The sequence below is a fragment of the Lathamus discolor genome, chromosome 5 (assembly GCF_037157495.1).
Source record: "Lathamus discolor isolate bLatDis1 chromosome 5, bLatDis1.hap1, whole genome shotgun sequence".
NCBI lineage: Eukaryota > Metazoa > Chordata > Aves > Psittaciformes > Psittacidae > Lathamus > Lathamus discolor.
Window position 1 is genome coordinate 14348908 of NC_088888.1, and position 72089 is coordinate 14420996.

The 72089-nt window shown below is 38.6% G+C and overlaps 1 protein-coding gene across 2 annotated transcripts; it reads right to left on the bottom strand.

Annotated features, from left to right (window-relative positions):
* Positions 1–18082: 18082 nt before the first annotated feature.
* On the bottom strand, positions 18083–46806 carry LYPLAL1 (lysophospholipase like 1). 2 transcript variants are annotated; one of them, XM_065679860.1, is made up of 5 exons: positions 46593–46806; positions 42449–42548; positions 30688–30857; positions 18921–19036; positions 18083–18331 (listed from the first exon to the last, which is right to left on the bottom strand). In XM_065679860.1, the coding sequence occupies exons 1-5, from the start codon at positions 46675–46677 to the stop codon at positions 18107–18109; spliced, it is 696 nt and encodes a 231-aa protein (XP_065535932.1). In that variant the 5' UTR covers positions 46678–46806; the 3' UTR covers positions 18083–18106. The 2 variants fall into 2 exon arrangements, with proteins under 2 accessions (XP_065535932.1, XP_065535931.1); XM_065679859.1 differs by lacking the exon at positions 46593–46806 and adding an exon at positions 43891–43984.
* Positions 46807–72089: the final 25283 nt, after the last annotated feature.

A 72089-nucleotide genomic window follows, 5' to 3' on the forward strand; every position in this document is an offset into this window, starting at 1 on the left:
CAGGATTTCTTCTTTTTCCATACTGTAACTGAGGGCTCCAATATCTACTCTATTATGCAGAAATAGCCTCTGAAACCAGATTATTTTCCTTTTTCCTATGCAGTGCACCCATTGTTATTGCAACAGAATTTACAGTAAGTTCTTTTCATATCTACATCATAAACTTTGCCATTTCCTTATTAAATTCACATTTGGCTTTTTGCTACCCAGAATTGTTCCTGTCTCAGTTTAGTACTACTGTTTACTGCAAATAACCACAGTAGAAACAGCTAACTGACATCCTGTCAAAGTTTAGGTCATCAAAGTGAGATGAGAAAAAGATGCATCTTGTCTGATGGAGGTTAAGTCTAAGAGTTTGCAAATGTCCTAAGGTAGTTAAAAATTACAGAGTAGATGGAAGCAAAGAAGTGATTAGATTGTGATGCTACATTAGAAGCAGTAATCCCAGAATCAACATTTCTGACATGCAAAGACAAATCTTGATCTTATAGTTAAATCTTATCCAGAGACTGACGAATTAGGAAACTTTCATGGGAAATTCTGCTGAAGAAGCTATAGAAGTGGCTCAGAAAAGCTGGGCATATCAGCAGAGAAGCTGCAGTCACCACCAGGGCTGAAATGGGGAATTACAACTAAACCACATAAAATAAGGAAGCCTGAACACAGACCAAGATTGTTCTGTTTGGTCCTGGAGAAATACAATGATCACAAAAAAGGGGGTTGTTTCAAAGTGTCTTGCTGCCACGTGAGTATGCCAACAGGTAAATTACTTCAAAGGCACAAGGTCATGCTTTAGAAAGCATAAAGGCAATAAATGATAGAGAAAACCTCTGCCAGTCAGTCCCACTTGTCTTTTAAGCTGTCAACACGTACTCTACAAATACACACAAATCATATTGATTCCACATTTTACATATTGCCTTTTGCTGTTTAAGGGAAAAGTGAAACCACAATAAGGCTCCCCATCATGAATGAAGGGTATTGAAGGAGCCTGCACGTGCCCTGGCAATGCCACATGACATCATAGGATAGCTCAAGATGGATTTCATGTTGATGTAAATCACTGTTTAATTTTAGGAGTATAGGTATCAAACAGCTCTAAGACTTGCTTCATGGATGCTAAAAGAAATGTTTACTTTTTCAAGCAATTACTTAACTTTCCCAATTATCCAGAAAAATGACCTCATTGTAGCATGTAAATGTGCACTGGAGACTCTGTATATAAGCTATAAAAAAATACAGCTTTTGAAAATAGATATGTGACAGGATTGAGATACTTGAGCCCTCAACGTATGCGGTATGTATGCAGTGAGAGTAAAGGAATCTTTTCTGCTGTTGTTACCATCCAAGTTCACTGAACATTTACAAACTTACCTTCTGAAGTGTTTATAATGGTATCTACCTTATTTGCAGGTAACCAGCCAGATGAGATGACAAATAACAAGCTTTCACACAGCATGAGAAACAAGTTTTCACTTCCAACCTCCTCCTATGACCATTAGCTCTTACCAACTACTTTGTGCTAGCACTTTCCTCTGTGTTACCTTATCATATAGATAAGGTCATGGGATAGGATCTTACTAGGTCAAAAAAAATCTGAGCTATTGCATCTCTCAGCCTCTAAGATGAGAACCTAAAGAAATAACCTGGTGCTTACAAAGGCATTCTGGTGTCTCATATATAGTCTGAAAGGTTTGACAGAGCTGCTGCATTTACCATCAACACAAACACAATTTGGAAATATCTTTCTTGAACAAGAGGTGTGTGATAGAAACTATTATAAAGCTAAATAAATGCCTGCCTAAAATAAAAGGAACTTATCTGTGTGCGAGCTGGCATAAGATCAGGATGTTGTCAGACATTTCCTAAAGATTATTTTGTCCTTACTTGCCATCCTCCGTCCAGCTGTGTCCTTCCTTGTAAATCCTGCAGGTTTAATCTGCGCAAATTAGGAAAGAGCAGGCAAATGCTGGAAGACAATCAGTGATACCACCTAGAAGTTGCTTCTCTTGCTCTTCATGAGCCTAAAAGAGCACTAAATGGTACATGCATGTGCCATACACATGTGGAAAATGTGTCATCTTACCAAATGCCTATAGGATTCAGATCAGCCCTGTAGGTATTCATTCTTCCATGAGACACTGCGTATATTTTCCCAAACTAAATAATACAGTGGAGACTGAAGGGATAAACTTACGGGTGGCACTGAGAAGTATGACGTAAACACAAGCTTTCCCTACTGTCACCTTCTAATGCCTCCCTGTAAAATATTAAAAGGAAAAATTACCATCAAAAGCAGTTTGCATCCAAGGTTTCAAGAGAGCTGGTTATTATGCACAGTTGTCCCAATAAATCGTTAAATGTGTTTGCAGTGAATTCGTAAATCACTATGTGAGGCACTGAAATAACTGGCACTACTGTTTTGGCTTAGCTACCAGTTTTACATCAGGGACTTATTTTCCAGTTTTTTCCCCTCTAAGTTGCTGTAATCATGTGCTGCAGTTGAATCTAAACTGAATGGCATGCACAATAAATACGCTCCCTCACTGAGATCATGCAAGCACTATAAAATGTAAAAGAAAACAGTGGAAGGCATTGAAGTGGTTCACACTGTGACCTTTTATAAACCAAGAAGAGAAAAACAGCAGAAAGGCAAGATTTGGCAGATTTATCTGCTCCTTTTGGCTTAATAACAGAGACTATGTTTGCTTGTCTTGTGAGGACATCTACGGAGCAGGAAAAAGCCTACCTGAGCAGAAAAGAAATCCCAGCTCAGAGCCTTCTTTCATCCACTTGCAGATGTAACCCAACTGTGTGTTTTTCAGAATCTTACATACATCTGAAGTGATGACCCTTATGCAAAAGGAGTCACCGGAGTGAGCAGACACTGATTTGCAAAGTAAGCAACGTGTCTGGAGCCAAAAGAGTAATTCTGTACCTCAATTCTATCTGTCATAGCTTTGTTATTGCTTGATCTTATGCCATGTAAACCCCACAAATCTTCAGAAAGCAAAATAGCTACAAATGCCAGAAGGGACATTAGCATCTCTAAGTCTCTCCCAAATGTAAACAGCTACAAATCAAAAACTGATCTTACAAAGTGCCCTTATCACTGTTTAAAACCAATCAGGATCCTATAACAAAAGGTTATCTGCTTTTTGGTTGGTTTTGGTTCTTGCATGAACAACAAATGCACTGTGCAGGACAGAGAAAAGTGAGCCCCGAGTACTGAAGACCTGTTTTCTGATCCCAAATTTGCCTCCTGCTTCCTTCACAAAGGAGGCCCCACAACCAGCATTGTGAAGCACCAGTCACTATGTCTTTGGTTGTTAATTCACCTGGTGAATAAACAGTGAATAGACTGTTTCACAGAGCAAGAGATCTTTATGGTAAGCTATAAGTAAAGTTGATGCAAAGTGACAAGACTTTGATTTCTATACAGGTGACATATTAGCAAAAGGCCAGCTCTTTACCTTTCACAACTGTGCTTCAGCTGAAGGGAAAAAAAAGTAAGTCAGTATTAAGTATAAATCACCTTAGAGTTTCATAACACTAGATATTTTCTTCAGCATGCTATTTTCCAAAACATCCCATATGACAACTGCATGCTCATGATCTTTAAAATGTAAAATTATGTACTTTAAGTGACTGAAAAGGTATAAAACAAAGCTTAGGTATATTTAATATACATACACACATAAACATCTTTGAAGAATGTGACTTTCATTCTTTCCAGTGCATATTAAGAAACATGACAGTCATTCACTTCTTTGCAATGGAAATATACTATTTTTTAATGATGTTTTACTTTGAAAAACAGGAGCTAAAAATATTAAGCTCTTCTGATTGTAACCAGACTTCTCACTTTCAGACTCTATGCTTTTCCTGATTTTATTTTCCAAAGGAAAATTAAACCACCAAAAGTAAATAGCTGGAAATCTATTTCTCTCTGTTGGTCATGTGGATATATACCTGTTTCTCAAATCCTCAATTTTGGTACTTTTTTTTTTCCCCTCTCATGTTGATGCTACTTCTGGTAAAAAGGAATTCGGATTTACAAAGTAAAAAATAAAGTTGGAAGAAACTTCAGGAGCCAGCTTCAAGCTGTTCAAAGTGTGATCAGGTCCAGCTGAGGTTTGAAAACCCCCAAGGGGGGACTTTTCTTGTCTCCTGATGAAGAAATACATTCCTCACATACAAACACAAATTCCCTTGTGGCAACTTGTGATCATCACCTCTTACACCTTTGTCATGCTGTCCTTTGGAGAACCTGATCCCACCTCCTCCAAAAACTCCCTTTGGATAGTACAAGACAGGAACTGGATCCCCTCAATCGCCTCCTACGGACTAAGCAAACCCCATTCCCTCAGCAACTTTTAGCATCTCTCATATTCTAGCTTCCTAACTATTGTGGTTTCTCCTCTGGATTTGCACCAGTTTGTCACTATCTTCACTGGGGGCTTAACACTACACAGAGATTTTTCAGATACAGACAATGGAATTAATCTTCAAAGTCAATTGGAATAGCTCAGCTCCCCAGTGAAAGCCAAAGAACTAACTTTTCCTTCAGCAGATTGAGGCTTACATATGCTTCCATCCAGTAAACACATCCACATCTGAATGACAGTTGTTATCTCCTCTGGATCTAAAATCCTTTTAGAAGGGTCTGTATTTTGGAGATGCTTCGTGCTGAAATCAACTTACTTTGCAATAGATAAAAGAGGAAAAATAAGGGAAAGCAGAGGTGCCTGGTTTCTTAGTTGTGCAGTGTCATTACTATAATTCTCCCATAAAGGCACAAAGTCTTCCAATTGACTGGGAGAAAGCAGTTGTTTTTTTCCTATGAAAATGGGCTGCAGGTTTTACTCCTACAGTCAGGAAAAGGCAAATGCAGAAATAGCATGGACACAGATGATAAAGCTTTCAGTAGGAATGCTAATCCAACCCAAGGTAATTCACTATTTAGAAATGATACTCAGTCACCCAGGGGATGGGCCGGAAGTCACCACAGACCCATCAGGATGCAATAACAACAACAATAAACAAACAAAAAAATCATCTTCATGGAGGGACTCAAACCAGAAAAGTGAGGGTATGTTACTTAATTTATGCCCTGATTCCATAATTTGTAAGAGGAATGCCATGGGTGCCAAATGAGTGGCACTGCAACTCTTGCCCTAAGGACTGAAGTAGCTAAACAGATCATTTGCACTGAAGTCAGTTAGAAAATGGCTATAAATAACCCACACGTTGATGTTTGGCTTCCTGCAGCCTGCGCCAGTATGAGAAATGACTCCAGGAATAATTCCAGAAAAAAGCCCTGTCCACTTGCTGACTTCCATTCTGCCTGTTGCTTTCACATCCACTTTCAGATAAAATTGCTCCTGTTGGAATACTCTAGCATACTGCAGTGCTATGAAAAATCACATTGCTGCTCTATTTCTGCTGCCTTGGGAAAGGAAAACAATCTTGATGTTCCCTTCTTAAGAGTGCCTTTGCATCCACTTTGTCAGTGGGCTTGGATGGAGTCTGGAAGAACATTTCTGTTCTGCAGGGACCCTTATCATTTCACATATTTTGTGAATCCCATAATACTCATTCCAGCCCCATTTGCTGTAAATTTCTTCCATAAATCTGCACTGCAACTTTCCTCAAGCCAGCACTGCATTTCCTAGCACCCTCTGCCCCAGTAAACAACACTTTGAGTATCTCCATTGGTAAATCTACCGATGGAATGAAACAAACTGCCTAGTCAATAGGAAAAAGTCCAATGGCAACACAGGAAGTCAGGAATCACTGGAGAGATCCAGCACAAATTACTGAGGGCGAAATCAAATGTCTGTATGGAAAGTGTTGTAATTTAGTTATATTCCAGGTCTAAAAGTGGAAAAACTTAAAGCTTCATACTACTTTACAGCGGCGTCGTTTAGGGTCTGCCAATGTTTCCATTATGAACTGCAATTTTCAGGGGTTTATAACTCAGCCATAGAAATTTGCTTTGGGATGAAACTAGAAATAAAACCTCCCCACCCAAAACCTAATTCTAACCCACCCCCACTTTATTTTTGAAGGAGAGAGTTAAATTGAATTTGCTTATTTTTGAGCCAGCTGAGTTACAGACAGATATTTTTTGTCACTTTTTGTACTCTTACAAAATAAAGATTAACTTCAAAGGGGTTATAGCGGATGACAAACCAAATACATGCTAATACCATGAAAGAAGGCAAAGATCTTTTTGGTTTATGTTAAAAATGTGACCATCATTCCTAAGAGACAGGCAGTAGCTATTCTGTGCAGCTTTGCAATGGCAAAGTCTCACCCAGGAATACCCAATTTGAGCCTTATGTGTTAAAAAGGAATAAACCACAGAAGAACAATAAAAATTATACAGACCTACAAAACATGACATAAAGATTGAAGAACTTGGCTTTCATCTCAGAAGAGAATATCAACGGATAAGTGGCAAGAGTTTCCCAATATGAAGAAACAAAAATGTAACGAGGATGGTGATCAGATACTTTCCAGGTTCACTTCACAAAGAGCAAGAAAAAATTGAGTTTATCTGCAAGAATGGGGTTTTAAGTTACATGCCTGTAAATTCACATGGCAGTGAAATCATGCAGTGGAATCACCCTCATTTTGACCTGGTCATATTACTTCACAAATATTTCTCTTGAGGCTGGATCATCATTTTGAAGTTGGTGGTGAAACACAGCACTCAAATACAGCACTCAGATACACACTCTGAAGTTGTGTGATAAGCTTAAAAAAATACCCACATTATAGTTATTACTAAGTATTATTTGGAAGGGTTTTTTCCCTTTGCTTTGTATTTCTAGAGTTCTTAGAGCATAGTTTCCCTGCAATTCAGACTAGAAAGCTGATACACTCATAAGCAAAAATTCTCACATAACTATGACTTTATACGAGCCACAGCTTTATGAAATACATCACAAAATGACAAGAATTTTTAGCTCTGCATTTATTCCATTACCCAGTTTACTTTCCACGTTTTACTTGTGACCAAGAAACTACAGTGAGCAGTTTCTCTTTTTTACAGTGTGAGTTTCATTTCAGTTTGCTCAACTAACATAATTTCAAGTGTCTTTAACCAGCACTCTTCTAACCTTAACCTAAAGAGTTATTCCCTATTTAACCAAAGCACAAGAGTTATCAACAGTTTGGGCAGAATTTGGGAATCAATTTTTTCAGTCTTTGGGGGGGGGGGGTGGTGGAATAGGAGTTTCTTCTGAGATTATTAACAAGAAATATTTGCTGGCTTCTAGTCCTTTTCGTGGTAGCTTATCACAAAGGTTGGGAGTTTGTGGCCATTTCAATACAGTATAAAAACACTGATTTATAATTTTAAAGATTATGAAGCTTTGAAAAGCTTCAGACTGTTTTATATTTGGCTAAGGGAACAGCTGAGAAAGCACTTCGTTTTATGCACATCACATAAATTTTAAAGATTGCTAATTCTTTCCTAAAGAGAAGCTTATCTCCAAGTGGCGGCTGGGGAACAGATCATAACCTTCTGCCCCTCTCAAAAGCTTCTGATATTTTCTACTCCCCCTTTGGCCCCTCTAAGTATTACCTCTTCTCTGAACTGAGGTTATGCCCCCAGGGTCTATCCTCTGAAGGTTATTCACCATCTCTGCTGTCCTCCCTCACCCTCTCCAACCATGTCTCATTGGATTGCATCATGCTTGTACCTCAGATATCTGCTTTCTAAGTACTGTCAGCTTCAAACTATCCTGGCTCAACGTATTACATATCGCTTTCAATGCTTTAAAGGAACCTCACAACAGCCCCATCCCAGACCCATCAAGAAAAGGGCGAAGCACATTATTTTCCTTCCTAGGAGATCAGATCCTCCCAGACTGTGTTTCTCACCCATGCATACTACTATCATACAACCTCAGTCAGTGTAACTCAGGTTGCAACACCAGATCCAAACAAACTCAAGACCTACGTGTTTTGTCTCTGCATCTGGCTTGTGCAAGTAAAACCCAGCTTACTGCTGACTGAATGGGCAAGATCATAACCTACTCACAGCTAACCAACCTGATAGCTCATTCCCAGGCCCTCATTACTGTGATGCAGACTGGACCTTGTCATCCATATGCCAAACATGACCCTGCAGGCAGAAGAAACTTCTTGAGCATTTTGTTCCCACTTCTACAGTTCTACTCTTGAGTCCAAACCATCACCCCCACAAAGTGGACATGGGCTCCAATCTGGAAACACCTTGGCAAGAGGCTAGTTTTCTCTTCACAGGTAAGTCCAAACAGAATAAAGGCTGAGCACCTAAAAACTGTTTCACAGCAAAGCTGACCAAATCAGCTTAACTCATCTGTGACAGTACAGACTACACTGAAAGTTTGATTTTGCCTTGAAACAGTTCAGGAATCAATTGCCACTAGAGACGGCGTGAGGCATGAGCCACATTTTTCTTGCAGAAACACAAGCCTAAGACTGCAGGCAGACTTGGTGGACTCACCTGGTAAAAAAAAAAGTACCCAAAGTCTGTGTGTCAGCAAACGTGTGATGACTGAGTTGGATTCACATAGAACTACAGATGCCCCTGTTCTCGGTCCTGCTCCAGGTGCTGCCTCACAACACACACCACTACGATATACACACTGCTCCATACGCACCATAGGAGGATAACACACAAGACTCAAGTTCCCCAAACAGCTTCCCCTCTTCATTATCCCCTTTCTACCAAGATTTAAACAAAATAGACAGTATTAGCTGCACAGAACTCTAATTTTTTAGTGAGGTTCCCTGGACTGCATCTCACCTTCAGCTAAGCAACTTTCAAGACAAATAACAAAACAAAGGAATACTATTATAAGCACTCCTTGGGTGGGTTACAAGTCAAGTTGTTGATGACTAAGTTTAATTACCTTCAGTGCCCTGTAACCTCCCCAGAATAGCCAAAAATATTATGGAATGGAATTTGTACGCAGAAAGCAAGGAAAACAGACCTTTTAATTTACTCGGCTTACAACTATGATTATGACAATAATGGTGGGTCAGAATGTTCCCATTACATCAGTGGATCTATAATTAACTCCCAACTGTTTTTGAGGGAGTAAGAACACCTTTCAGCTTGCCCCTAGTTGCTGTATTAATTGCAACACAAATGCTCCCTCTCCATCTGTCAATATTATGCCACCATTTCACTGACATTTTTCTGAGGCTTAAAAAAACCTCAACATCTGCTGAATTGCCCCTTCAACATTCTCTACTTGTACTATCCAGGAGAAGCAACTCTTCAGCTGGCAGAGGGTCAAACCCAAAGTAACTCCACTAATATCAGGTCCTTGGCTGATGCATATTGGCAAGGTTCAACTGGTCCCAATGGAGCTACACCATCTTACAGAAGGAACTGGCACAGACAACTCCACTTAGCATTAACAGGTCATCCTAATTATTTATTGAGAGTACATTTTATTTTCCTGCTGCTCTCTAAAGCCAAATCTCTCTAAGGTGGTCTGAATCCAGTGCCCAGAGCTGGATGTTAAGCTATTTTTGAGTGCCTTTAAGTTTTGCATGCCACCGTCAGGTAATTTTCACCAGGTCTGGCCAACCCGCCAGAACACATTCAAAGCCCTGAATACAATGTCAAGCACAAATCTGGGAACATAATTTTCACCATTTGATTGTCTCAGCCAAAACACAATTTTGACTACAAGAGACATTAGTGCATGCAGATGTTATACATGTAAATCATTACAGCACACTCACTTGGTGGTTATAGCAGTGAAGGGAATTTGACAAAGTAAAATGAGGCCCATCCTGCTTAGCACCACTTCAGCACTTGATTAATTGCAAAGGGAAGGTTTTAAAGAAATTGCAGTGAATCACATTTAAATGACTTGAGGTAATTACAGTGCAGTAATTTTTAAAGCCCACCTTAACACGCTAACTGCTATGGAAGAACACTATTAAATTTACTGATACTTGTGTATGTTTTACTACAAAAAGGGAATGACACTGATTTGAATTACTACTGTACACAGCAATCAATATAAGTATGCACAGAAGCGTTTGTTACGTAAGGATTTATGCTATTACTTCTGCTGCAAATGTAATGTCAGCTATTGTGCTAGTCCATTAAAGTTCTGTGGTTAAAAATGTAATTGCTGAAGTAGCTTTCCCAATACTGTTTCCTGTCAAAGAGCAGTCACAACTAAGGAAAAAAAAAGGAAAGGCAGTGTTTTCTGAAAAATATATTTATTCAGAAATACATATTCCTTTAGTAATTATTTTAATATTGCAAAAAGTCAAGCACAAGAAGATTTACCTGCATTTCCCTGCCTCCCATTTATCTCCTCTTTTGCCCTTCTATCAATTTCCCCTGGTAAAAAAGGAAAGAAGATAAATGGATCCTCAAAAGAACGAAGAAGCTTTATGGCTTTTGAAGATAAAACATAATGCTTTTCCAGGCTAAAAGAAGGGGGAGAGAGAAGAAAAGCTTTAGTCATGCCAGTTTTTTTGAAAACTAACAAAACAGAAACTGTTGCACTGTTTTCCTCCCCCCACACCAATACTATTTGTTGCATTTCAAAACCTCATACAATAAGGGCAGCCAGCCTGCAAGTCTGGAAGGGAATTCAGCACATGTTACTGGTGGATGATTTCAACATAGCCACAAGAGGAACGCATTTAAAGATCCGTATGTTTGGTTGGCACCAACTCAAGTTCCATTAAATAACACTGTATTCAGCTACACAACAAATTTACTCAACATACATTTCACATGAGAACTAATTTGTTTGATAGCAATATTGCTGATGTTTATATTGGTTTACTGTAATGAAAACAGTATTTTCCAAACTATGAACAAATGCATACCAGTAGTTTTACAGTGGCTTAACCAAAGTACTGGTATTGCTTCAAGAAGGGAATTTATGCAATATGTATGTTTCTTGGTGCTGCTCACAACAAACATAGGAAGGGGGTTCCTCTATGAAGATGGAACTTACTTATAACACTGGAAGAGCAGATCTAAGTCTCCACATGGGCCATGGAGAGAGCTGCTGAGGCCAGCAGGACTGCACAAGCAATTTCAGGTTTGACAGCCTGCTGTGTGTGAAAATGCCTTCAGGAAAGCCAAACATGTATGTCTAGTTCTGATGCAGTTGAGCATGACACAAAGCTCTCCTTTCTCATGACACTCTACAGAAATTATGAAGGCAATCACTTACCCTGCGTTTAGCTGCATGTCAAACTCCTACATTTGAGACATGAAACCAAAGGGCCTTTATAGATAAAAAGTGAAATTCACATACCATTGCCTATTTGGTCAACAAAGCTGCCAAATATTTTCACATATAGAAAAACACTGGCAACTGAGTTGTGCTATAAAAACAACAGAACATCTTGAGGATTTCACTTACTAATTCCATTGGTCTGGCACTAATCAGTTGGACATCTCAGAAAAAATATGTTTCCTTGGTGGGGAAAAAAAACCAGCTCTTCCAAGAAAGTCACCTTCAGTGGTTCACATGTTTATATTTCTGCTTAGAGAAGCATCATTTTAGAAAAACAACTGAGCAGGAGCCAAGGATGATTTAATGATGCACTTACTGAAACCTCTGCAAACTGTCTTTTTTGTCAACTTCTGATATACAAAATCTGCCTTGGCACTTGCAATCTTAATATCCATCCTTTTCACCAGGACAGTGCTGACTTCTGGTTATGAGTCATGCTGAATTATAAATACAAACAGAAGCATGGTCCACATTGTTTCCAAAAACTATGTCAACATATTATTGAAAATACTGGCAGCACCCTCCTTCATTTTTTATCAAATTCATTACTGAGGGAATTGTTTTAGATTAGCATACAGCACTCCACATCACCTTAGTACATGCTGCAGGTATCCAGAGCTATTCAGTGAAAACACTGTAAAACACATTCATTTCTCTGAAAAGTGCAGGACCAAAGCTTAAATCAAAAGGGGCCTCCTGATAAACCTGATTTAAATTGCTGCATATTTGGAAAAGCCCTGTTGATGATTATACAATAGTTCTTGTCCAGAAGGTTATCCATCAGCCATAGCTATTTTGGCACTGCAAAGAAAATTAAGGGAAGCTCCATTTTCTTTTAAGTATAAATGAAGTTTGCTGTCAGAAGGATGCATACCACATTAACCTGCAAATTACTCTAACTTACATGTCATAAAAAAATAAACCCAAAAGGGACACCTTCCTCAGATACAAGCATACCTTAACTGGGCTAGAGATTAGCATTTAAAAATCACAGCCATGGAAGGGAAGGATAGGTGAGCATTTCACCATTCTTACTGCTCCAGAAGCATTAAATCACTGCCTTTCCTTTTCTGGCATACTGTTGTAACTAAGGTTCATAATTCTTTTGTCTGCCCCACACAAGACCTTGGCTACATTAAGAACTTCACCCCAAGACCTCCAAACTCCATCTCTGAAGCCAGACTCTCTACATAGATCCATCAGTGGGAACCATAGGCTCTAAGGCAGCAGAGGCTATTCACAGATTTGAGTATCGGTATTTGGCTGAAATGCACTCCAGAAAGGATTTTTTACACTAAGATTAGCAATGACAGCAGGTAAGCCTTGCTGTCTGATTTTGTTCTGCACGTCTTAAAGGCCAAGAAGCAGCAGAAGTCATACTTTTATAAATTCCCTACTGCTGTATGCATGACAGTAACATCTCTTGATGTCTTTCTTTAATTCAAACTATCTGATGTGCTTGATGTCTACTAGCATACGCCCTGAAAAACATCTTTAATTACACCAAGAGAGCTCAAGCAATCAATAAATTATCTTATGTTTTTATTCTGGGCTTTAGAGTATTACATTCATTCATGTTGCATTTAATTTAAAACAATAAGTACTTTCAAGAAGCCTGAACAAGATACCCTGCAATCGCAAAATACTGGCCTTATGAAGTAGTGGAAAAGTTGTAAGTATACTCTCTGGCCTATTCTGACAATCTTTTAAGGCCCAGGTTACAAAGTCTCATTGGTTTTGCTCTCAGGAATCTAACTTTCTTATCACTAGCAATTAACGATCCAAGAATAATGTTTAACACTCATTTCATAACTGTTTTGGAGGATTTAACATGGAGCAACCAGCTTCTGCCTGTATTTTCAAAGAGCCTACAGATTTACACAACGAGGTCACAAAAGATTTCAGCTGCCGCCTCACCAAAGAAGTGCTTACAGCCCTCAAATGCTTAACAAGAAGGCTGAATTTCTGCACTTTAAACCGAACTCACAAAACCTGTCTCGATAGTAGCACATTAGCTAAGGTAGTCAGGCTCACTGCTGTGCCCTGGGGAATAAGGGGCTTTACTAGATCCATGCCACCGGCTCCTCTGAAATTGTTTTATTAATCTAACTGTTCATTAAACACCGCTCACCCGAGACACAGGGAACAAGATCATTTCCTGCCTCTGCCAGAGAGAACGCAGGTTGGTATCCCAGGCTCACAGGAAATGACTCAAAACCAGTGATCAGCAGACTGATGCAGGATGCTGTCTTCTCCACTTCAACAGTTAAACACTCCTTAAAGATGGAGAAGCAGCCTAACTCTTTTGCAGGTACTCACCTAGGCAAAAGAAAATGTGGAATACCTTCTGTGTTCTACTGAATGATGATACAGTCTATACTAAAAATATACTAGATAAATTGACTATACAGGTAACATTTTAAACCTGGTACACAGGTGAACTTGCTCAGATGGGCATAGGAATTAAATCCAGCTGTCTCACATCTTTAGCTAACACTAGCCACTGAAGTACAGAATGGGGATGGGAAAACCACTGCCTTTTCCTTTCCTTATGGCTCTCATTTGTAAAGACAAATACTCTCCCTCACAGCTCTGTACAAGAAGAAGCACTTGTCTTGCACACGCTGGGTGACTGATACTGATCAGTTGGTAACCAAAACATTAACAGGATGCTGTTAAGTCCCATTGCAGTGTATAAAGAAATATTTGAGCAGACAATTTGGTATTGAAAACAGAGCTGCTAGCTGCTGTTTCTTCTGAGTAGCGATATCAGGTTCCTACAATGGAAGGGAGTTTGGGAAACAAACAAACAAACAAAAGTAGGAAACTACATGAATTGGTAATTGTGTTATTTCCTTTCTCTAGGGCACCTTTAGCCAGCTGCATCACAAATTAAGGTTGACTCAAGTTGGAAAACTCATGGAATAGGTTTTTCTTTTAAGATCTCCCAAACAACCTTCTCAGCTGTCTTAGAACGTGTTCTCAACTGGAAATAAACTCTCAACTGCTTTCCTCCATCTATATCTTAACAAATTTAATTCTAACGTCATCCACTAGGTTCCCATTTCTGTGTTTTGCCATCTGGATCTCATCTTTATAAATACAAGTTACATTCACTCACTTGGCTCACTCCATCTGTAGAAACTTGTTAAATGGCTTTAAAATTGATTTACTAAAAAAGCTAAAGATCTAGCATGAGAAGAGACTAGTTTAAGTAGAGAACTTACTTTAATGTTAAAATTATGTTACCAAAAACTTATGGCTTCCCTCATTGATTAGTCAATTTCTGCCTTATTCACATTTGTTCTCTGGCTCTACATGTCTGTACTAGCACATTAATTATTCGGAAGGCACCCAAGTTCAAAGCAATGATCTAGTCAAAAGCTGCAAACATCTGAAATACAAATGTGTACTGTCAGAAAACTAGAAAGGAGAAGAGTCCTAACACTCAGTGCTTTGTTTTTGAAGCAGTATGGAACATACCAGCAGAGCCCATGAGAGCTGAAGGTTATATTAAACTGCTTTTCTTTTGCTTACTGAAACAGTACCAAGCTCCAACAAGGTAACATCAGAGTAGATATACTCGGTTATTTTGGTTATATTTTAAATGGTATTAGAAATTCGTACTTAAATGCCAAACTCTTTTCTAAGTTTGAAAGAAAAAATCCCCAAAGAGTTACAGTAGGAACATAAACAGCATGCCAGGTAATTGCTCCTGTCTCCTCTGGATCAGCACAGCACAGAGCTACCATCGTTCTACTGATGCTCTTGTACCTTCAGTAGCTCAAGTGATACAGATCCATGCTTAGCACTGAAATTTTGCAATTTGTTCCTCACAATGATGTACAGGATTGTATCTTTAAACATGTTTTTCTCCTTCAATCTGTAAGAAAGAAACAGGAAAAAGCCTATATAAAAGAAAAAAAAAAGAGACAGCTCTGAGTTTGCCCCTCTTAAGGGAACATGTCACCTATCTCCTTAATATTGTCACATGATACATAAACACCTGTAAAGATATCAGGTCTGAAATATTAGGAATGAATGAAAACAGTTGTATTCTTTTCCACTCTCTATTTCTATACTAGATACAACTGACATGACATACCAGCTCAGGACTCTGTATGCCCTGGCCCCTGCCACTGTAACTCTGTCCCAACAACATGCAATGACTTAGTGAAAAGGAAACTCTTTAATCAAGAGTCTACAAAGTACTTCAAACTCCACCCAGCAATCAAAAAATAGATAGATCCTGGAGCTGCAGTGCCTTTTTAAGCTTTTTTAAGTGTAGCAAAAAGGGGCCAGTCAGTCAAAATCTTACCTGAATTCTTTCTGAAACATGCTGTCAAGCACCTGGGCTGATTTTGGCTATTAAAGTTTTCATTTGACTAGAAATTTAACAGCAGGCCCAGTGTCTTCAAGGACTAACATTGCCTCTGGCTGCTTCTCAATACCAACCAGCAGTCCAGCGTTTTGTGGGCTAAACTTTCATCTGTTTGTCCAACCTGAGCTAGGCACAATCTGGGACACAGAAACACACAAACCTCAGCAAATGGGCTAGGCATTTGCCCATCTGTGCCCAAGTCACAGTCCCACTGCAGCTACCTATATACTGAAGGAAAACTCTACTGAGAAGTTTAACATTCAAAAAGTGACCTCAAAACTCCGGTATTTGCGAACCCTTTACAGCATAAACCCAACAGATTTCCAATCTCATGTCACAGTGTGTCTCCTGATTACATGGCACTTAACTCACAGGCCAAGGAAGATGGAAGAAAAAAGATTCAAACTGGGAACTTCACTGTTTTCTAAGCAAGATACGAAATACAAACCTTCAAAATTGCTTCTCAGCCTGTATCAGGGGAACAAAACCAAACTCTGTATCTTCTGCATTTGCAATTACAGACACTGCAAAAACAATCAAAAGAACTGGGTTTGGCTTAGTAATAATTTCTATTCCCTCCATAACCTTATTTCAACTGCTTCGTGCTATTCTGACCTTGTAAAAAGCCACCTTGAAAGGAGGCCACCACTTTCTCATCTGAATCCAACTTGTCACCAAAATGAGTTGCCACCTTGCATTAGCAGTTTAAACAGCCTCCCGACAGGAACTGTAGGATGAGCAGAAAACAGCGCAAACCTCAAAATGATGTATTAGCCCTAAAATCCTACCAACTTCACTTGTCAAAGATTGCAATTAGAGTTGGGCCAAGGCAATATTAGCTCAGCTGCCTCTGAACACACCTGCTTCCATTTAATTCGTAGTAATTAGGAAGCCCGGGGCACCAGGAAAAAGTGCTGCTTGGTTACTGTTTCAAATAGCTGAGTTTTCATGTGCCATTTAAAACCCTTTTTCTCAGAATAGCCTGCTGACTCGCTAATGCTAGCAAAATGAAATAAAGCAAAGTATTTTTAGCAGCAGGAAGTTGTTACTTGCTACTGCCAATTACATGCCTTGTGCTTGAACAGCGACATTTTTTTCCCCTTTGCTTATTCTTCAAGATAGGTAAAAGCTGGCTTAGGTGCATGAAGATTCAAATAAAAGCTCTTAGTCTAGCGGAGCTGGCTAATGCTTGTGGAGTCATAGCCAGTACAGACAGCAACCTGCTGTGACAGGGCAAACAACAGTGTCCTAGATCCATTCTTCAGAAAAGGGGGAGGGACAAGATTAAGTAAAAGAGTTGGATCTATTGGCTTTGGCAAAAGGCTGAATACCTTATCATGCTAAAAAAAAATTGCTAAATTCGGGAAGGAGAAAGGCAGGGGGGAGGTGGGGGGTGTCAATTAAAAAAAGTCTTAAAATTACGTAAGAAGAAATATTTATACCCTGAGTTAATTTATCAAAATGACACAGAAATGAATCATCCACCATTAAAATAACAGGATACAAGTTTTCTTTATATCACAATCATTATTTAGAACTCTTAAATATTCACAGAGGAGTCAAGTATCCTCAACTTTTCATTTCAAATGCTATCTTGCAGGCCAAACTAAATCTGTTGGCAAAAATAGGTTTCTACAGGAACAGTGCCCAAGAATGATTTCTTCAAAAACAGGACAGAACTTAACTATCATGATGGCACTTTATCCATTGTTTTTTTTTTAAGCATACACTATAAACCACACAGGGCTCAAGCAACCTGCATAAAACTAGATCTCTGAGTAACAAATCAATGAGAATGAGTAATAACTAGGGCCTCTGGTATAGCTAGACACAGCTACTTGTGGCTTTCACCACTAACTTTGGTTAGTTTTTGAGGTGACATACAGCTGTGCTTTGATGCAAGTTCATTGCTGAAAACACAGTTGAAGCCAATAACGTTCCTCTAAGTGAAGTAACTTGAATATATGCATATATTCCCACAAGTCAGAAGTCCATTATTTAAATAACAGACTATAGCAGCCTTTTTATGCTCCAATGCTATTAGAAAGATGACCATACTGTATATTTTTCCATCTTAGAACACACACAAAATGAAAAAGAAAGGTACCCGGGAAATTAAGGTCAATCCTACCTGAACACTGTTTTGATCATTTAGGAATGGCTTTAATAATATCAGTCATTATTTTCCATAGACTGACATGAATGTGCATTTCAAAACTGGACAAGAAAACAGAAAAAGAAATCCATATGATAGAATGAGTGGAATGAGTGTTAATAGCACCATCAATTCACCACTTAAGTGAACTTTATAGAATGTAACAGTGTCTGCCTCAAGCTGTGCTTGAGTAAGTATATGGGCCACTCACATACATGCCAAGCATGGTCTTAAACCTACAAAAATCAGAAAGTACGTGAAAGCTGCATCTTATTTATTTATTTGTGTTTATGCTTCAACAGGTAATTTCTTTACAATCCAGGTGTTTAGTTTTTCAATTTCAGGTCTGCTTAACTCATGATTAAGGTTTGGAAAAGTATGAAGTGATGTTGACACTCCCAGTGACTTTAGCATCTTGTTGGTCTCTTCACCCCATGAATAGAGGACAAGTTCATCAGCAGTTCCATGACACTGAAATAATTCTGGAAGGACACTTTCATTTCTTTTCAAAGCCTAGATGTAAAAAGAAACACAGACACATCACTAAAAAATTTAAATTAATAGTTAATTACATGGTGAGAATTCTCATTCCGTTTATTAACCTATATTTTAGCAGTCATACTGTACTCTCTCTACAAAAGCAAACACAGAAATATTGGGAATAAACTGCACTTCCATATGCAATTCCAATCTGCTAAATCTTGCAAATGATAGAGTTTAAGGTCTATACCCCTCTCCAATAAGAGAAATAGAAAACAAAAAAATCATGACAGCAGATAGAGCCCATGAGAATTAAAATTCGTCACAAATTTTCAAATAATAGTTGTACTTACACAGACTCTCTAACAATTAAGGAGAACTCATCTGGTTTCTACACTAAATTACTACAAATAAAATAATTGCACTGTCTGTGCAAAAAAGAAACAAAACATCATGTAAGGGCAGCTTTTAAGCCTCACTTTCTTAATACTCTATTTATTTCCAGGAAATGTCACAGATTGAGAATATTAATGAACTGCATCGCACAAATAAACCTTCTATGCTCAATTATCCTCCTTCTTTTAGCTCAGCAGTTTTTCTGTAAAGACTACCACACACTCACCTGATAAACAGCAGAGTCCTTGTTGAGGAAACTAGACAAAGCAAAGACTCCTGCCAGATCCTGATGAAACCTATATGCTAAGTGCATTGCCATTCCACCTCCCATGGAAAAGCCTCCTAGGATGCAACGAAAGAAACAAAGATTGGATTTTGCTATATGACTTTGTAACCCAGAGTCCAATTAATTTTTATCTTCAGGCTTGTTTCTTTTATCCACAATGCAATCAAAAGCCACTGAGTAACACAAAGGTTGCAATGATTTTAAAGCATGATTCAATGAAGAAGTTGGATAGCTAAAGTACTGCTGAGGGTTAGTTACTGTATGTATGTGTATAGTCCCTATCAGGCAGTTAAACACCATGATCATATACTCTCTGACATTAACAAAGCAAATCTCTATGAACAAATAATTCTCAATGCTTTTTTATTCAATTTATTTTTCCCCTAGGCTAGTAGCATGCACACGAGATCTGTATCATTACTGTACATAATCAATGAACATTCACCACATTAAACACAGAGGTGTACTAGGTTTGTTTGTTGGGTTTTTTTGTGGTTGTTACATCTTAAACTATATAATAAATGGGAAAAAGAATGTGGTATAGCCCACCTGAGCTCTAACAGGATCTCTGAATTAATGACCTTCTGTGCTCCATATGTCTCTTTAGCTGCACTAATTCCATATGCAAGAATTCCTCAGGGATGGTTTTTATACGACAAATGGTTATTCTTTAGGAAATAAATCCAGACTACCGCATTACTTCACAAGGACACACTACATACACTATTATATTGACTGTTTCAAGTAATGACTAGGGTGAAGAATGACTGGCTGCTGAAATCTCTTCTAGCACAGAGATTGCCTCCAGCAAAAAGGCTATGACTGCAGCTCTACTTAGGGGGGGCATTAACATCCATGGTACTGGTGATACAACTGGTTTGTACTAGGCAGTTAACTGGTGTTCATTGGATGCAAGATTCTGAGCCCAGACCTTTTCACACAATAAGATCAGGGATGGAAGAAGAAATGCAAAAACAGCAGACAAGATATCAAACCATTTCAGCTTGTTATCTTTTTGAAGAGATTAAAATGAGATTCCAGAATGGGAATAATTCTTTTTCAAGGGCTATGTAATCCCGCTCTGGCTGACTCTTGTGCTATGCTGAAGTTTGACATAGATGCAAAACAAAACCCAGCCAGAGTGCCCCACACTGAAACTGAGCCCAGTGACATCCTGTAACTTTGGTAACTTTGTCACTTTGGATCACTAGATCCTGGGACCACACAGGAAATCTCTGGCACACAGACCAGCTCAGAGGCAGGAAACACTGCACTTAGGAAATACTGGCTGGGTCACGGTTAGACTGTTTCTAATGGGGAATACTCTTCTAGCACATTTATCTGCAAGTCCCAGCAGGTCTGAGGCCCATCAAGCTCACTCTATGTTATGACTGGAATATTTGGATGGATTTGTGTAGGAAATTTTGCTGAAAACACCAGTTAAACGCAGACATGAAGTGTTTTCTTTCTTTCTCCCACACACTATTTTTTGATGAATTTCTGATGAATTCCTAATGAGGATCTCTAATGAATTTCTGAATCTTCTTTCTACTTACTGTCACCTTGTAGTCTTAAGAGATGATTAGATTATGGTCAAAAGTGGTAACTGCAGGTTCCTGAATGTGGATCTTAGGGAGAAAGAGCAAGACTACGCAACATGGAAAACTGGAGTCTCACTCTCCTTTTTCAAACATGGCCCTTAATTGAATTGAGAACTGTATCCTCAAACTAGGAGATACACCTGGGACCCAGCTATGCACCCAGGGAACTGATAACACCCTGATATTTATCTTTGGTAAATAAAATCAGGACCTGCTATTTACCCTATGAATCAATCTTTAACCAGTTTAAAGTGTATGATGTCTAAGTGCTCACTGGCAGTTCAGAAAGGTACTTGAGGAAAAGGAGTAAATGTGTGTAAAGTCCAGAGCACATCTTAAAAACTCACACACAGCCCACACCTGACGTTTTTGAATAAACTTGTCTTCACAAAAATAAAAATATTGAAAATACCACTGCAAGTCTTTCATCTGCTTCACCGTTTCCTATCAGGCATGTTCTCTTGTCACATATGATAAGTCTACAATGAAAAAACCCCAAACTGATATACCTCACAAGTGCCATATTAACCACAAAAAAATCATCACTGACCCCATTTACAGACAGAGAAAAATACAGCCTTTTGAGAAAGCATATAAAATAAAGCTATGCAAAGTTAATACGTAAACAACATAATCTTGTGCTGAAGTTCCCTATATTCTCTCCTGTGGAATCCAATCATTTAGTTCTTCATTTCCTTTTGATCGCTGTGAATGGTGCTGTCATCCCCAATCCCAAAAAGTAGCACTTATACTCTTAAGACACCATTTTGAATTTGCTTACAAGTAAGTACAGAAATACTCTGGCCACAAATAAACTGAAGTCCATTTTAAGTATTCCAGAATAGAAGGGGAAAAAAGCCGCATTGAAAACTCATTACTAGTTTGTAAATGATTTAATCTAGAATTTTGTACCCACTTAGTCACAATCTGGCAACACTATCTGCAATTACTCAACAGCAGTCTTTGACAATGCAGTCACCTTCTGTTTAGAAGAATATTAGGTAATGGTTCTTTTATGTGGCTCATACTACTACAAGAAAATGTAATACAAAGGACTAGTTCTTTGAGTTTGGTTTTCCAGGGGAAAACCTGAAGCTCATCACTTGATACCACAACAATCTCTTGAGTAAATGCTGTATAATAAATGTTCTGGAAACAGCCTTTTGAGCAAACATTTGTAGTTGCAGACAATTTTGTTTTTTCAGTTACAAGAAGTATTTCAGTATAAGCATAAATATAACACACAAAAGTCAAGACCTTTTATAAGAATTCAAATTTTGGAGCAAGAAAAAATAGGAGGCAGGTACAGATATTACATAAATTTATGAAGTGACAGAACATAAGCAAAACACGGAAGGAAAGTACAAGTAGGCTTATGTACACCAATGATCTCAGCATAAGGAAGCATAACTCACAGCATTAAGCAGATTGTGTCACAAGTGTTAAGATCAAAATGACACAGCATCATTTCAACCTTAGATGGGCAGAAAATAGCCAGCCCTTTGCCTGAGACCAGTCTAATTCCAAAAAGTACAAAGGGTGTGCACAGAAGTTCAGAATTCGCCATTTGCCCCTTTATATCCATTTTTAAGGAGATCTGTGAGTAAAGTTTCAAAACAGTGAAGAAGTGTTGGCTCCTCAGTGCTGAGGATACAAGTCCGGAAAAGCATCTAATTATTTGCATTAACTTTCCTGCCTTAGAAAGGATGTCTAGGCACAGTCTAAAAGGTCAGCACTAAGCACATACAGAACAGACTCAATTAAAGCACTCTTCCTACAGTTGCAAGGAAATTTCACTGAAGTACTCATTCATGACCTCAGATCCACTTCTCTGCAGTGCTGGTTTCTAGTCAACACCCCTCTGCAGTGAGAATAAAACTGCTAGTTGAGAAAGACCTGCTGAAATCACAGAACCGTCACACTTCCAAATTGAAGAATTTGAGTCAGAAGGGAACTCCCATGCAATATTGTACTAAACCCAAAACATTCTTTGCTGGAATATCATCTGTAACTATGTTAAGGTAACCCCAGTCATACGATGACGTAACAGAGAGTGAATAGAGACTGAATTTCTTATACGTAATTTATTTATGCTTGAATAAAAGAGAAACCCTCATCACAGCTGCCATTTTTTCAGTAATAAAACCTTCTTTCCAGAGTTTGTAAATGCCTTCGGAGACTTTTAAACAACAAAGTGTTCGCATAAAACCTTGAGTTCACTTCTGCTAAAGATCTCGATTTAGATACAAATGAGCAAATTAATGTCCGCAGTAATAATCTGGTCCATGATGACACTTTGGCCTCATATCAAGTTCAGGAAAACAAATGTTTATCTACTGTTAAATTTCAGCTTTATTAATTTCTTTGCATTTGGTCTAACAATGTTTGTGTATCAGACAATTTCTAACTTTATTATCTAGCACAAAGGTTTCTTCATTTAATGTCTCTCATGTCCTATACGACACAAGAGTATCTTTTTTTTTTAACCATGACAAGTGCAGGGTCCTACACCTGGGTCGGAGCAATCCCAGGCACGGCTACAGACTGGGCAGAGAAGAGATTCAGAGCAGCCCTGCAGAGAAGGACTTGGGGGTGCTGGTTGATGAGAAAATGAACATGAGCCGGCAGTGTGCGCTCGCAGCCCAGAAAGCCAACCGTATCCTGGGCTGCATCAAAAGAAGCGTGACCAGCAGGTCAAAGGAGGTGATCCTGCTCCTCTACTCTGCTCTTGTGAGACCTCACCTGCAGTATTGTGTGCAGTTCTGGTGTCCTCAACATGAAAAGGACATGGAACTGTTGGAACAAGTCCAGAGGAGGGCCACAAGGATGATCAGGGGACTGGAGCACCTCCCGTATGAAGACAGGCTGAGAATGTTGGGGCTGTTCAGCCTGGAGAAGAGAAGGCTGCGTGGGGACCTAATAGCAGCCTTCCAGCATCTGAAGGGGGCCTATAGGGATGCTGGGGAGGGACTCTTCATCAGGGACTGTAGTGACAGGACAAGGGGTAACAGGTTAAAACTTAAACAGGGGAAGTTTAGATTGGATATAAGGAGGAAATTCTTTCCTGTTAGGGTGGTGAGGCACTGGAATGGGTTGCCCAGGGGGGGTTGTGAATGCTCCATCCGTGGCAGTGTTCAAGGCCAGGTTGGACAAAGCCTTGGGTGGGATGGTTTAATGTGAGGTGTCCCTGTCCATGGCTGGGGGGTTGGAACTAGATGATCTTGAGGTCCTTTCCAACCCTAACTACTCTATGATTCTATGATTTGGGAAGCAACAAACCAGACCATTTCTTTGGTCTTTCTTTCCAGAGTAATTCTTAAGTGTGACCAAAGCTGTTTGCCATACTAGAAATCACAGCCATCAGAAACAAATTTTGTTTACCAATCCCATTTAGTGCATGAATTCTGCTAAGTTCAGATCTTCTGCTCCGTGCAGAAACAACCCAATTTCACACAAATTTGAGTGGCAGGAGTAGAAACTCTTTCATTACAGCACAGAAGCAAGAGGAAGAGGTGCTAAGCCCCAGATTTTTAGGAGATAAGGATAACACTTGTGTGTAGGGGTAGATTTTGAGGCGTTTTATTTTAAGCACTGTTTTTTCACTAGTTTATCTCCAGTAGATAGTAGTTGTTCTTCGCCTTCCCTCTATTTCTTCAAATTTGTCAATACAGCTTTAGTAACAAACTGGCAAGAGATGAATGCTACAGCATACAGTGCGTGTGCCAGCACTATGCAAGGAGAGACAAACACTATTCTGTTGTGTGAGGTTACACAAGCAGTTAGAAACTGTCTTTGCCTGCTCTGTTATCATCACAGTACATTACATACTCTTGCCTCATTTTCTTTCCATTCTTCCAGCATTTTTGATTCTCAATTTCTCCCTTTAAATATTTCAACAGTTACCTTAATCAGTTTGTTATCAGGATTTTTTCCTGGTATTTTCCTATATTTCAATTTACTTTCTGTTGTCCCTTGGGATTTTCTGTGATCTATCTTCTATTAATGGTAACAGCAAAACCTTGTTCTACTCACCTACAAAGAAGCTGACTTTATTTTGACCTTCCTTTTTCACCCATGAATGGAAATATTATATACCTGTAACAGTGTTCATATATGAATATTAGCAAAGAGTAGAAATGTCAATGGATTGGCTAATTCCCTCCTCCACAAAACTCCCTGAACGATGCTTTTGTTTAATGTAAAGCTCAGAAACGTACTCTGTCTCCAGCGAATTTCCTCACAGCAGCGATTTTCCCCTTTTAATCTATTCATGGAACATCATTAAATACTAACCTTGAACACTAGCAGAACTCCAATGAATGAGTTTGCTCCCTTGATGGCCTTTTTGTTCTCTTTGTTACTCAGCAACTGAGAACAAAGGCAACTTCCCTTGAGGGGCTCAGCCACTTCCTCTTGTTAGGAACATGAATCAATTTGCTAACCAACTTCCTCACCAGACAAAGCACATTTTGAAATGCATATTTAAGTAGTACAAGTTTTACTGCTTTCTGGTAAAAACAAGAATACAATAGTTTCTAATGTATTGATTTACAGTAAAATCAGAAATAGTTATGGCTTTATTTTCATATGATATGGGTGGTAGGGGCAACCAAACATGTATACTTAAGGAATCATAATTTTTAGCACTAGAACGAAAATAAAATCCATGAAAAGTCTCAAACGAATTTTTACTAACATGTTACTCTATCAGACCTATAGCTTGCTTTATTTACCTGGTGTGCTTTCATGAGGATGACAGCATAGCCCTGCTGCAATACTTACGCTGGCTGTAAAAATGACAGTTAATTGCAATTACACCATATGGAAAAAAGGAAGGGAATAACCTCTTCTTTACGCTCATGGTATTCATTATTTTAAACTTAGTCAGAGGAAGAAAACCAGAAAATAAACTTTCTATACTGAAGAATAGAGAAGCACAGGAAAAGGATGCTGTGGAAACTTCCATTAATGATACATTTTAGAAGGCAACAAAGCGATAAGGATTTGCCTAAATAGAGCTGAACCTGCACTGACACATGAAGATGGATTAGCAAATGCTGTTAAGCCCCATTCTTTGATTCTGCAGGCACTACTGTGAAGAAAGTACACATAAATCTGTAGACATGTCACAGGGTGCACATGACTCTCAAGCATTCCAAAAGCCCATCCATTCATTTAATTTTGCATTGAATTCAAGCATTTATTAAACATGAGTAAGCATATGTTTTCAGCAAAAAAATTCTACTAAGGCCAAAAAAATCCCAAGCTGATTCACTTCACAATTCTTTTTTTTCCCCCCAAAGACACTATTTGATGGTAATACATTACAACAATATCATGATTTAATTATTTTTGGGTTTACTGCTGTTGAGCCTTACTTACTCCCAATCATCACTATCATTTGCTAATCCTGTCACACACCATGCAGATCAAAACTGAGAATGTGCCACCTTTCAAAGACCTTCATTTCTAGATACATTAATACAGACTTCATCAAGAGCTGGGAGACAAAGTGACAAGTGGTGGATCCTACTCTTTGGTTAAAACTGTTAGCATCTGTACCTCCTCCTGAATGATTTAAGAAGGAAACAGAAACATTCATTTGTTGATGTTTCTTGCTTGCTCATCAGGAAGTAAAAAGAGTAGTAAAGAAAAATAAATGGCCAGTTCAGGTGCAAACAAACCAGAGGATCAAGTATCTTCCCCAAAGTACAAACGCAATGCAAATTTACACTGACTCACTGAAAATTAATGTAACCTTTTGTAGTATTATGGGGGAGATTGACCAACAACACTGCTTTGAGCCCAGCACCTCATAGGCATAATTTAGATAAACCACAAACCCACATAATGAGTGGTACAGAAAGAGAAATGTACTTTGAATTGCACTGACAAATGGCAATATGAGCCCATGAATTTACTCTGCGAGAACAAGATCATAAGTGCCCCTAAATGCAAGACCACTTTTTCCTAATAAAGGCAGAAGATACAAGATAGGACGAGTGACAGCAAAAGGCTCAGAAGCCAAAAGACATCAAATACTGAGATTGCAGGTGAAGTAGTTTGCCTATGTTTTAACAATTTATTGTTGATTTTTTAACCTTCCCATATTTACAGAATCCTGTTTCTCTGCAGTATCAAAGTGAAGATATTTCCTCCCCACCTCATTCTCACACACACTGAGATGGAAATGCTAATATTTACAAGAAGCACAGAGCTTTCATGTTACTTCCACCATGGTTCAGTAGCTATGTAAGAAGTCTAGCAATAAACAAAAAGTGGTTGTGTGTCTTGTGTTATTGTTACAGTACACCGGGTCAGGAATCATTCATGTGTTTTTTGGCATACAGTCAAATCTACAGGACTGTTATCGAAAGTTTATTTTCCCTGGCTGCTTATACAAGTGACTACAGGTGGCAGAGACCAACATGCCTGGATCAGCATTTCTGCACTACACAAGAAGTGATCCGTAGAAGTAGGAAAGTAGTGCAAAATCATGGAAAGAGAAAACAAAAAGACTGTCTGAAGTGTAGTCAAATAAAGCGAGCACTATCATAATGCTCCAAATGTGAAGCGGCCACTTCTTTCAAGAGCTTCTAACATGTTCCAGAATAAGATTGTTAATCTTTGTCAACTTCCACCTAAGTGGAGTTATTTTACAGTGCGCTAACACTATGAAAGCAGTTCAAAACAAAACAACAACAAACAACACACAAGGAAACAAAACAAAGCAAAACCACCTGAAAAACCAATTCAGCTTTAAATAGAAAAAGAAATTACTGTCCCACATTTCAAACTGTGGGTTATTTGCTTGTTTAGTGATGAATTCAGGCATTTATAAAGAAAGAAATACAGGTTTTAAGAAGGGATACTATCAAAACTCCAAGTGTCAGAATTTGACTAATTTTATCACCCTCTATCTCCAAAGTCAATATAAACCTACTTGCAGGACTATTTGCAAGAAGTCTTTTAGCCAGGAAAACCAGTAAAAGTAACTCAACAAGAATGTTTGGCTAAAAAAGTGACGTCCATTATAAAGTTCTGGGGATGATATAATTATTTTTGAATAATTATATATTGCAGTCAAGTCTCCCTTCCTTCCTCCTCCAAGGTCAGGGGAAATAAACCTCAATGAACCACAAGTCTACTTTCTTCAAAAGACTTCTGTATTAACAGGAAAGCAACTCATGAAACCATCAGGAAATAGGAATGGGTAGATGAGCCGTGTACTACTGTGTGATGATGGTTACACTAAACTGATGCAGAGGCTTTAATAATAAGACTTTACCTCCAGTACTGTAAGTAATTTAATTCATTAGAAGTAGATTCATAGAGCAGCTGTTAAGAACAATGCTGCACCAATACTTTTCTTGACATAAAGAGGAGTGGCATTGCACAACCTGGACTCTATCCTCAGCTTTAGACTTTGGCCATTTGTGGATTTCAGAGCCAACTGTGCTACCAAAACAAACAGTACAGGTTATAATTTCTTTCAGAACAAATGATCTTATGTACCCACAATCTTGAGCCTTGTGGAAAGTCTGAATAGCTCCAGAAGGAGAATCATCCCCCAGAACACCAGCTGTTGGGTTTCTCATTTTCCAGTGCTTGAGAGCCTACCCCTGCTTCCCCTCTCTTCCCACTCACTCTTTGCAGTGTTCCTTCAGATCTTGCCTTCTTATCCCACACCTTTGAGCTGTCAGCAGCTACCCACCTTCCTGCTTGCCTAACACCTCCCTTGCCCTCATCTAACAGTATCTGACACTCATCCTCAGCCTGCAATTTCTAGTCCACCATTCCATATAAAACCATAACCTTCAATCTTGTTACCCTCCTCATTTTGTTTTCTTTCCACTCATTAAAACTCCCACTCACTACAAAACAGACAGTTTCACAACCCAGTTTTTCTTAACCTCTTAACAACCATTTTATTCTCTGTGCCTACCTCTGCATAAAACTGCTCTGCTCTCTTGGCTTCTGTGACCTACCTGAAAAGGCCCCCACTGCTCTTCACAGGCAAGTCCTCCAGTCTGTTCTCTCAACTACTACGGAAAGTAGAGACACAATAAGATACATACCAGTATTCCCATTATGGATCTCATTAATAATGACTCAACATCACCAAATGCACTGAGGAAATATTCATAGCAAAATTTTACCATTGTTTCCTCTGCTATAATTGCCTTTTCCCTTCACCTTAAGAAGGTTGCCTCCTCCAACTCTTTGGTACCAGCAGCCACAATTCTACTGTCTACTCCCAACCCGTTACCTCAAGCCTCCTCTTCTTGTACCAAATGGATATTCCCAACTTTTTCAAAGAAAAATCTAAAAACATCTGATAGGACTTATTCTCTGACATTCTAAGTGAGTGATTGTATCTTCCATTGCGTCCTGTACACCAACCTTTCCCAAACTCAAAAATTTCAGACCATCCATCTTCCCATTTCCCAGTGGCCATTACAGTTTGGTTCAGATTCACTGACTATACCCTCATAACCAAACCTTGGCCTCATATCCTCTTTGTATCAAAAATGTTATAAAGCTGCCAGGTACCCTCACAGAATTCCTCATTTCCAGTAAGAAACAATTCCAGAAGATTGGTATTTGCATTAAAAGTCCTGTCGAAAGCAACTAAGGATGTCACATTAGGTCAACTTAGACAGAAATCCAACTTTTACGTACAGAAACCTTACAGGATCACTAAGCTTCACTCTCCACTGCATCACACACTGGTTAATCATCAAAACCAGCACAAAGAAGCAACAAAGTTCTTGCGGCAGAACACTCAACCTTGTGCAGCCTCAAGAGACACAATTCATTTCCACCAATGAATTTCTCATATATGCACGTAGGCTCCGTCACAGAGGCAAGGAAACAGTATCTTACTCTAGAAGCCTGAAATCAAAGCTCTCCAGAGTGAGAAAATAAGTATAAATTATTTCTGATGTACAGATAAGGAATGTAAACACCCTGAGACGGGGACTTCCAAAGAATTTATGGGCTGAAACAATCAGTGCATACCAACTTCATTAATCTGCTTATGACTTGTAAAACTTTCATACCCTGCAGCTTCACCATTTTTAATGTTGAAGGCTACAGAGAAAGCAGAAAAGCCTGGTAGCAAGTTGGATCTGTACACGGAATATCTCCTAGTTCACTCTACAGAAAAGCACAAAAGCACATGCACTTCTTCAGCCATTTCCAAGCTAGCAGGTATAACACAGGAAAGACAGATCAAAGAGGCTGTGCTGACAGCCATCCAAAACAATGCATTCTGTAGCCAGGGCAATGAGCCAGAAAGTAAACAGAGGCCTTCAAAAAGCAATATGGGGCTGGACCAAGAAAATATGTAGTCTAAGGGGTAGTGGATCCACTTCGCACAATTTTGATGGCAGGACTCAGATGGCCATAAATATGTGAACTCGCACATTAGGAGCTTTTTTCCCCAACCTGAAACAGTTTGTGGTCTAGGGATGGGATAGGAAGCTAAGGACTTGTGAATCCTCATTCCCTCTCTGACACAGGTTCTGCATTGTCCTCAACTACTGTGCCTCAACATCCCACCATATATTTCACCAAAGTACTGTGAAGTTACTGGAAATCTGTGGAAATGAAGAGGAACAGAAGACACATATGAACTATGACAGTAAATACTTCATTTGTTAGCAAGCGTTAATCTTTAGTGATGTGTTGCATGCACAATTTTCCCCATGAATTAACCCAAATTATTAGAGCAGTAAGGAAAAGCTGAGGATTATTTAAATGCTACATCTCCACTCTCCAAGATACAAGCCATTTTGGGAAAATAAACTTTTCTATTCTTGAAAAGGCTAAAAGAAAATACTAAAAATGTACTTTTTAAAGCAAATCACTGCCCACTCTACTTTTAACAATCAATACAAATGACTATTTACAATAAAACCAGTTTTTAGTTACAGCTAGCCACATTCCCCACCTAATACAGGTTTAAATAATGATTCAATATTATTGAGGATTGGCTGTTGAAGAGAGTGTTTGGCAGTTGCAAGGCATGGTCATGAGCCTTCAGGAGGGGGTAAATTCAAAGTAGATAATCTCTTAATAAACACATTAGAAGTAAGTCTTACCTATTAGAATCCTATTCTTTGCAATGCCATTTTTAATCTCATCGTTGATCAGGTCTGTAAGTCCTCGGCACATAGAATCAATACTTTCAATGTGTTCTGGACAGTCATTGGAGATCTTGTACCTGTCAAACCAGACAGTGGAGAAGGCTCCCTTCATAGGTGTATATGGCCTGGAAGGAAAGAAAATTATTAACAAAGCTTAAAACCAAAAGTCTTCCAAATAGGTGACAAGAACAATTCAGTAAGTCTCCAATAAAGGACAGAAGGAACCTCCTTTGGCTCCAACTCAATTTATATCCAGACACATTGCATTTCCTTGCATTCAAAACACGGTCCTTCAAGAATGAAGACAGCATTTGGAAGCTGGGCGAAACAGCTCAATGTGAAGGTTGATCACATTACCTAACCATTTTAAATCTTAACCCCACCAAGAGGTTCTTAATCCTAAACACAGTTAGGGTTGAAATCCACCCTGGAATAGGACAAACTGAAGTAACTGCTAAACAAGATAGGTTTGTAGGAGCTAACTATATGGGATTCAGTTATCTTATTCTTGTGAAAATTGACAAGCGATAGGTATTAAAAAAAACAGGTATTTATACGAAAAACTTCTTCCTTTTCTCAATTTTTCTTTTTCTTAAATAAATACAGCCATCCTCACCTTAATGGAGCAGGTACCTTATAAGTGAACAAAATGCTATGTGCTTACTGGATTGGTACAGAGGTACAAATTAGAGACATGGTGCTCTCCCCCCATAATACTGTGTTGTCATTTTAGTATTTTAACTGCTTTAACATGCTGCCCAAACCTCATAATCAGGAAACCTACAATTCAAAGCAGTTCTTCTTTGTTCTTAAATAACGATGACAACTGGAGCCCTGAAATCCCAAGAAAGGTGATCTTACTGCCATGCAATGGCTCTACAATTTAATACCACAAATATCTGCTATGAGACTGCTGCTCCACCTCAAAACCAAGCCCCCTAAAATCCTTGTATGCAATGTTTAATCAGGGGGCAGGTTTTTCATTTTTATTTCAGATCATATGACAATCATTGTCTACAAACAGACCACCTTTAATAAATCTGTCTGGATGAGAAAACACTGAAAACATTAACACTGACTTCTGTGATCTTTCTATGCTGGGTTTCTTTTCACTACCCGCAACTAACCTAAAAAAAAAAAAAAAAAAAAAAATAGAAAGCCACTATTACAATTGTCCTTAACGAATGAATAAATTCTGCCTTTATTAATACCAGAGAGTCTTTACATACGTAAATGGCTATTTCTAAACCAGAAATACTCCACTAGTACAAGGGGCAGTATACTATTTGCATTACACAGTCAAGCAAGTCAGAAATGAGAGAACACAGATTTTTATCTGCCCAGTGCCATGAACATGAAATAAATGAAGTCAATGACTTGAAAAGCTGGTAAGCCAAATACAAATAAAGAGGCAACAAACAGTAACAGACAGGCACAGACAGACTAGACTGTTTTATCTTTTTGAGCATAGCTTCAGTAATGAGTACCTAACCATAGAATGGGTTGGAAAGGACCTTAAGATCATACTGTTCCAAACCCCTGCCATGGGCAGGAAAAGCTTACACTAGACTGTGTCACCTAAGGTTCTGTCCAACCTGGCCTTGAACACTGTCAGGGACAGAGCATTTACCACTTCTTTGGGCATCCTGTGCCAACACCTCACCACCCTCACAGTAAAGAGCTTCTTCCCTATATATAACTTGAACTTCCCATGTTGAAGTTTAAAATGGCATACAAGCATGTGGTCAAGTTCACTACAGTGTGTGCCTTAAGTAGGTCCTCGTTTGCTTAGTCCAAAACAAACCATATACTTACGCACAAGAATTAACATTTTAAGTTAGCCCTTATTTATCTATTAAAAAAAAGTGAATGCTAAATTAAAGGAAATTCAGTGGAAATACTACGTATACCCAATAAGCCAAAGCTCAGTTAAAAAAAAAAAAAGAGTTATTAAAATGCTTTCGCTGTCTTTTTTTTTTTTTTTCCCCTCCATCGTTTTGTTTGATTGGGGTTTTTTAGTGTGTTTGTGATTTTTTTTTTTATTTGGTTTTCTTAGCTTCTCTTTAGTATTACCACTGTCTCCAGGATTCTTCTCAAATGAATTGATCAACACCTAAACCCCAAGATTACAAATCTCTAACTCACAAAAGTCAACTCCTAACAGCAGATATTCCAGTCAATGATATCAGTAACAGTGGAATCAGTGGAGTTTCTGGAAGTCACTTGAACAAAGTGATGTACATCAGACTAAGCGCTTGAGCAAACAGCACTGAACTCATAGTTTTAAAAAAGTGGAAGCAAGGACAGGCGGCCTGGGTAGAGTACAGGGATGTTGTGTGGGAAGCTAGGGACCAGGTTAGGAAGGCTAAGGCCCAGTTAGAATTAAACTTGGCCAGGGATGTTAAGGATAACAGGAAGGGATTCTACAGGTACGTAGCAAACAAAAAACAGACTAGGGACAACATAGGCCCCCTGAGGAAGCTTTCGGGAGAACTGGCAACACAGGATTTGGAGAAGGCTGAGGTTCTGAATGACTTCTTCGCCTCGGTCTTCACTGGCAAAGGCTCTGACCGCACCACCCAAGTCTTAGAAGGTAGACGCAGGGACTGTGAGTGCTCCATCCCTGGCAGTGTTCAAGGCCAGGTTGGATGAAGCCTTGGGTGGGATGGTTTAGTGTGAGGTGTCCCTGACCATGGCTGGGGGGTTGGAACTAGATGATTTAGAGGTCCTTTCCAACCCTAACTATTCTATGATTCTATGATTTTAGCTTCTTTCTCAAATGCTTCGATATCAATCCTGGTTAGCAGCCAGAGTGCTTCATTTTCCAGCAAATCCAGAGTACCTGGTATTTGTGTGAGCAAAGATGCGTAAGGTTGTAGTATTATCATAGCAGGTTGACCCAGGCTTTCCACAGAATGAAGTATTACATAAACTCACATAACAGAGATACTCAAACAGCTTTCTCCACAACTGAAAGACTCATATAGTTTATAAACAAGACAAAAATCCATGATATTATAATACTTGATCACGCATCAAAACTGAGGACTTTTACCTGCTGTCTTGGCAAATTCTCCAGTAAGATAGATGAAAGACTAATGTGTCTTAAGCCCACAGGAAAAGACCCCCAAGCAAATGCACAAGACACTTTCAGCAGTCTCTAAAACATCCTTGCAGCCACTCTTGATTTCTCACAAATGCATTAAAAATAACCTTTACATAAAGCTGAGAAGTGAGATTCTTTTAGTGGTTCACCCAACTGCCACATCTGTTTTAGTCATTCACCTTGTTCCTTAAAAAATCCCTTTATTAGCTGGCACACTACAACTCAGACATTACCATGGTAAACAAATATGTTTGGCATGGAACCATCTGTACAGCTCCAAAAATACAGCACAAAAGTTTTTCATACAATTAAACCACAAAAGGCAAAAACACAAACAAACCCTATGTTACAGTGACACAGGAGGCTGGGCTGAAATACATGAAATACAGAGTGCAAACTCCGTAAGGTAAGATCAGCATGGTCAGCTAAGGACAGTGTCAGACCAAATGGTCAGCTTTAAGTTTGGGGTCTTTTTGCCTTTTTAAGGTTTGATTAAACTCATAACATTAGTCCCAATGATTTTTTTCCTTTGTACTTCACTGTCTTTATTCCCTTTGTTAAATGATACTAAAAATAAAGCTCCATGTCTCTACAACATATGCTGTCGAAACTTGGAGTGAAAATAAATATATAGCCCCTCAAGTTTTGTAGGTGCTTTTTTATTTGTTGTTTGGTTAGTTTTAAAGGGTGAGTGCAGTTTTGTTTTGCTTGCTCTGAAGCACACAGAAGACTCAAATCCATATAAACTTAAAACTCCTTTATCTGGATATATTCAACTTCCAAAAATTAATCCATTTTTAAGAGACATTTGAAACACAATTTTCTACAAATTCAAGTAACTCTTTAACATATAAAAATAAAGAGAAAGGAAGATGTAAAGGAAACATGGCCATGTCAAATGGCATTTAAAAAAATGTAGGTACCTTGAGGAAAAGAATCTTTTAAATGGTTCCCAACATCCTGAAATCACTCTAAACCCTGTTTTCTGATTATTTATAGATTTTTTTTTTAAAGGGTATGAACTGATCTACAGTGGTTTTCTCACACACATCCTCACACGAGAATGAAGTTTCAAGAAGATCATACACACCTAATATTTGAATGTCTTAAATGGAAACTATATCCTGTAGTATCTCCTGTAACATCTCTAAGTATTTATCATCCTTTCAATCTTTTAAACATTCAAATAGAAGTAGTTTTCACTGTTGATTTCACTGCAAAATTTCAAAGTAATACAGGTCATTGAAGTTTTAATAAACTCAAGATAGTAGATAACCTGCATTAGCAGAAACAAACCTAACAATGAAAATACAATGAAAAGCAGGAAGCAATAACACCATCATTCTCCACCTTCCTGGAGCACGGATTATATATTCTGGACCTTCTTAATCACATCTAGAATTGCGCTAAATAGTTTGAGATTACCTGAATTTAATAGAAATGGAAAGCAACTGAACGATGCTACACAAATGTTTACACTCAGATCTAAAACCATGTCAAATTCTATCTCCAAAATGACGCCAACTAGCACAGTGATTCACATAAAACTACAGGTGGTTTTGTTCATTAGGCAATAAATCAGTCCCTGTCCAACTTAAACACAACAAGCTATCTGCTTTAGGTAAAAAATGCAAGATTAGCAAACGGCATCTTGATAAATAGCAACTATTCTACCCCCAACTCCTTCTCCTGATGCACAATTGTGTCGCTTTCTTCACACTCGGCACTATGATCACCAGATAATGCAGACCGTTGGTGCTGGCTTACAGCTTTCTGGAAGTTCCAGACAACTTCCTGAGATGTCAGACAGAACTGGGATTCACAGAGAAGCTGGGCTTCAAGATTCAAATACAGAAAGACCAACATTTTTTTAATCCTCACTTCTGCTTCCTTCCCAAACCCATCTCCTCTCAGTCACGAAGTAGAGTCACATGAGACATCGTAGTGTCTTCTTCTGGAAGACTATGCATCCCTTTGAAAAGAAGTCTACAGATCGCACTGCCAAACTGCTTAAGTTCTGCTTTACTCCGCTCTGGTGAGACCCTACTGTAGTACTGCATCCAGCTCTGGAACACTCAGCATAGTAAAGACATAGACCTGTTACAGTGGGTCCAGAGGACAAAAAAAAAAAATTCCCAGAGGGCTAGAGCACCTCTCCTGTGAAGACAGGCTGAGAGTATGGCTTGTTCAGCCTGGAGAGGTCTCAGGGGAGACCTTAATGCAGCCTTTCAGTACTTGAAGGGGGCCTACATGAGAGATGGGATCAAACTTTTTACAAGGGCATGTAGTGATAGGAGGTGATGGTTTTAAACTGAAAGAGGGTAGATTTAGATTAGATATAATAAAGACATGTTTTATAATGAAGGTGGTGAAGCACTGGAACAGGTTGCCCAGAAAGATGATAGATACCCCAAGCCTGGAAGCATTGAAGGTCAAGTTGGACAGAGCTCTGAGCAACCTGGTCTAGTTGAAGGTGTCCCTGCTCATCGTAGGTGGGTTGGATTAGATGAACTTTAAAGATCCCTTCCAACCCAAACTATTGTATAACACTAGAAAGAAGTCCTTCCTCTCTCAAAAGCCGGTGGCAAGTTCTTCCAATGAAAGCAAAGGTACTCCCCAGTCCCAAATTCTCTTTCAGCATAATCTCACTGCTGATACTAGTACACCACAATAGAAAAATCTAGTTCATAAATCTGCTTTCTAATTCCCACTATCTGCTTGAAGCTGAAAGTGAATTTTAAAACAAAAGGTGGGGCAGGCAGAGAATCCACCTATTCTATCAAAAGTACAATTCAAAGCTCCAGTCCAAGGTACCTTATGTTAAAGTTTAACAGAGCATAAGATGTGTCTAATTCAAACAGCTTAAACTTGGAAGTATACTTCAAAAATTAGAAAAGGTCAGCGTCATCTCCAGGACAAGCAATTTCTGCTCCACAGAAAAGGCTGTGCCTGTTCATTCAACCACACACAAATGCTTTTGATAGTTCTGGATGTATATTGCCTGAAACGAGAGCTAACTGAGCCAGTACAGAATGGTTACCTGAAGAAATACTAATGCTGACAACTTTTGTTACTTGGGACAAATCCTACTCATGGAAGACAAAGGAAGCCCAATACAAGCTGAAATAAAACTCATCAGGACAAATTCCAAGTTTCTTTCAATTTCCTTGCTTCTCTGTTGGTTTGTTGGATTGGTTTGGGTTTGCTCTTTTTTGTTTTGCATTTCTGTAAATGGTGGGGATTTGTACTAATCAGAGCCAAGGGCAACAACTTTATGGTTAAGAAGACCATAAATGACTTTCCTACACGCAGCCAGTTCCTCAGCAACCAGTTAATAGTGGCTGCTTTATGAACGCTGAAAGAAAGCAGCAAGAGGCAAATCATGGTCCAATCTGAATCAGTTTTCCATTATGGGGTTTGAAAGATACTTTGGGATTCAAAATAGTATCTTGCACAAGCTGATGACAACATTGAGGATAGATGAATGACACACACTAAGCACAGAAACCCCCGAAAAGACTGTAAAGACAAAACCAGAATGATACATAATTTAGAACCCCTAACTGCTTGTGGAAGCAGTGGAAGGATTATTGCCATATAAAACCTACTGTCTCCAATTCTTCTGTATTGAAAACAGCCAAAACAAGAGGAATAATGCCTACAAGCACAACATAATTAAAGGGATTAGAAATTCAAGCTTATTGCCATCATGTTCTACTTTGCTTTCCTCAAGGATGACTAAAGTATCTCTGACAAGTGTTTACCGAATTCCACATGGTATTTAGCATATGATGCAAGCCTTACATGTATGGATATCCCTGTTTGCCTCACCTAATGAAAGAGGAGGAATGCAGAATGTGCTAAATTTCTACTTACAGAAGGAGATGAAAGAACTACCCCATGATACCAACCAAAACCCTTTCCATCTGTCCCTCAAGCTTCCACCTCTAAAAAGGCTTCGTGTTGAATTTATGAATGAGGTTAGGGCTTACAAAAGCAAAGGATTAATAACGTTTGCCTGAGCCAAAAATAGTATGATAGGCACCATGCACACTCCCCTACAAGCTCTGCCAATCCATCTCCAGTCTGACCTGCAGTACCCCTGCTACTTTTCCAATCCTAGGCCTCTCACAGGTAGAGACTGCCAATGTAGCTGAGTGGTGCCAAGCTGTCTGGTGGTTTTGTGATATAGCCAAATGGGGACTATGATGAGATGAAACTCGCTCCCACCTATGAGCTGAGCAAAGATGTAAATTTAGGGGAAAGGATGGAATACCATGCCACACAGTGCTGTCCTTACCAGCCACATACCTACAGAAAACCTCAACAAACGACACAAAAACCTGACAAACTCTCTATATAGATTATTTGACAGAGAGGTATATTGAGTGAATATCCAGAAGATCCATGAAAAAAAAAAAATAATCCAGAAGTAGTTACAGTTTACATTGACTTGCAAAAAAAGGAGGACTGTCAGAATGGAATGCTAGACAATGCAAAGAATCTTTGACCTAGATTTTGAAAGGGAATTATGGAAGGCAACATATACTTATTAAAACAAGTGGAGTGTAAATGGTTTTAACTTTACTACATTAGCCCATGCAGTGCCAATTTAAACTACCACTTTCTATTAAAAAAAGGTTAAATTGGGTGGTATTCAGTTCTGATTTAGAAACTCAATAGAAACAGTAGTTGTAGCAGCTGAAACAGTATTTAAAGCTGTAGCCATCCCGACCCAAATAAAAAAGGAAAAAGGAAACCCTTTCCTCTGAAATTATTACCGTAGACGTGGCTCTAGGGATTACATCAGCTGCTAAGGCTACAATTCGAGCTTTTTTTTTTTTTTTAATTAAAGATACATATTGGCATTACAAGGGAGAGGAAATAGAATTCTGTTGTGCTTAACAAGTTTAATCTATAGACAGAAGCAAGGGTCTTGAAATAAAGCTAGATAAAGTTAAAAAAACAACCTACTAAACCAAGTTCTCTACTCATTTTTAAGTATCCCAGTTACCTACATTACAGAGAAAAAACAAAACCTCTCTAAGCAATATCTAGAAGTTTTCATTTGTGAAGCAAAATTTACATGTCCCAGCTACATGCACTTATTCCAAATTCACATGCCAATCCTCTCACTACATTACACTGAGACTTCAAATCCTCATTTTTTCCCCTTTTTTATCTAAGCATGGCTTTTACCATACTCATTTTATTTAGAAATTTTGCGAGTTTCTTCTTTTTTTTTGATAGCAAATTGCATTATTTTACATTCTTTTTGTTTTTACTCAGGGACTTTCCAAACCAGTGAGGGATGACTGGACAAAACGTTGCAAACACTTTACCTGTCCAGGGGATATCTGGTGATGACTCTCTACACAGACCCTGCACGTTATAAGAATAATAACGGAACAGTAAATGCTTTCTTAAAAGTGTAACTTTTCACAAAGACCTAGAGAGGATAGTAAAAAAAGTTTTATAAAATGTACGTCAGTAATATTCAACTGCTGTTACCTGTATAATGGAAGTATCCTCTCTATCATTGCTGAAACCAATGCTAACAAAGCCAGAGAAGAGGTTTAGACTTATTCCAGATTATATATTGGGCTCATTTTCAAAGGTAACTTTCAAACATATTGACTATTGAATTCAAACATGTAACATGCCTAAGTCTCTGATGCTGGAGTAAATCGAAGACACACATGTTTTGGGGCCTGGGATAAAACAGAAAAAAAATGTAATTATAAACCCCATCCACCCTCCACAAAGAAAAAAAAAAGTCAATATTCTGTTGAAAAATGTGAATTCCACTGCTTTTCAGAACTCCTTTTAACAGAGATGAAGAAATGCGTAAGACTAAATCTATAGAGCTATCTATCAGCAGAATTATATTCATCAAAAACGTTTAAAAGGTATCCCTAACCTGCAGCTGATCCTGCCAAAGCCTCTAGCACTGCAGTTATATAGTCAAACCTGCTTTTGCTGGCATAACTACTTTGACGAACTGCCCTCAATGTGTATGTAGTAAGTTACGCTGGAAAGACAGGAGTTTATAGAATATGAACATTCACAGTATTTTGCCAGAAGAACCCATTAGCCAAGCAATCCTAGTATGGTCTTGCCCAACTTCAAGCTTTTGATTTCATCATCACTGTAAAAATCTGCTGGCAAGCTTTGCACTCTGCTCCTGTAACTGACCATGCAGGTTGTGCCACCCACAGAGACTTTCACATCAGCATAGCCCGCCACCAGTATGTTGCTCTGTCTCTATATGATCAAAGACTGGATCAGAATCTTCTTCAGCATATCTGCACACCCATAACCATCTACCTATAGGTCTCATTATTAAGGATGCCGAATTCCCCTGTTGGTGTCAGAAGCATTTGGAATTATCAAAGCATGTACAAAAGATAAGATCATATACCCAAGCTCCTAATGCAAGTAATATTTTAATGTCTGCCATTCAAGTTTGGATGTTCTAAGCCTTGTTTTTCCTTTCTGTGGAAGAAAGGAGAGTAACCATCACAAATGCTTCAAAGCTTATACTGTGTTTCAGACTTGAATACCAAAATAACATGAAATCAGTCTGTAAAGCCTCTGTTAATTTGGTTTTGACCAACAATATGTATCTTCATAAACTTCACTTCAGCATTACTGCAAACAGTGGTAAATATTATGGTACTTAGGGGCATCTGTTTTATTTTACTATATCAGTTAATGGTGCTTATCAGTGACAGAAGGCTGCATACTAATATTCCCAAGCACACTTCATATTGCAAGTCAAACACAAACAGTGTGGGTATTTGTTCATTCTTTGAACATACAAGTTACCACAGTTTTGCTAAAAATCACTTCTGTATTAAATCAGAAGAACAAGAGTAGCCTTGACTTAAAAGATGGTGAAATTAACTGTTTAATCACATCTTTTAATCACAACAGCACTTTTCTTCCCAACTGCTTACCAAAGTACTGAGATACAAAGTCTCAAGACAAAAAAAATGAAAATTCCTCATAAACACCACTCATTAAAGTCAGGAGACCTTACTGGTTAATCATTTATACATATTTTACATCTGTAGGTATCCAAAGATACATACATGAGAAAAGGACTGGATCCCTGAAGTACATTGGGATGGCAAAGTGAAGCACTGATCAAACAGATGCAGTCAGAGCACCTCAGATCGCATGTAACACATGAAGAAAGATTATTTCATAGAAAAGAAAACTTGCACTTCTCAGTTACCTGCTGTGGTGACAGGGAATACTGAACCTGTGATTATGGGTGATGTGCCACTGATAACTCTAGCATCACTTCAGTCTATCATCAATGAAGTAATGAGTACATTATTTACAGAAAATCATATTCATTACCTACTAACCCAAAACACAGTGCTTCAAAGACTTCCACTCTTGGGCTTGATTTTTCTGTAACACAGTGAGTACATTCACACTGCAATCTCTCAATTGCTTTTCCTGCCTACACAGATCATAAACCTACATGGTCAAGGAAATTAGTATTTTCCCCCCCCCCAGACAAAATCTGCTATTATACTTGCTTATGAACTCCAAGAGGCTTTTTCTGACTTTCAAACCTCTGTACCTCAGAAGTCTGTGCACAATGTCACAATTCCCTTTTCCTTTCAGCATTCATCCACACTTATGCCCAAATTCAGAAAGAAACTTAAGCCCCATTAAATTTCAAGGAAACACTTTTCTAACTTAAGAGCCAGAGACACCTTAAAAATAAGACTATATTAAGAAACACAAAACATCACTGAAATGTAAGGCAATGTCTTTAGGTAGCTAAATAGAGAGCTAGGTGCCCAACTTTTAGCCTTCAGGTTTGACCTCATTAACTTTCAAATTCCCAACAACCGGTATTTTTATTTCTGGTCTACCACTGAACACAAAGTCAATGAGATTTATGCCTACAGCAAATGTTGAACTCTATTCGAAACAGTTGGGTGAGGACTGAAACTAGAAGAAATGTGTAATTTTTTAAACTGCCAGTCCTTTCTCCAGCAGCTGAAGATCTTTCCCATCCTAATGGCCAAAAGCAGGCAAGTAGGATGTGAAACCTACCAAGAAACCTGGCATTACATACAACAGCATATTTCAGTGGCTAATTTCTGGGAGTTAATATAGGTAGCACTGTGATCCAGAACATGGCTCTATAATACCATTATAACACACACTGGAGTATCTTCTTCTATTTATAGCAAGGAGATGGAAAGATACTGTGAGAGTAATAGCTGAATTAGAGACTGTTATTTCTTTGAAGTCTTAACCATGTAGAGTCTTCACACTGGGAAAAAAAATAAAATAAAATAAAATAAATAAAATAAAATAAATAAAATAAAATAAATAAAATAAAATAAATAAAATAAAATAAATAAAATAAAATAAAATAAAATAAAATAAAATAAAATAAAATAAAATAATCACAGTCCCTGGGCAGCAACGCATTGCTAAGCTCCAGTTTTGCCAAAAGGCACATATATATGAGAAAGAAGAAGGAAGTGTTACAACAGCCCACACTAATATTCACAAGCATATTTTACAGTATTGGAATGGAGTAATTTAACCTTACAGTTAAAATATATTAAACAATACCTGGCAGGAGCCGTTGGGTAGATTACTTTTATATGTTGGAAAGCCATGTCTTGATTCAAAATTTGTTTTATCCATGCTCTTGCTCCCTGGCCTGTATCACCTGTATCACACAGAAAAGTACAAGAATTATTCTGTGCATTTGGAAAGAAAGCTATACAATGTCAAATACATTTAGACCAGATTTACCCAATTTCTAAATCACAAAGTCAATCCTCCAAAATGCTAAAAGAGAACTTTGTGAAATAACTTTAATCCCCTTTCCAGGGAAGACCAACTCAAAACTTCATAGAAATAGACTACTTAAGAAGTCCCACAGCATAAGTTTAATAGTTTACTTAAGTATCTCCTAATCAAGCACAAGGCTTTCCCTCTTACTTGCAACTTACCTTATTTCCTGGTAACAGTGATAAAGAAATACCGATGAACATCTTAAAAGAAACCTGCTGCTCCCCTTAGAAATTATAATTATTTTCACTACAGAATTTTATGTGAACCCACTTCAAAATCTAGTCAAGAGCAATAAAAAGAATCTTCACTTTTAATTATGCTAATATTACACATAGAATTTAAGGCAAGTGTCAGTCAAACATAACATTTTGCAGAAGTGCTTAAGAGTTCACATTAAAACATCTGGCAGACTCTTTTAAAACCTTAATCCCATGGTTCTGTTTGAAAGCTAGTCAATATTTGGTTCTCAATGTGTTTTTACCTAGTCTTATCAACTCCACCTACAGCCAAAACCCTGCAGACTGAAGTGCTATATGCAGACAGCATATATTCCTTTCAAAAAACTATACACATATACACTAGATAGTTTCTAGAGCTTGCCTTTGCATCACTGTTATCTTCAACTATAACTTCACTGCCACCCTTCTGAACAGCATGCTCACACACATCTCCAATAAGACAAAACCACAAGACTTTAGTCTTGTTGGAAGTCAAGGCTCCCTCATTCTCATCAACTCAAACTGCTAATCTGAGTTAATGATATTCTCTATCATCTCAAAATGATCAGTTTGACTTCAGAACTCATCATACTCTTTTCACTAAAATGGCCAAACCACAAGAAAAAAAAAAAAAACCCCAAAAAACACACCACCAAACAAACAAACAAAAAATACCCCAAAAAAACCCACTGCCCTAAGCCAGGCTTACTGCCATGTTACATGGCTTCATTTGAACAATACCCCATAAATACACCGGTTTGCCATTACAACCATTATAACTCCCCAATGGAAAAAGATCTGTTTTGCTTTAGCACTAGAACAAAATTCCGTGATCATTATTTACAAATACAATTAATGCATCTTCAGAATTAAAACAGAAGGCAAGAAAGATTCAAACCTGGCATTTAAACTGTTAAGCACAAACATCGTAACCATTTTCTCCTTAAGATATACCAAGTAACAAATAAGTAATAGGGTCATAAAACTGACACAAACCTTATTCTGTGCTACCTTAAAGAGGAACAACAAAGCTTCATCTTTAACCTGGATGCTTCAAAACACATTCCCACCAGCACTTCGCTTATATGAGTAGTATGGTCTGAAGTCCAAACACATCTCTTACAAGTAGCCATGTTTGACATGCAAGGGTTTCCTCACGGTTGCTGTCACCTAATTTACGAACATCTCTTAAGGAGGCTTGAATAAACATTGTTTTCCTTACACACACCTCTTTTTTCAGCTAGAAAGCAAAAGTCTAGGCTTTGCAAATACTTTCACAGGACCAACTCTCAGGCATCAGCTTAAGCGGTATCTGAATGCTTACAAAACCGGGACTTAAGCCTTTACAAACTCCCTAACAGTGCAGGACACATCTTTTACTACTTATTCACACTTCTTAAGCTTCACCAAGATCAGCAGAAACCGTTACAGTTAATGAAGCTAGTTTGTCCATGAAAAGTTAATGGAAAACTTACTGAGAGAAAACTTAACTATGACCTTATGCCCAGAGTCCCTATGGTCCTAATGCTCTGCAACTGCTGCAAGCACTTGCCTGCAGAGGTAATGCATTTTGATTTGTACAGAATAGAATTTGGAGGGGAAGCAGAAAGAAGAAACTGGCACCAAACAAAACCCAACAACCTTCTGAAAGATGTGTCTTTCAGGCCATTCTTTGATTATAGCATTATATGTTCCTATGAATGCTGAAAAGAAGAAAACAATGCACAGAGAATTCTGCCTTGGGTCTGTTTACAAACCTGAAATAAACTTATGGCAGCAATATTATCCTTCTCTCTCCCTCCCAAATAAAACAAATTATTTTCCTTTCAAATACAGCTTGAATTTCCAATTTTCTTTCTGTGTGAAGTTTAAATTTAACAACATACAACATGTAGACTGGAAGAAGTTCCTCACTGAAAGGGCTGTCAAGCATCAGAATAGGCTGCCCAGGGAAGTGGCCAAATTACCACCCCGGAGGTATCTGAAAGACATGCAGATGTGGCGCTCGGTGACATGGTCTAGTGGTGGACTTGGCAGTGTTAGGTGAACAGTTGGACTTAATGATCTCAAATGTCTTTCCCAACCTGACTGATTCTATGCATGTTAACAGCATACAAAGTTGTAAACCTAAGTCTAAAAAAATTATTATACCTTTGTTATGTCAACTTGCCTTCCCTGCTGAGCTACCAAATGGATCTTTTATCTAAATCTGACGTGCAGTACTGGGAATCTCCTAATGTTTTTCTATATCATTTTGCATTTACATTCTCCACTTGTTATAATCTGTCTGGAGCAAGCATTATGAACCAAATGGATTCATGTCATTCGACTGCCACTTTCCATCACAAGCACTGTACAGAAGGTTTACAGGCCAGCCCACAGCAATGGCACTGTGGCTACTTCTGCTTACGATTCTATTCTGCTGAACTGCTAAACAAAACCAAATAAAAGTACCCTCATGCTTCCCTACTGCAAACATTATGAAGGAAATAATACCAAAAATGAAAAATTGTAGAGTACTTCAACCACATGCGGAATTAACCTCTAACCATAATCTTCCCTTACTCCTCCAGAACGAGGGGAAATTATTTCCTCAAGCATTAAAGCATCATCCTTAACAAGAGGGCTGAATGCATCTTGCCACCTCTCTTCCACTTTCATTCTCTAACTCAGAATTTGACAAAAGCAAAATTAAACAGATATAAAATGAAATTATTAGGTTATATAAATGAAGCTAATTTAATAAGCCTGTATGCCACTGTTCAGCTAAAAAGAATCACCAGCCAAAAGCAAAACTGAAACAAAGCCACTGAAAGTGTTGAACATGTTGCCATATGCACATGGACAGCTCAAAAAAAGAGATTCCTCAGGTCTTGATCTAATAAAGGCATGTGACTACTGTCTGATTGTTGTTTGGGTTGGTTGGTTTGTTATTTTAAGTCACATGGACTTTGTTGTTGTGATTTAGCAGGTTAGAAAACATCTAAGAAACAAGAAACAAACCAAACACACACACTCCAGGCCTGCGCACAGCCTGGTCCCTGACATAGATAACTCACTACACTCCACAGGTAGTGTTCATGAACCCAGTTAGGACACGGCTAAGACCCTTCTGAAAGCCAGAAGTCAGTCGACAGACAGTGGCTTTTAAAAGCTGGGAGTACACTCAATCTGACCCAAAAAGCACTAAGATTCACCTTAATTATGAAAGTCACTTTTTGCATGGTGTTACGCATAGAGTGAAGCAATTAAGCAACTATCTTCTGGAAAGCATTTGCTCTCGCTGTGAAGAAAGCCATGCCGATGTGTAACAGCACCATCCCTAAAACACACTCCAAGGACCCCGCTTAGCGGGGGGAGACCCAGCCGCTAGACCCGGCCGAGCACACACAAACTACGCTGCCCACAGCGCATTTCTCTTTCTCGGCCAGCGCTGCTCTGACCCCAGGGAAAAGAGACCCGCAGGGACCAAGACACCTCACACCGCTTCTCGTCGCTTCCCGGCCACGACCCGTCCCGCTGCCCCGCACGCAGCACATGGCCACCGCGGACCGAAGGGCCCGACCCTGCTCCTGTCCCGCTCCCAGCACAGCGCAGGAAGAGCCGGCAGCTGTCCCCCTGCGCCCGCCGAGCGCCCTGCCCCGAGCCCCAGCCCCACCGCAGGGTTTCAGGGGAGAGAAGGGGTACAAAGCAGCCACCTGAGCCGTGCAGGAAGATGAGGGAGGCGGTGTGCTTGCCCGCGGGGGACACCACGCTCCTCTGTAGCACCGCGGGCGACGCCATGCCCAGTGCTCGTCTCCTCCTCCTCCGGTAGCGTGGCTTACCGCGCCGGCGCACAGCGCTCCGCAGCCGGGGGAAGCAGTGCCGGCCTTGGGCCCCGTTCGTGTCGTTTTGCCGGGGGTGAGCGTCCGATCCCAGAACATCAAGGTTCTCACTTTTAACACCGCTCTCCCTTACCAAAGCCTATTTATAGTCGATGCTATGTACAGAGCACGTATTTAGAAATGCTATATGGCAGGCAAATCGGTGATCAAACAGTAAATGGGGGTTGCCCCTTTCATGTTGAATGCGTTTGGAAAGGCGATTTAGGCTTCAGCCTCGCCAGGTGCATGCTTTCAAGAGTGAAGGCTGGGTTGGCAAGAGAACTGAGAGGTGGCAGGGGGCTCTGATGGCTCCTCCGAGGCACTTCAGACAGCCTGCAAAGGCCGGTATTGAAAAGGCCTGATAGACATTTGAAAGCTTGTCTGACATTAATCCATGTCTGAGCACAACTGTGATGCTCTTGGTATGATGTAGGGGCATAAGGGTAGCAGCTTTTGCATTTTTTGGTAACCTGTATATACTTGACGTCGTAAGACTTAACTTCTTTCCCTAGTGATGTGTAGATTAACCACCTGCCTGGGTGCTTTGAGGTCTGTGGCAGTGGAATAAGGATGACCAGGCATAAACCCCGCTATTGCTGTTTCACTAGCCAGGTGCAGTGCGACCCAGGGGGTGAGCAGCAAGTTTACAGATTAGTTTTGCAGTTCATCATGAAGAAGGATTTTGGCAAGCCATAGGGGCACACCTGCTAGTCCTTAAAAATGTAATGAAACCTTAGCCTCTTGAGGTAGCATGTTATTACCTTCAGAATGGCCTCTGGGTTAAGTAGATGAAACATCAGTCTGTGTGTAATATGAGGAGCATGCTGCGCTTATATTTCTGTTTAAGTTACTGTCCTGACTACTATTTTCCTACATGTTTAGGCCATGAAATCCTAGAGCCCCACTTAAATGTGCACTGACAAATGGCATGTTATAATGCCCCTTCAGAATGTGTCAGCTGTCTTTTTAATATACCTACAAGCATTCTGCAGCAGGTCCAAGAAGTAAACAGAAGGAAAAAAAATCCAATCTTTGGGGAAATGAGAAAATTGCATGGTGGAGAAGAATACAAGATTCATCTAAAATTTTCTACAGTGTTAGTTGCCTGCTTCAAGAATACAAAATCTCAGCAAAGTAGTGCCACCATGAACAAGTCAGTGTTGCCAGTGCCTATTAGCAGAGAGAAACCTTTCAGTTGACTTGCAGGATACAAACATAATTGTGGTAATTGACACATCAAGGTCCTTTTTAAAATAAATTAGCTTGGCAGGAAAGTTTAATCATTACTATGGGCAGTATTCACTAATTATTTATTTGTAATAATTTATTTTGCCATCTTTAATGAGCATTGAAGTTTTTGAGAGCTATTTGGTATGAAGGGTGACTGAACAAAGGTACAATAGCTGTGTGTGGCTTTGGACAATCTCTCCTGCACAGTTATGGCAACAAACCATGAATAAGCCTTTTTAAAGCTTATGGGTTGTCATTCCTTGCCTCTGAGTTACAAGCTTGGAGGTACAGGATTTCTTTGTGCCAGCAAATAAAGCTTGATGCCAGGAACAAAACAAAGGATAAAACATCAAGACATGCAAAAATAGTACTCTGAGTTTAGAATAGTTTGTGTGTTGTCTTCTTAAAAGAGAAACAGAAAGGCGTAAGATTTATTCATTCTTTTCCATTAAAAAGCAAGCATAGGGCTATCTATATTTTCCCTAAGTGGAGAGGACTCCAGGGCTTCAGGGAGAAGACCTGTATTTTAAAAAATAGTTAAAGGGAAAATAGCCAGCTAAAGAAAATAGTAGAGAAAATAGGAGCTCTGAACAAACATAAATGGAAGAGAACTGACTTACATGAAGACAACAACTCTACTGTAATAACTTGTTATTTATACCAGAAGGAATTCTTTTCTTGGGGTGTTTTTAAGTATATTAATTCTACTGAATGTCAATGATATTGAAAAATGTAATTTAATGACATAAAGAAACCCCAACAAACAAACCAAAACCCAGACAAAACCAAACCAAACAAACCAAAAGCCCCACAAACAATCTAAACATCTAACTGGTCTGTATCAAGTGCTCAGAAATGGCCACAAGATGATTTTGTCATTTTGGGGAGTTTTCTGTTATTGATTAGAGGCATGATAAAGTCCCCTTCCCTGCCAGTTTAGCCTTCTGCCTGAAGGAGGGGAAGAAGGGAACGTGCTAGAAAAGGGTTATAACTATTTTCCTGGGCCAAACCTATGAAGTGCAGATGTAACCAATGGAAACCATGAAAATCATGGCTGCTGCTAACACCTAGCCTTACTAAGTGAAAGAACTATCCTAAATGAATTAACAGTATGTTAATAACTGTAGGAAATTACAGGCAATATGAAAACAGCTTGCAAATTTTGTTAAACTAACATATGCTTAAGTTCTGATGCTTATGGTGTTTTACAAGTCTTTCACTGCTAACATGTAACATCTCCAAAAGGAATTTATTACATTTCATAGTGTCAATAAAATGTCCTCTTACACCCTTAAAAACATATTTGGTTGCAATTGCTTCTGTTTTTATTATTTTTTTTCTCTAGGCTTAATGAAATAAATGGATCAAATTTTGACTTAAATGCTAAATAAATATCAACATGTAAATATGTGATCATATTTAACTTTTCTAAATAAAGTAAATGTTAAGTGTGAGCTGTATTCTGTTCCTTAGGATGGGCTTTTGCTCACAGTGCTCTCTGTTCTCTCACACTGACTCTATTCAGAAGAAACCAGAAGAGTTTAATTTACTTGCAACCGTTTTGATATTTTTCTCATTTAAAATGGCTTTGCACTTTAAAATTAACTTTAGCTGAAAACAGTATGTTGCAGAGTGTTTTTTATGTACAACATGTGTACATACAAAATATCCAGAAACATTGCTGTAACTATATATGCAGAACTAAGCCTCTTGAACCCCCCAGTGAAAAATAGCTGGTAGATATTGTACAGTTATTGAGATATTTTGGTAAGTGAATTAACCCACAAATGCTTTGTTGATGATTACAAAGAAGTGTAATTGATATCTACTTGATTGTCTTTACATTTAGGTGATTTTGACAAAAGCAGTGATTTTGTTAGGGAAGTATAAATACCAAGTATTTGGATCTTTCTACACACCCCTTTTAATTCTTCTTAGTATTGTGTCATTATCATCACTATATAAGATCACATCATTAGTATGTAGTCTTTACTGCTTGAGAGATAGCCATCTTATAATTGCTTTCTTCATTATTAAAGGTATTAAAATTAAATGCTGAATTTCTTTTCCTCTTTTGTGCATTCCCTTTAAATCCTACCCTTCTCCCAGTTTTTTTACAGGCTGAGGGGTCTGTCCAATAATTTTAAGACCATTATGCCAGTTACTGTGATCTGATAAAAATAACCAACTGTCCTCAAATTTGCAGGTGGTTTCATTCATTGGGAGTCAGGGGCAATGCTCTGACATGGAATTTATATGGCATGGGTATTGTTTTAGGTCTTCTAGTGTACATGTTGGCATAGTTTACTCTAGAAAGTTATTTTAAAGAGTTCTCTGCACAGCTGCCACAGGAGAGGTAGGAAGTGCCATAGGGATTGTTATTCAGGTGCACAACCTAGTAGTCCACTTACCATGATAAACTATTCAAACCCTCACCAAGCCAAATGACAAATTTATTTCCATTCATTTTTTTTTTTTTTAATTTAAAGTTTAAAACTTTTTAGCAAATTAGCAACAGTCAAAATATGTAAATTTTGAAACTCATTTTTCTGTCCAGCTGGAAGTATATTTTGACACTGAGCTCTCTTAGAAAAATAATGTCCCTGGCTAGGCTACATCCATACAGTTGTGCATCACAGATATGATTTACAATGGAGTTGGGTGGGGGAAATCAGTCCACAAAGAGAAAAGCAAGTTGTGTTCTGCATCTGAATACTGTCTGGCACAAAGGGGCTGGACCCAGTGTTTCTAGTTACCACAGCAAGGTAAACAAATAATAAATAAACAAATCATGTTATTTTTTGCCCAAGAGATAATTGGTATTTAGGGTCTTGTGAGATAATTTTGCTAGCAGGAGCCAGCTATTTACTGCATGCCATCCTATTTGTTTAAAAACAAATGAGGGCACAGTCCCAGGGACAACAGGAGGCAGTTCACTTCATGAGCCTGCAGCTAGCCAACACCGTGCCAAAACAAATGCAGGCTTGGCTACACTACTGGTGCCTGTGTGTTTCTTCTCCTTGTTCTCTGCAGCACGTTTGCTGCTTCTGAGTCATTTGGATGTCCATTCAGCTGCTGCATCTGCAGGCATCTCCCAGGCAAGCTCCCTGGCCCATCTCGTTCAACTTACAGCCTGCTGGAACCTGGAGGGAGGGGTGTTCCTGAATTAGAATTCCCCACGGAATGTTGTTGATGTGCTCAGGGCTTACCAAAACTACATTAGCAGTATTCTCAGCAAATAGCAAAGATGCTTTCTATTAATATGAGGAATGGTGCTGTCTGCCTTTTATTTAATACACTGGTGATTAGAGATGCAGCTGCTAACTGGTATGACTGGCTTTACATTGACTTGGTAGTTGCTGGCAGAACTGCTGTATCTACCAGACAGTATTTCAGAGATGCTCACTCTGGGCAGTGAACTCACCTTGGCCATAGAACATTGAGTTCAGGACTTTTTGGGGAAGTCTGAAGTGCTGTGGGAGGGTTTAGCTCCATTGGAGATTTGCTTGTGGGAAGATGTTGGTAATGGGACCACAATATTGTTACAGTCTTCAGTAAAATTTCTGGGCCTGGAATGAAGGATCCTTTGTCAATTTGAACTGTGTATCTGGCAGTTTTGTTATACCCTGGGATTTCATTGTGTTTCGGTATTTGAGGACCAGTGTTCTTGTGTGTATGTTACTGAATAAGGACACAAGCACTCTGAACTGAGGAAAAAGGTACGAAAAAATGAACCTTAAAATCCAGACATACACACCCACAAAAAAAATAATCAAGATTCCTATTTTAAAACTCATAATTTAAACTAATTTTTAAAGTTCTGATTTATGAATTAAGAATTCTTGAAATTAGTAGGAATGCTCTGGTGACATTACTGCACTGGAGTTCATAAATGAGTGTGTCCAAATCTGTGCTGCCCCTTTCTGCTTTCATGTGTACTTGAATTGGGTGTGTTAAACATAATCACGCTCAGAGATGACAGATCTGTGCTAGCAAGCTCTCTTGTTTTCTCCGTAAAAGTGCTCTCTATCCATCCAAAGTATCTCATGTCAATGTATAGTACTTTGCCAGTATAAACTGGAAGTCTGAAATAGGGCTTTACTCATATAAATATATTTTTTTTTTTATTTAGACTTTATACAGTCTTTATACAGTATAAGACTTTATACAGTCACAACAAAACCTGACTTTGCTTGCTTAATGCTGAAGTCTGGTTTTGGTTACATTACTGTCAGTGTGGAGTAACTCCCTCCGGTTGACCCAGAGATAGGTTGAACCCAACAAGAGAGACTTTTGGGCTCACAACCCTGTAATGGCATTAGAACATGGAAGTGGCAGAAATTGCTTTTTTAATCTGTATGTAGAATGTACCTATGTTCATGCTGGTTTTGGTTAATTTGCTGCTTCTGAGCCTGAGCAGGTAAAAAGTTATGCCAACACTGGAAATGTATAATACAGACCTTGCTGACAGATCTATTTGTCACTTCTGTTTTCATACTAATGGGACTTTGTATGGTCCACGTTTTGGCATTTATTTGTGAAAACTGGGACACAGGTGCAAGCATTTTGGGGTTTTTTTTGGTGCCAATTTACATAGTGCCATAAAGCATCATCTTCAATTTTTCAGCACTTATTAGCTCAGCTCCTCAGCTGTGCAGCACCACACCCTGGTGTGAAACTTATAGAGGGATAATTCTGACAGGTTTATATTTACCTAAATTTATAGCATTTCATTTGGGAAAATTAGTATCTTGTTCACATTTCCAGTACAATGTTGTGACTGTCTGACAAGACCAACCACCAAGATCTTTGGAAGATCATGGATTCCAATGGATTTCCATGAATTAAATTCATGGAAATCAGAGCATGTCCTAAAGATACATACTTCTGCTTTCAGATACTGGATTAATGGAAACCTTGTTTCTTTAAATTGAATGTGCTATGTCTTTAATTATTTTAGTGTGGTGCACCAAATTCTTCCAAAACAGGATGTCCAACATGTCTATACACAGATATATAATATTAATATTGAGATAAGCTGAACTATGCAATACTGTACTCTAGACTTTTAAGATAATGTTTGCAATGCCTGAAGATAAAACATTGGTGTATCTTTTTCATAATAAACCAGATATAGAATCATAGAATGAGTTGGGTTGGAAGGGACCTTTAAGATCATCTAGTTCGAACCCCTGCCATGGGCATTTTGTGTAAGGACATGCAGTATATATCAATACATTTTCCTACATATAAATTTGTGAATGAATATAAAACCAATATGCAGAGTGTCTATCATATATACATTTGTTATTTTTTATTTTTCTAAATTGAAATATATCCCAAAAGACTTATTTCTGATAATAAGAAATGTCTGGTAATAAGTTCATAACTAATGTCTGATAATAAGTTCGTAAGTTCAGTCAATAAATAATGATAATGTTTCTGTTTTTTTCCATGTGATAAGGATAAAAACTATGGTTTGTCTTTACTATTTTGTTTAATTGAGCTTTGAGGGTGCAAGTATCTTTTCCTGGGTCTGTAACACTGGTCCTTTTCTGTAGTCAGCAGAGGCCGTGGGTCTTCTCTATGGTCTCTAAAGGGTGACTATGGCCATAAGCTCAGCTATATCCATCTGAAGTGTGGGCATCTCAAGTTAGTTGAAATTAAGCACATCCTAAGTTTCTACTTTGGTTTTGTGTTGTTGGAATCCATGACCATACCACTATTATCAGGCCACTGAAAATGATGTCTCTTGGAAGTCTAATTGGGTCCTAGTTTGGATATATAAACTCTTATAGTTGAAGTGTGGTGGCTGACTGACAAGATAGTTATGACCCATTTCTGTCATATCTGAAATATACCTGTGTTTTTAAAATCAGCAGCATCATGCTAGCAGTAACAAGGATTTGGTTTGTTTCCTGCAGAAGAGGAACGATGGAATTAGAGTATGAAGAATATGAACAGGTCACTGTAGAAAGGTTACGCACCAGAGTGTTGGGTCTGCTCAAAGCCTATCTGTAGAGCATTTTTTTCTGTTACATATGTGAATTCTTACATGAAAACTGCAAAACTGGGCCACCTGTGGATAACTGGATGACTCCATCCTGAGTCAATTAACACAGAATTATACAGAAAATAAAATAATTAGATTTTCAGACAATGTGAAGCATGCAAGTAACATAATCAGTGGTTTTAGAAACAATTGCAAAGGCAGCTAGGGATTTACCTGTGAATTACAGTAAAATTTGATGCATTCATGACATGAGAACCATATTGCTTTAAAAGAACTGACACCAAAATACTTAAGCTTTTGAATTAAGAAGATCCTTGTCTGTATTTCAGTGTTTTCTGTTATGCAAAATTCAGCCAGTATTTTCAAATGGATTATTGCAGATTCAAAGGAAATTACTCAGTTGAATCAACCCTGCTGTAAGTTGGTCCTGTCCAAATGAAAGCCAGTATTACATGAGAGTAATTGTTTTTCATGGTCTTTATCATAGACCATGTGATGCTGGGACGTTCTGAACATTTGAATATGCTAATTATTCTTCCCTTTGCTCTGTGGTAGATGCTGGTTTGCTATATAAATTGGCTCGGGAATCTGCATGCTTTTGTGATGTGCTAGTTGCCATCTGCTTTGGAGATATTCCCATGCACTTTTGTTGATGCAACAGCTATAGTGTTTTCAACTGTTGATACTAAGAAAATGTAATGTGATTGGGCTTGGACAGGTGCCTTAAACAGACCACCCATCATACTTATTTTGCTGCCAGCCAGAACAGGCAAACTCTTGGGTAAAATTGTGAAGTGCTTTGAACTTTCTAGATAATGAATAATTTGAGATTTATTTTAAAAGAGATTTTGACAGTCCTTAAAGAAGTGTTGCTTAACTGAGAGTCACCGTTACTATCCAAATTTTCAAAGCTTACTGTTTGTTTTGATTTTGTTTTTCAGTTTCACAAAACAATTTGGTTTAAATGCCTTATTTCTGGTAGTTGAAAAAAAGAAAAGCTTGTTAAAGAGTAGGCTGGAACAGTATAATTTATTAATATTATCACTCTAAGTCAAATGCAGAGCTAGCAGCTATACTTGCTTATGTGTATAAAATGTCTGGATTTGGTGCATAAGGAACATCAAAGGTTCTGTATATATATATAAACAAGAATGTTAAATGTGGATACAAATGCGTAGATAAGGTATGGATGCTAAAGCTTGTATCTGCTTAGATGTCACAAATAAACTTGGAAATCACTAGTTTTAAATCCAGTAGGAATGTTTTATCACTGCGAAGTCTAGAAAGATAACGAATTAAGGGTTCAAACCACTGATACAAACTAAATACACGATAATATACACTCATGCATGTGTTGTTAACCTATTTGATGTCTTGGGTTTACCTTAATGGTAAGCAGAGGCAAAAAATTTGAAGTCTTAACCTTTTCAAGCATTAAGGACTGGAGCTTACTGATAGAAGAGTTCTAGGTAGAAAACTGGTTGTTAAAATAGATTGAAATATAAGTGATCACAGTGAAACAGAGTGTAATCATCACAGATCTGGAAAATTATTTAATATTAGATAAAAAAAACTATTTCAGAACAGGAATGGTTCTTGGGGTAATGGTATCGCAGTTACTTGAAACAGAATAGCACAGAGGGAAAAAAAGGATTGAGTGAAAAATAACAAAGCAGACAGTCAGGATGTTGTTCTCTGAAAGGTTAAATGCAATTAAGAGTAATTCACTTAAATTATGGCGCTGGAAAATTGACATAAAAGAGAAGATAATTTTGCGTATGGCACTCCAGCAAAACTCTAGAACTGGGAGTTTAATTTTGAGGTGACCTTTAAAAAAGGGAAGCTTTTTTTTCACATAAATATTCAATAATAATTCTTAAAAAGAAAAAATGTGCTATAAAAAAGGGATTGTCTATGGAGATTTTCATAAGAGGAAAGTGAATCTTGAAGGATCTTCACAACCATAGCCACGTTTTGGACTTAATATTGGCTGTTGTTGTGCCAGAGAGGAAGAGAAGACTTAGGTGTGGTTGGTTGTTTCTGAAAAAGAGATAGTGTTGACAGTTATTAATAAGAAAAATGAAGTCTCGGGAGAGGATGGCCTAATGGCAGAGCTATTAGCTGCATCCAAAAAGATGGCCTCACATCCTTGCTGAAACGTTCATATTATATGAGAACACAGCGTGCTTTCCCAGATGGGTGAAAGAAAAACATAATCATCTCTGCCTTTAAAAATGATCACAGAAATAGCTGAGAAAATTGTACCTCAATTATCTTGATCGATCTTGTAATAAACTCTGCACACAATCTATCTGTCTTTTCTAGGAAAGAGGTCATGAAGAAAAAATACACCCTTTTTTTAAGAGGAGAACCAAGATTAACTTGAAGTTTTTTCAAAGGAGTGTATTTATTTATCAGACTACGGAAGCAAAAGTGGCTGTTACCTAAGTTTTGCTGAAGTAAAGCAAAAGTTCAGTACAATAAGAGGTCATGGTCTTTTTTTATAATAGTCTTGTTTTATATTGAACAAAATCAGCATTTTGTACTGAAAGATCTCTTCCAAAATATTGCAGTAAGCTATTGAACAAGCAGATACTAATTTACGACTGCTCAAACAGGATTTGAGTTTAGCTTCAAGTACTAGTTGCGATATAGCTTTTATATCATGTGTTTTGCTGTTCAGATCCAGAGAATGAAAAAGTCTTGAGGTCCATAACATGGTGCAAGCGTTTGTCATCTGTACATGTAGGTACAATTGTGTAGGCAAGACTTGTGTAACCCAGATTCTGGTGTATTTTTAAGTACACGTAACACCTTAGGGTATGCTGCCACAGTGATCAAAAGTGCAAATTGTTCCTGTACTTCAGATAAAGAAACACTGTAGGTTTTGAACCCTTGCATTTTCATTAAGATGGTTGGTCCTAATTAATTTATGACTGTAGAGGAGTGGTCTGGAGACCACTAGTATGAAGATGATGTTCTTTTCATTGTACAAGTGAATTGAAAAAAATAGTTCAGAAAAGTAAATAAAGAATTGTAAGTTCTGAAAGGGTTTTTCAAGCCAGATGAAAGCTGCAGAATAAGAATATACTGTTCTGTTATATCTGATTTAAATTGATGTTATAGGTAGTGAGTTTGGGAAGCTAAGACTTCATAGCAATGGAACATGGAAAATTAAAATTGACACCTTTGTCACATCATCACACTCCTTTTCTTTTGTTCCATGAGGTCATATATGAACTTAGCTTTACTGACTGAATACAGAAATTATAGCTTTAAAAGGAATCTCAGTTTTGTTTTTTGTAGAATGGGTCATGAGAGATTTTCACAGGAAAGTACTGGAAACACTCTCCCCTCTCACCCTGGTTTGATTAGCTCAGAGTTCTGGAATTAGATTATATTTTCCTCAAAGGGCTAACTGAGAGATACATAGTAGGAATCACAGAGTACATGCAACTGTTATGTATCTGGTGCCAATGATTAGGAAAGCGGAGTTTTATTTTTAATTAAAGGGATTTATTTTTAATTAAAGCAACAAAATCCTATTGAGTAAATTTGGGAGTGAATTTCTCTTTTGTTTCTCTCTGTCCTGGCCACTGCCGTTCTGTATGGTAACTACTTGAAATACAAAAGGGAACTATTAAGCAAAGTTGATTTTTTTTAAAGCTTTTGCCACTGTACAGTCATTTGTAATCCTGAACTTCAGTTTTAGGAAGGCTACAAAAATCCAGGCCACTGTGACACTTCTGAATCAACTGAAGTGGTTTAATATTAGAACCTTTGTGCTAGTGATCACAGAATCATAGAATCAACTAGGTTGGAAAAGACCTTTAAGATGGTGTAGGAGAGTTACCAGTTTAGACACCCTGACTTCTAAGCTTTACCAGTACCTTTCAGCTTTTTAATATGTGAGGATAGGGTGTGTGGATTTACTAAAGCTTTCAATTTTACTTTATTTTATTAAGGGAGAAGCAAGAAAATAAAGTGATGCAAAAAATTCCCTTGTGTATTCTCTTGTCTAAAAGCTGAGGGAGGAAAGAGAAGGGAGACATTACTGAGTCAAAATTGTAGATGTTGATCTGATTTATGGGGCACACAAGTATTACTCCTTTTGATATGGTTTTGTTTCATAGTGGCATAGAAAACACCCATCCAAGTTTTTAATATGAAAGCAAAACCTTCAATGGATGAAGTCATAGAAACATAGAATAGTTAGGGTTGGAAAGGACCTTAAGATCATCCAGTTCCTGCAGTTTGCACACCCATTCTATGATCCCATGCTCCATCATGGGAGCATTTGATAACACTATAAAAGCATCTGTTTTACCAAGCTAGTTCTGATACATAAAAGCTGTGACTTCAAATTATTTCCCCCTTTTAAAATTCTCAGTGATTCCTTTTCCCTCAATACCAGAGTTGCTGTATTTGTTTCCTAAGGGCATCCAGGTGTTTTGACTGGAATAATGCAATTTCAAGACATTTCTTTCTGCATGCCAAATTTATTGAATTAATCACTGTACGCAAATGTGGTTCAGCGCTGTCCAACGGCAATAATGAGATGCAGCTTCTCAGGGGCTGGTTTCCAAACTGGCAGAGGGCAATGGGTAGTGACAACCATTACCATTTTCTGGTGGTTTGGCTGTGGGACATAGGGCCAGAGCTGCAGCACACGTGGGCCAAAACATGACACAAACCCCCACGTCCATAGTGGGCGGTAATGGGCAATTATCCAAATAAAGGAATAACAGAACCATGTTGCTTCTTCCCTCCAGACGCAATCTGTTGAGAACAACATGAAAACATCTTCTGAAGACTGAGAAGAGAAGCTTGGACTGAGTGTTGACCTGTGTATAAACAGAGGGTTGTTGTCCGTTGTGCTTGGGAAGTATGTGAACATATGGGCATTGTGCCTCAGGGCAAAAATTAGCGGACCTGGGAGACAGTAGAGATATTGAAGAAATTGAATGTACTCCCATATTTTTAACATTATTAAGGATTTAACTCTACTTTCAAAGGCTGTTTCAAAACACAGGATATACATACCTTTTCAGCTCAGAATAGAGAGTCACACAGTCAGCAAGTGTAAATCAGTGTGGGACCAATAAAGCAATTAAGAGCAAGGCCCAGAAGGGTCTAAGTTTCAAATGTAGAGACAGAAATATGCCTTTAAAGTTTTGGATTTGGGGTTCAGGTTCAGGACTAACTTTAAATGAAGCAAATTAGTCTGAGAGGTCAGGCAGGCTTTTCAAGGCAGGAAGTGGTCTTAGTAACAGTGGTCTTACTTCTGAAAGGTTAACATCCTTCGTGAATGGCCAGGCATAATATGGCAGTGCCAGTGTCTTCAACAGTGAAACCTCAAAATAAAAAATCAGGATTTGTTCTTGCAAACCTTGTAAGTATGTATTTATTTATAATTCCACTGTAATGGTATGTCTGCCTTTGGCTTCATATGCATTTGGAGTCAAAAGAATGAATAAAGTACAGATAACTCTAATAATAATAAGCAGTTGCTCTTTTACAGTTATTTTTATTCCATATGCAGCACATGGACATGTCCAAGTGTCTTTGTTTGATTTCCGTGTTGCATTTGTCTCATTCCCAATTTCCAATGTTTCATATTTTTATTTGCGGTATGAAAATACTTAAGTTACTGTTGCAGTTTGTTTTCATTGCCCAGTGCAACTGCTTCTTCCAGGTGTTTATTTATTCTGGTGAGAAAGGTTCTTACTGGATTTTATTCCTGTTTATGTTTAGAATGCTTCTGCCACATTTCATGGCTGTTGGGCCTCTTGGATGGGAGGGTGTTTTACCATGTGCATCGTTATCACTTCCTTCATTATTTTGTACACATCTATTAGGTCATCCTAAATGTTTTTCATTGTCACTGAAATCAAGCTTAACAAATAACAGGTGTTGAGCCAGATGGGGAGAGAGTTTGAAAGAAAAATACTAGTTTATCCACCGCAGTGCAATGCCTCTCTCCATCAAGCAGCGCAAGCATATGTTGATGCAAAGGGGGTTATAGGCTCCCTAGCCTACTCCCTCAGTAAATCCTCCTCTACATAAGTGCCTTGCTTTGAAGGTCCATCTGGCAGAAGAGAGCCATGTAAAGCAAGTCAGTGTTTCGGGTCCAAAAATTGTAGGTCACTGACTATCTGACTGTCACTTACAGCTCTTCACAGCCTCATATATTATGCTGAGATTTCATATTGCCTTAATGTTTAGCAACATTTTTTGCTTTTGTGGGTACAGGTGTCAACAAAATAGGAAGGGAGTTACCGAAGTTTAGCTGAGATGCCTTGGGATTTCTCTGGAGCAAAGGGTATTAAAGCATTGTTATAATGGCTGTATAGCATCCTGCTACATGGCATGATGTTGAGCTGAATTTCCTAAGTAAGTGATCAGAAAACAGCAGACTCCCAGTGATTCAGCATCTACAATCACTACAGCCAGGCAAGATCTGGAGGAGTTTTGTGCCTCCTCTTAGAAGCACAGCAGCCTGAACCAGCTTCATATTCACAGCTGGGAGTAAAGGTGGGCAAAGTGGCACATTTTGTCCTACCTTTTCTGTCTTGGCCTTCGCCTGGTGCACATGAAGACCTGCACCTGAGAGAGTAAAGAAAGAGACGCATTTCTGTTCCTGTAGGACTGGGCTCTAAATCAGGAACAGTAATACAATCCTTGGGTTTTTTTTCGTTCTTTCTCTATGCTATTATTAGACAACTTTCTTTGTCCCTGTTTCTCTTTTTTTTTTTTTTTGTGCAGTTTTAGAAGACCACCATTATATTTTCCCTTTAATGTGAATACATCTGAAGAGCCCATTGTTGTCAGTTGAAATATTTATGTAGTTTAGCATACAGTAATTCCATTTGCCCCTTTAATTTGATCCTTTAACTTACTTCTGCTTATTTTTACATACAGTGCCTCCAAATCCTCTGCGCCAGATTTGTTTATCTTTTTTTAAAGCTTTCAGCTCTCTGCTTGTAAAACTCTTTGCATTTCATTCCTTACCTAACCACAATGGCCTATGTTGCACTTTTCCCTGTTTAGATTGAAGTGGGAAGAATTTCAACTGCACTCTTTCCAACAGTTACTTAAACATTTCCCACTTTTCCCTTAGTAGATTTCCCACAGTTAGTAGAAATCCAATCACAAGTACTTTCCACTCTTTTCAGTCAGCTACTTCATTTCTCTTATGCTTTCTGCTAATATTCTGTGCTAACCCTTGAGATTTCTTCCCCATCTTACATATTTTGAGAGTATGTTATACATATAGTGTTTTTATGTGTGTGAGTAAATGCATGCATGCACGCACACAGCTATACTTAGCCTTTTCGTTCTTTCTCTCCTCACCTTGGCTTCCAAACTGCTTGTGTCCCACTGCTGTGTTTTGGGGTGGTTTTGTTTGTGGTTTTGGGTTTTTTTTTAAACCATTACACTATTTTCTTAGTGTAGCAAAAAGTGGGAAAAAGAGAGATATCTGATATGAGGTGTTTGTTCTAACCTTGGAGACATCCAACCAATTGGACAACTCGGTGTAAGTTCTGGCACAGGCCAGCACCCCAGATGTTTTGGTGGTATGTAGGACAGTGAGAAAGATGTTAATCTAAGGAGGGAGAGACTGTAAACAGAAGAAGTTGGATTTGTTTTTCCTAAACTGGTGAGTCCAAGATGAAGCTGCCTTTCAGAGCAGAAGTCTCAGAGAATTACAGAAAGTTACCTGGTGTATAGACTATATCAAAACCTATTCCCTGATTACCTGTCACTGTCACACTGCCGCTCTTCTCCAGCCCCAGGTCCTAGGCTTCTGGAAGTTAAAAAATCTCTGTAAGAGGAACACCTTTGGTGCTTAATACTAACAAGATCTGAAAAAAGCATCAGCTAATCAACCCTTTCAAAATCCTTGGGCTTAATTAAGCCCTCTGTGGCTCCAGTTTTATGCTGATCTGGATCCAACAATTTCACTGGCATAAAAGAGGATGAATCAGGCACTTAAAGTATTGTTTAATGAGCTGGTTGTATGGAAAGGCCAACTGGGGCAGAGGCATGAGGTGGCTTGAATCAAGATTTTCTGTTCTTGTGCTTATTCTTCAAGGCCATGCTTCCACATCAAGGGCATGTAGTGTGATGTGCAGTTTAGTCGAAGCCAAAAGCTGTGGGCTGCGGGCTAGCTCTTCAGCTGGTTTTCACTGGCACAGCTCCTGTGAAAGTTTTAATTGATGGAGCGATTCCAGTTTAATACTCACTGGGGGAACCTGGCCACTGGTTGTAGCTCCCAAACTCATACAACATTTATTTTCTCTACCCAGATACTGCCTCCAACTCAGTTTTATTTCCACATGGCTACTTTGCTGGACATTTGTCTTTGAAATCCAGCCTCCAATGATACTTCTCTGCAATGAGCTTGAAGTGTTGACCTGAGAACTAGCTGGGTGTACACGCAGCACCTCCAAACACCCTGTGAAAACCAAAGCACAACTGCAGAAAGTGGATATATCTGCATTAGTAGCTGGAAAGAAGCACTATATTAAAAGTGGAATAGAAAGATGCTAGGACTAAGTAAATAAAAGACCATGCCCCAGTATATGAATTTGGTGGAGGGAGCACAGGCAGGATTCACTGGGTGTGAATTAAGTCACCTGCTGGCAGAATCCCAAATGATGCATATTTTATTCTGGGACTTTTCTGTTAAAGGAAATAATCAAAATATAGTGGTGAAATAGTGTATGTCTAAAGAGTAAACATATGTATGCCACTTTTTATTTCTCATGTAGCCTTTATTGCTAAGTGCTAAATGAATTGTCCTGCAACTAGATAGGGACTAGAGCTTTCTGAGCAAGAAATGTTTTGAAAGAGCTACTCTGTGAAATGTACAATAATAACTACAGCATCCAACCTGACAAGGGTTGTCTTGTAATATTACCAGCAGGTATTTAAACAAATAAACAATGCTTCATTTGTTTATTTGAAGTCCTGGTGTTTATTTTTCCTTGTTTTTAAAAGCAGCGTGGCAGTAACACTTCTTTTATAGAAAAACAATGTCAACAGAAGGCTGAAGAGCACGTGCCTGTGGAACATCTGCTCTGAGAAGCCACTTGAAAAATAACCACTCAGTAGCATGATAAGAAAACATCTGTGAAGCACTGGGAGGAATATTAGCAATGGGAGGAGGCAAGGAAGGACAAGTGAGGTTGGACCTCGAACAAGGACAGACATCTACCAAGTGCCAGTGGCAACACCTCTGTTATTTCTTTCACAATTACATCTATATTTAATATTAGGATTCTGTTAGAAGCAGGGAGGCATGTGGCAAGGGGAGAACTGAGCAGGGTGGCCATCATCTTACCAGCTTCTCACCCTGATCCAGGCACCACAGGTGTTGGGGTGGGAAAGAGGAGAGAGCGCAGTGCCAGCCAGGCTTGGGATAGGAGATGGAGCCCCTTGCATAATCAGAACCTGGCGTGTGTGTGCATATAGCCCACTCCTTGTTTTCCTTTGTTGGGCTTTAAGTGTTGGATGAATCACACAGGATTTTATTAGAAAAACATTGTTCTTATTAAAATGGTATATAAACAAGCCATCTGCCTTCACACATCTTTTTGAAGATATTTTTCTAAAGCTGGCAATTTGATTTCAAGGCACTTTTGGGACACTTCTTTGCTGAATGTTGGGAGGATGACACATAGCAGTGTCTTAACAGACATTTGGCTTTAATTGATGTGCAGATTACACTGCCTTTTAAAAGTGGGATAGTTAGTGTTTATTCAATTACACCAAGGCAGCTCCTCAGCAACTTTTAACAAAGAACACATACTACTGAGACATTTCCCACATCATAACCATGGCCTCAGAATCTCATTGGTTCACTGTAGAGTAAACAGTCAGGAATTCCTGGAAATTAAAACCCAAAAACCACATGGACGGTAGGAGAAAATTAAATTAGTGACCCTAGGTAGAAACAAGTAAGATTTTCAGGCATCCACTCTGTTTCCAATCTTATTTATTCTTTTTCTGGTATTAATCAACCTCCTACATTTCCCTTTGGAACTGGCTTTTTCCATTACAAATTTAAGGATGCTGTAGAATGACAACTTCAATACACTATAGGTTGTATATTATTCTTCTGAATAACACATGCAGAAATTGGTATGTATTTGTAAAGAGTACATTTATGAGAAAGTATAGATAGATGGAAATGTTTGTGTTTAGAGAGGAGGTGAGATGCTGGCAAACTGGTGCATTAATTTGTTATGTGCACAGAAAAAAAAAACAGTTCAATCTTTTATTTCTTGTTAAAGATCCTATTTCACATAAGATATCATGAAATGGAAGAAGGAAAAAACTGACTAAGAGCCAGGCATAGGAGTCAGGATGTTTTGTTACCCTGAAGAAATCAAATTTCCACATAGCCCCAAAAAATGGGACAAATAATTCTGATTTATTCAAGGTGCTCGAATTCTTAACAGGTCAGGAATTCCAGCCAGGAGAACATTAAACATACCTTAATACGGGTAATTTTTTAACACCTCCTCATTAAGCAGGCTTAAGCATAGTCCATGCTAACAAGAGACAGTTCTGTGAATCACAACCTGAGCTCTGCATTGTCACCCAGAAGGATGGTGGCTGCAGCATTTTAAAAAGGAGGGCAGATACTCATGGTTTACTGAAAATCAGACCTTTTTTTAGGTGTCTCCAGCTGGCAGAGCAAATGATAAGACAATAAAACAAGACCTCTGGGGAAAAAAAAATCAAGTTATATTGATCATTTCTTTTTGAGGGAGGTTGAAGTTCACAGTGTTGTTCCTGAATTTGATACTGATTTGGCCATATGGAGGAGGCTGCCAGCGAGGAGGGGAACTATCCCTCACCTAAACCGAGGATGTTAATTCCTGTCATATTCTACGTAAACAGGTTTTCTGTCTTAAGATGTTTTCTTTGTCCACCTCCAGATTTTTTTATGTCTCTGCTGGTGAGTGAAGATGGTGTTTCAGAAGTGGGCTTGTGAGCATTTGCTTGTTTTGAAGGTACAGTGTGGCTACAATAGTACGCACTTTTACAGTCTTAAAGGGATGCCAATTTAAGTTTCAAATTGACAAAACTGACCCCTTACAAACCTCAGTTTAAACTCTTAGCTTGCTTCATACCTTTTTGTCAATCCAGTCTCTTGTGCAAGTTAAATAAGATTTAGGAGTGTCCAAACAGTGATCTGTGCCAATTTAAATAAGTTGTTTTTGAAAAATATATATAGCTCAGCTGAGTAAGCTTTTGTTCAGGGTTAGAATCATGAACAGTAGAATATAATATGGATTTCATGACCTTATCCCTACTTTCAACATTTCCTATGCTTTTTTTCCATCCATTCATCTAAAATGTTGAGAACACAGGAGTGTGTACAGCTCCTGACACAGTGAGGAGCAGATGTTCATTCAGCTTCATGGTATGACCAGACTGTGTACATTTTACGTAATAAAGGGGTAAATATATATATATATATATATATAAAAATAAGGGGTTTGTGTCATTTTTACTTTATCCATTTAACAGAGTTCTTCAGAAATGAAAACTACTTCAAAGTTTACAAAACTTTCTGAAATCTAAAGAACGCTTGATCAAGTTTGATTTTCTGCATGCCCTTTGCCTCTCCTGTGTCGATGACAAAAATTTTCTGCATCACCTGCAACATTCCTTACTCTTCCCAGAGATACAGAGGGGAGAAAAAAGATCCTAATGCTAATAAACACACAAGACATTTATTTCAATAGTTAGTAATCGCTGTACAACGATTTACAAAAATTGCACATCCTCTGTTTAACTAAGGTTTTGCCTGTGATCATCATAATCAGTTCTGCCTGTTTGAATAAACGCATGCTTGCACAGCTTGAAACATTTAAAACCTTTCAAGTCAGGCTTTGGCACCTCTGATGGTATGTACTGTGCTTATGACAGTTAATCATGTGAACTGAGGTTTTTTTCTCTTTCCTTTAAACTTGGTAGATTTAAGATTATCTTTCTTTTTTTCCCCTCATATTATTTCTTCAAAGTTAAATTTCCAGTGCATGAAACTACTTGACCTGGAAAATAAACACAGTGCTACATTTAGCACTGTGGGATAGCAAAAGAGATCTGACTTGCGTAACTAACAAAAGAGAGATGTAAACTGATGAGGGCTTCGTTTTCTCTGGTGTTTTAGCAATAATTTTAGGGTAACTAAACAGAGAGATATGTCCTGCAATCATCTTCAATGTTCAGTACCTTCTATAAAGGAGCTTTGAAAATCTGGTCCTTGAATCTTCAGTGACCTACCTTTAATTTTCTCAAAGTAATGAGTTGACATAGTGGAAACAGCTGATGTTGACTCTGAGAAATCAGGCCCCACAGAGCAGAATCTCTGCTGGTGAATCATGACTGGATTCCTCTCACAACAGTGGAAGTGTCCACTTTTGTACCCATGGAAACACTACCTTCACTGTGATTTTTCTTCGTGTTTTACTTCCTATGACCTGTGACTGTAGCCTCTTTTCCTCTTGCTACAAGCCTTGAGAAAAGCCTGGCTCTTCTATGATCACCCTTTTATAAGGGAGTGGCAGAGACAGAGTTCAAACACTGGATTTCTATACGTATGTATCCTTTACAATACACCTCATGATGCTGCCATCCCAGAATTTTGGTTATAAGCTGTACGAATAGGAAGGAAAGACAGCAAGCTCATATGTTTAAAAATATAAAGTATAAGGCTCCTTATAAGGTAATTTTGGCAAGCTAATGTTCTTTCACATCTAATTATCATGCTGACATTACATTCAGCTTTATCACTTTAAGTATACATGGGATTTTGAGTTTTTTGTATGGCATTAAATCAGCAATTTTTATTAGTTATAGAGAAGTAATATGGGTTGTCTGAATTTTAGCGAGATGTTTGGAGTTACAGTAGAAGCAGCCCAATATAGCTGATGGGTTGATAGGCATAAGAGGGTCACATTGCAACAGAATGTTATTGTGACCAAAATAATGACAGCATATTAATTGCAATTAGGATTGGTTTAACCCTTTTGAATGGTGAGCTGTGTTTCCACATGATCAGAATAATGGTTTTGGCAGCCAAGATTAAGTGCTTGCAAAAGTCCTTACTAATAGTTCACCAGCAGAGTTATCATAAGGTAAACTTTTCAGTTTAGGTGAAAAATGAAGCAGATTGAGAAGATCATGAAAACTACTGTGCAATGAGATGTCAGCCTGGGTGAGAATTTGGAAGAGAAGCATGGGTGTGCTTTCAGAAGGGTGCTTACAGAACAGTGGCTTGTTTCTCAGCCACTGTACACTGTACACTGACTGTGTACACTGTCATAGTGATTAAATACTGTGGCACATTGCCGTGGTTTAAGCCCAGCCTGCAACTCAGCCACACAGCCTGCTCACTCACTCCCCCCCTTCCTCCCCCCGCTCCCAGAGGGGTGGGGAGGAGAATCAAAAGAATGTAACTCCCATGTGTTGAGATAAGAACAATCCAGTAACTAAGGTATAACACAAATCACTGCTGCTACCACCAATAATAATAATGATAAAGGAAATAACAAGGGAAGAGAATACAGCTGCTCACCACCCGCCGACTGATACCCAGCCTGACCCTGGCAGTGATCTAACCGTTCTGGGTAACTGCCCCCAGTTTACATACTGGGCATGACGTGCTGTGGTATGGAATACTTCTTTGGCTAGTTTGGGTCAGGTGTCCTGTCTCTGCTTCCTCCCGGCTTCTCCTCGTCACTGGCAGAGCATGATACTCAGAAAGTCCTTGATCAGACTAAACATTACTGAACAACAACTAAAAACATCGGTGTTATCAGCGCTGTTCCCAGGCTGAAAGTGAAAAACACAGCACTGCACCAGCTACTAAGAAGGAGAGAAATGACTGCTACTGGTGAACCCAGAACACACATCAAGGACATTTGTGGATTTCTAAAGGTAAATTAACATGATTTATGGGAGTTTATAATGATCTGGATAAACGAAAGTATGTTTCATCTTGCCTCATACCAACTTCGTGGTTTTGCCTCATTTAGCTTTTTCCGTTTTGGTAAATATTTCCCACAATGTTTCCAAAACAAATCTTTTTTCTGAAGATGTTTGATGTTTCTTGATAGGAGCTGATGAACAGCAGTGTGCCCTCTACCATATATTTACTGTGTCAGCTGGAAACCTGCAACTCTGCTTGTTACATTATTCCATTATTTGTCACAAATACTTGGAGACAAATGGACAACTTTCATTCAAGTAAGATTAATGATAGAGCTAACTTGCTGGTTTAATAATCTCTGGGACCTAAAAAGGTGTATTTCAGGGACCAAATTTCCCTCTTTAGTTAAGTTTACAGTTTGTGTTGTTCATACATATTAACTTTTTGCAGTTTTGGCTGAAAATTTAGTTAAGAGGTTCAACTCATATGTAGTCAGCATTTCTTCATCACAGAGACATGCACTAGTCATACTATAAGCGACATTTGACTCACACTTAACAACCTAATTATTTTCTTGCAAGTATGTGTATTAAACTAGACCCAGAGTTGGGAGATGTTTGCTGCCGATGTACAGCAAAACAAGGGCTCCTTAGTTTTCTGTGGTTGACATTAGCCTACATTTTGAATGGAAGTCTTTATAATGGTTTATAAACCTGTGAACTCAAGAAAGTTTTTAGCATATTCAGCATACAGCATTTTTAACGTGTGCCTGGATGTAAATAGTGAGCTACTTCTGCTATGACAAATGGATAACCTTCCCTGGTGAAAAATCCCACTTATTCCAGGAGGCCAAAGTGTTTGCCATGGTGGAACACTCACTTGTGGAGCCTTCATTTTTCCCATAGTCTTCCAAAGGGGTCACAGATGGAGTTTTGGCCAATATTATGATTTTGCAGGTAAGCTGTTATTCCAATAGTCTCAAGCTTAAAAACCCAGACCCAAGATGTACTGTCAAGAGCAAAGCTCCACAAACCACCTCTTCCTCTTAAGCAACTTTTTACTAGTAGCTAAAGTTGAGGAATTGTCCAGGCTGTCTATGGTAAGAGTTAGTGATGAGATTTTTCCTAGGGAGTGATGCAGAATCCTTCTCTGTACAAAGATCCATAGCAGTGTCTTATACCTGAAATATTCTCAAGCCTTCTCTTTTGGCTCAATGTGTTATTAATCCTCAGTTTGGCTACACAGCAATGGTATTTGGCCATTGTCAGGATTTTGTTGGCTAATGCTGTTTCGGAAATAAAACAAATACTAGGGAACATCTGAAAGGAAAAGAACTCAGACTAAGCAAGGTACTTGATATTTTTTGTGCGTATTATTGCTAGACATGGTGGGTAGGTGTTTGTGTATGAATGAGATTCATCCCTTTCAAAGCTTGGCATATCTCACTTCCATAATTAACATACATTTCAGATTTAGAGACAGTTAATACTGTATACAGCAACTGGCTGCTCTGTAAGGAGCATTAAATGGATACAAATCTGAATGATCACCCCTGAAGATAGTCTGAACTCTGGAGCGTTAAGGGTGAAGCATTCTGATCTGTTACCTGTTAGTGTGTAAAGGACACCATCTTAAAGCTATCCAAAATGCCAAAGCACCCCTTCCATTTTATTTACCTGTAAATACATATAGAATATTGTCTGCTACTTTTAATAGGAGACTCTTGAGCCCTTAACAATCATCTGAGCTTGTTTGGATGAGTCCTGGGTCCTGTTTGTAATTGGCACCTGCCCATCACGGTTAACCCCTAGGCTCCTCTGGGGTCTGAGCTCAGTGCAGTTGTTCCACCCGCCTATGTGATGGATTTGACACAGGTTTGGGAATTCAGTTTTTCAATTGCCTGCTATCCTGACAGAAATGTCTCTTTCAAGCTTTGCAGTGTCCATCCTGAACCTCTTTTCTTTCCCTTGTTTTGTATTTCTCAGAAGGTTGTCCCAGGAGGAAAGCTTTCAGATAGCTGAGGCTTGACTCAGTCGCTGGTTACTCAGATAAATTATCCAGATTACTTACTAGCAGTAGCAGCATTTCACTGCATCTTCTCTTCTCTTCCCTGCTACACTGAGAAAAGAGACTTCATATTGTTTCACAGCTTTCAGACAAGAGGACAAGGTAATACCCTTAAAACTATTGCACATAATGATTCTTTGTGAAATTACTTTTTTAAGATTGTATCTTAGAAATTGGAGGGAAGTTCTGCAGTACATGCGCTGTAGCCTGTCATTTCTGCAAATTCCTTTCAGCACCTTTATTTGCTAGTGTACACATTATATGTGATATGTAGGCCTGAGTCAATAATCTGGATTCACATGCAGGAATGTTTGCAATCAGTCCCTTACTTTTCAGTCTGTGTTTTCCCCTGGATATGGGGAAGGACTTAATATTTCTTGTGAGCATTAATGTATGTCGTGGCACATGTTAAAAAAGAGACTAGGCTGAAATTACAGATCACCACCCTGAAGAATCACAAAGGAACAGCTGAGGGAGATAGGTTTGACTCAAGTGATTTCTATGAGGAAAACCAGTGTACTCAAGTATTTACTGAAGGACTGTTATTGTACACGTGGAAATGAAAGGTATCCCTGCACCATGGATTAAAGTTTTATTTTCTTGTTTTATGGTTAGGTTATAACTTCGCTGGGGCACTAGTTGTGTCCTTACTTCATGCTGTAGAAGTCCCCTAATGTAAGACTCATAAGCGCTGAAGTAAAGGGAAGAAGACTACACTTACACTAGGACATATGTTAATAACATAGGAAAGGAGATTAGAGCTTCTGACTGATTCCTGTTGTAGTAACATTTGATTGCCTGTTCCTATTTAAATATTTTTTTTCTCTTTTTAATTTTTTTAACATTTTAAATGTATGAAAAATAAACCCTATTCTTATATGTGTTTTCTATTTGAGCTAAAAATAGCAGAAAAGATTCATCAGCTATTGGAAAGGCAAATAGGGACCAATATTGTCTGTTTCTTCCATCTGAAAATTTCATGTGATATTTACTACTTTTTTCTATTTGAGCTTTGACCAAAGCCAAGGCTAAATTTCTACATGTTTCTATAGACAGAAATACATCTGTAGAGGTCTGGAACAAGAATTCTGTGATACTTAATCAAAAGGCACTTCTAAAGTGAGGTATTATCACATATCCCCCACCCACCCACCCGTGTAGCATCATCTAACATCAGAAATACATGATTTGTTCCCATCCCCAAAATGCTGTACTGGAAGGACTAATAGAGAAATAATGAAAAAGCAGAGAAATAAAATAGCAGAGAAATAAAAGAAGGTGACAACTCTGACAGTAGTGTTTTGGCTTTATCATCTCTTTGAAAAGGTATCAAAATCTGAAGGTGATAATTAAAAGACATTTTGGCTGAGCAGAATTCATGTATCCTAAGAAGTTTTACATTTTTCTTGAAAAATTAAGGAGACTTAAATCTAAGATTCAGCCACCCAACTTTCAACCCATGACTAATGCCTAGAGAGGAGCCTAGTCACTCTAAGCTGCATTTCCAGGCAGCAGGAAGAGATGTAGGATGGATTTGGCTGAGGGGAGGAGAGTGCAGTTTCATTTCAGATATGCTTCAGTATTTCGTAAATGGCCAGCTGGGATACTTGGAACTGAACCCTTCAGTGCTACCGTAATAGGAGTTTAGCCAGGGTGAATGCTGCATCTTCAGACCCTTCTGTGTTTTAATTTACTTCATAACGCTGGTGCGCCTCTAGGTTCTACAGGAAAACTACCAGTAATGTTGTCTAAAAGCACAGAACTGTCTGAATCCCAGCAGTGGTCTCCATCACATTTATGTGTGCATCTCTTCTCTAAATGCCTCTAACCTCATCTCCATTGCTCATAGGCTCTGGTTTGTGTTTATGAAAATATGCCTGGAATAGAATTCCTTATAAAAGTGCTCATGCTAAAGCTGCTTGGAGCTCTCTCTTCCAAAGGCTGACTTCAGAGGATTTCCAAGCTGCAACCACAAATTGTGTCAGTTGTTTTCTGTAAGAAATACAGTACTTCATTGTTGCCACAGGGGGTACTGTTGGCTTAATTTTGTGTTTGAGTCACTGCTGCTGAA

What these genes read in the sequence shown, in the direction of transcription:
- LYPLAL1 (XM_065679860.1), bottom strand. Translation starts at nt 46,677, where the DNA reads ATGGCGTCGCCCGCGGTGCTACAGAGGAGCGTGGTGTCCCCCGCGGGC. An exon ending in CATCTTCCTGCACGGCTCAG is followed by an intron (nt 42,549 to 46,592) that starts GTGGCTGCTTTG and finishes TGTGTGATACAG; the next exon opens with GTGATACAGGCCAGGGAGCA. An exon ending in AGGACTCTGCTGTTTATCAG is followed by an intron (nt 18,332 to 18,920) that starts GTGAGTGTGTGG and finishes TTTTACATCTAG; the next exon opens with GCTTTGAAAAGAAATGAAAG.